The 72089-nt window shown below is 42.3% G+C and overlaps 1 protein-coding gene across 1 annotated transcript; it reads left to right on the top strand.

Moving 5' to 3' along the window:
* Window positions 1-40163: 40163 nt before the first annotated feature.
* On the top strand, window positions 40164-61271 carry LOC100794441 (uncharacterized). The gene is made up of 2 exons (XM_006591616.1): window positions 40164-40580; window positions 61155-61271. Exons 1-2 carry the CDS (start codon window positions 40164-40166, stop codon window positions 61269-61271), a joined length of 534 nt encoding a protein of 177 aa, XP_006591679.1.
* Window positions 61272-72089: the final 10818 nt, after the last annotated feature.

The following is a 72089-nucleotide window of genomic DNA, read 5'->3' as shown; positions in this document are numbered from 1 at the left end:
GCCCAGTAGTGAACGCGCTATTAACGTTTGAGCACGTTCAGATAAAAGTAATTGCTATAAATCCTCTAGCAGACAAATGCCCAGCTTGCCCCTCAGTTTTTCAAACTGATTTGCATCCAATGCCTTTGTGAAAATATCTGCTATTTGTTCCTCAGTGTCAACATGCTCCAGTGTGATAACTTTATCATCAACAAGATCTCTAATATAGTGATGTCTAATGTCAATGTGCTTGGTTCTGCTGTGTTGAACAGGATTTTTAGAAATATTGATAGCACTCATGTTGTCACAGTACAATGTCATGACATCTTGTTCGACATTGTACTCCTTAAGCATCTGCTTCATCCAAACTAGTTGTGAACAGCTGCTTCCTGCTGCAATATACTCTGCTTCTGCAGTAGATAGGGACACACAGTTCTGCTTCTTGCTGAACCATGAAATAAGATTGTTGCCCAAATAGAAACATCCACCAGAAGTGCTTTTTCTGTCATCTGCACTTCCAGCCCAATCAGCATCACAATACCCAACCAGCATTGAATCTGAACAATGACAGTACATAATCCCATAGTTATTGGTGCCATTTACATATTTCAGAATTCTCTTTACTTGATTCAAGTGACTTATCTTAGGATTGGCTTGATATCTTGCACAAACACCTACTGCAAAGGTGATGTCAGGTCTGCTGGCTGTTAAATATAGTAAGCTCCCAATCATGCTTCTGTACATACTTTGATCAACACTGGTGCCAGCTTCATCTTTTGACAGCTTCAAGTGAGTAGGTGCAGGTGTTTTTTTATGGCTGGCATTTTCCATCCCAAACTTCTTGACAATGTTCTTTGCATACTTGCTTTGTGAGAGGAATATGGAGTCTTCCATCTGCTTTACTTGGAGTCCCAGAAAATAAGTCAGCTCTCCAACAAGACTCATCTCAAATTCAGATTGCATCTGTTGGACAAAATGTCGAAGCATCTCATTCGACATCCCTCCAAACACAATGTCATCAACATATATCTGTGCTATCATCAAGTTTTCAGCATCTTGTTTGACAAAGAGAGTTTTGTCAATTCCTCCCTTCCTATACCCTTGCTGAGTAAGGAACTCTGTTAGCCTTTCATACCAAGCTCTTGGAGCTTGCTTCAATCCATAGAGAGCCTTCTTGAGCCTGTATACATGATCTGGATGAGTTGGATCTACAAATCCCTTTGGCTGCTCCACATAGGCTTCTTCATTCAGGTATCCATTCAGAAACGCGCTCTTCACATCCATCTGGTACAACTTGAATTTGAGGATGCAAGCTACACCAAGTAACAATCTGATGGACTCAAGTCTAGCAACAGGGGCGAAAGTTTCATCAAAGTCTACACCTTCAATCTGAGTGTAGCCTTGAGCAACCAGTCTAGCCTTGTTTCTGGTTATAACACCTTCTTCATTGGTTTTGTTCTTGAAGATCCACTTGGTACCAATCACATTAGTTCCCTCGGGTCTAGGAACTAGCTCCCAAACTTCATTCCTTTTGAATTGCTCCAATTCTTCTTGCATAGCATTGATCCAGAACTCATCAGTCAGTGCCTCTTTCACATTCTTGGGCTCAATTTTGGAGACAAAACATGAATTGGAGACAATCTCAATCTCCCTTGATCTTGTAGTGACTCCTCTGTTTGGATCTCCTATAATCAGCTCCTTGGGGTGCATCTTCTGGATTCTAATGGAGGGACTCTTGTCAGGTTGATTGATGTTTGGTTCATCTGTAGCAGAATCAGAGTTTTCTGCATTTTCTGCACTTTTAGCTGTATCTGCTACATTGTCTCCCGATGTTCTGACATCTTCTTCGACATCCTTCTTTCTTGCTGGAGTTAGATCATCAACAACCACATTGATGGATTCCATCACAGTTCTGGTTCTGGAATTGAATACTCTACATGCTCTGCTGTTTGTAGAGTATCCCAAGAATATTCCTGCATCACTCTTGGGATCCATCTTTCTCTTTTGCTCTCTATCTGCCAAAATGTAACATGGACTTCCAAAGATGTGGAAGTGCTTGACAGTTGGCTTCCTCCCTTTCCAGATTTCATACAGTGTGGTTGGAGTCCCTCTTCTAAGTGTGACTCTGTTGTGGATGTAGCACGCTGTGTTCATGGCTTCAGCCCAGAGATTATAGGGAAGTTCTTTGGCATGAAGCATGACCCTAGCAGCTTCTTGCAAAGTCCTGTTTTTCCTTTCAACTATGCCATTTTGTTGTGGTGTAATGGCTGCAGAGAACTCATGAGTGATGCCTTCAGATGTGCAGAATTCAGTAAACTTGCTGTTTTCAAACTCTCTGCCATGGTCACTCCTGATTCTCTTGATGACACAGTCTTTTTCTCTTTGAAGTCTTAGACTCAACTCCTTGAATACTTCAAAGGTGTCTGATTTCTCTCTGATAAAGTTGACCCAGGTAAATCTGGAGAAATCATCCACAACAACATAGGCATACCTCTTTCCTCCAAGGCTTTCAACTTGCATAGGCCCCATCAAGTCCATGTGAAGTAGTTCCAGCACCCTGGAAGTGGTCTGATGTTGAAGCTTCTGGTGGGACATCTTGACTTGCTTTCCAATCTGACATTCACCACAGATTCTGCCTTCTTCTATTTTCAGATTGGGAATGCCTCTAACAGCACCTTTGTCAATGATTTTCTTCATGCCTCTTAAGTGCAGATGTCCAAATCTTTGATGCCATATTTTGACTTCATCTTCTTTGGAGAATAGACATGTGGAGGAGTAACTGGTTTCTTGAGGTGTCCATAGGTAACAGTTGTCCTTTGATCTGCTGCCCTTCATTAGGACTTCACTCTTCTCATTTGTCACCAAGCATTCTGACTTTGTGAAGTTTACATTGAATCCTTCATCACACAACTGACTGATGCTGATCAAGTTCGCAGTCAGTCCCTTCACCAGCAGTACTTTGTTCAGACTAGGAAGTCCATCATGGACTAGCTTTCCCATTCCAGTGATCTTTCCTTTAGAGCCATCTCCAAATGTCACATAGCTAGTGGAGCAAGGTTCAATGTTCACCAGGAATTCTTTAACTCCTGTCATGTGTCTGGAACAGCCGCTATCTAGGTACCAATCTTCCTTAGCTGATGCTCTAAGTGAAGTATGAACAACAAGACTAACAATCTTGTGTTTTGGAACCCACATCATCTTCCTTCCGCTGCTGCTACCTTGAGTTCCATGATGTGGATGGCCATGTAGATGATAGCAAAAGGGCTTTATGTGACCATACTTGCCACAGTAGTGACACCTCCACTTCTTTCTTTTGCTCTTTTTCTGCTGCGTTCCATGATGTCGAGACCGATGTTGTGACATCGTGGCTCCAGTGCTGTTTTTGGCAGGAACAAATTCTGTCATGGTCGTTCTGCCAGCAGATTTATGATTAAATCCAAGTCCTCTCTGGTTTCCAACATTCTTCCCAAGCTATAGCACCTCATCAAGCAAATCTGAGCCTTTATTCAGCATCTTTATTGATTTTGTCATGTTTTCCAGTTTAGAGTTCAGAAAACCAACTTCTCCTTTAAGCTCAGAGATCTCCTCTTCATGTGCCTCCTTCTCAGCCTCCAGATTTGCAATGACCTTCTTCAGTTGTGCTTCTTGCTGAAGAATCTTCTCACTTTTGATGCATAGTTCTCTATAGGATATAGCAAGCTCATCAAAAGTGATTTCACTATCTGTATCACTTGAATCTTCAGCAGATTCAAATCTCCCAGTGAGTGCATTCACATCTCTGTCAGAATCACTTTCTTGTTCACTCTCTGTATCATCAGACCGACATACAGAAAGTCCTTTCCTCTGCTTCTTGAGATGAGTGGGACATTCAGCTTTGATGTGTCCATAGCCTTCACACCCATGGCATTGAATTCCTTTGCTGTGACTGGGCTTTTCATCTGACCTTTTCCAGTATTCACTACCTTTCCTGATGTCGAAAGGGATGTTCCGGACATGTGGTTTCTGCCTCCTGTCCATTCTGTTCAGCACTTTGTTGAACTATTTTCCAAGGAGCACAACTGCATTAGTCAGACCTTCATCAGTATCCAGGTCATACTCATCTTCTTCTCCTTCATCATTGGACACGAACGCCAGGTTCTTGCTCTTCTTTTCAGTCCTATCCGAGAGTCCTAGCTCAAAGGTTTGAAGGGAACCAATGAGTTCATCTACTCTCATGTTGCAGATGTCTTGGGCCTCCTCTATTGCAGTGACTTTCATGTCAAATCTCTTAGGCAAAGATCTGAGGATCTTTCTCACCAGCTTTTCATCTGTCATCCTTTCTCCCAAGGCAGTGCAAGCATTGGCAATTTCAAGAATGTTCATGTGGAAGTCATGAACACACTCTTCCTCCTTCATCTTCAGATTTTCGAATTTTGTAGCCAATAGTTGCAATCTGGACATCTTCACTTTGGAGGTTCCTTCATGAGTTGTTTTCAGGATTTCCCATGCATCCTTGGCCACAGTGCATGTGTTGATCAGTCTGAAGATGTTCTTGTCAACTCCATTGAATAGAGCATTCAAGGCTTTGGAGTTTCCAAGTGCCAATTCATCTTCTTCTTTTGTCCAGTCTTCTTCTGGCTTCAATCCATCAGTGGGCTTTCCTTCTGTGTCCAGCATCTTGGGATGTTCCTAGCCTTTGATGACAGCTTTCCAGGTTCTGCTATCCAGTGATTTGAGGAAGGCCACCATCCTTGCTTTCCAGTATTCATAGTTGGTTCCATCCAGAATTGGTGGTCTGTTCACTGGTCCTCCTTCTTTCTCCATGTTCATCAGAATTTATCTCCCTAGATCTCACTCAGTGATTTCGAGTGCCTGCTCTGATACCAATTGAAATTCTGATACCAATGACAGATGTCGTACCGGATGTCACGACATCATGCTTCAGAACATGCAGATTATATTTGACTGTATGAACAGATTAAACAAGTAAATAACACAAGTGAATTGTTAACCCAGTTCGGTGCAACGTCACCTACATCTGGGGGCTACCAAGCCAGGGAGGAAATCCACTAAAATAGTGTTAGTTCGAAGATCTAACAGCCACTGTTTACAACCTTCTCACCTAACCACTACCCGTGCAACCTCTACCTAAGAGCCACTCTTAGATATGAGAACCCCTCTCACTCCCTCTCAATCACTCTCCCGTGTTTACAATTAAATCAAAGACACACCAGAGATTGCTCTCTGAACATTAGAGATCAACTCTACACACTCAGGTCCAACACTTGATGTTAGGGTAACATCAAGGTGGCTCACAAAACACTCAAGTCCCAAAACTCACAAAATAACTCTTCAATCTCGGACTTGGTAGAAAACTCGTGCAGCCTTTATGTTTATATAGCAGTGTGCGTATCTGGGCTGCAACAACTTGCGCTGGATAAGATCTATCATTCTCCTGAAAAATCTGCACTTAAAGATCTAAAAGATAAAGTTTGATCTTTTAGTTTTTATCTTTAATCTTTAATCCCTGAACGAACTATTCAAGTTTGTAATTCGAACTTTAATTATCTTTTAATTCGTTCCTAAAGATAGATCGCCAAATCTGTTGCTAACTGCACATTAATCTGTTAAAGATATAACAGATTTATGTGTCCAGTATTTTCGGGCAGGATGTCCTGGACATCGTATCCGACATCGTGGATCCTGCAGCTTCAATTCTTCATTTGACATTTTATCTTGCCTTGTGCATTGTGCAGCCCAATCTGATTCCTTGACATAACGTTGGACATCATGTGCAGCAACTCCAGCTTTCCTTCATTGTCTAAGTGCTTATGTTTTAACAAAATTTTAGCCAATCTTTTAAAACTCAGTAAAGCTAAGCACTAACAACATCCTGTCAGAGCATTGTGTTCCTGTGTCCTTTAGCATGAGATTCTTGATAAACATCCACCTAACCATCTACTCCCACAAACACAAAGTTTGAGATCATCACAGGATCCAAACAGAAATAGCACATGGGGAGTGAGTTATCACATTCCTAACTAATAGAGAGAAACAAGACAACATGTAGGTATAAATATCATATAAACAAAGTACAACGTACTTAAGCATAGCTCACATTATTTCATCACTTTTTTTGCGCAACACCACATGTCTCATTCATTTTCACAACATTCACGTACTCAATGATCAAAACACAATATCACTAAATCAATCAATATCGATCAATACACAAGCGTTATGCAACAGATACACTAAGACTCAATCCTATAGGCAATGTGGTACCATGTCAGTGAAAAACCTCGTCGGGTGCCTGGGAGTACATGACAAGACAAACCACACACTAGTAAGTCAGGTCGGTCTCACTAGATAAAATCATAGGGAGACCAGTGAGGGTCACACTGTTTCGCGAGAATACTCCAACCATATTGGATCAACATAGGCTTAAAGGATCACTCAAACCGGGTGTATTTACCCCCAAGGCCTACACTCTGAAGAGTTCGTCAGGGCCTCTCTCTCTTGATTCAAGTCCAATCCAGAAAACATTTTAGCATATAAACTCTATCTATGAACTGTACAAAACACACGACTCCTCAATTGTTCTCAAAAATAGTTTTATCTCATCGCATTTATGATTAAACTCGTCGGGTCCCCAAAGCGATTCCCATCAATATACTCGTCGCCCTTAAAAGGTCTTAGTATTAACTCGTCACCCTTAAAGGGTCTTATAGTCGTGTGATTGTAGAATTCATAGTTCATAACTCAATGCACATAACATCTCAATGCACATATATATTACAAGTCAATACATACTCAATTTATCACATACACTCAGTCTCAATCCCATTGGTACAATCCCAATTTAACACGTTATCACACCTCGTGAATCATATACACGTTACCTATGAACTATGCAATGCACACGACTCTTCAATTGTTTTCAAATAATTTTATCTCGTCCAGCTTGTGATTAAACTCGTTGGGTCCGCATAGTGGATCCTATCACAATACTCGTCACGCTAAAACTCGTCGCCCTTAAAGGGTCTTACAATTGTGTGATTGCATAGCTCACAACTCAATACACACGTCTCAATACACATGTATTTCACCATTCATCACAGGTTAAATTTAACACATACTCACAATTTAAATCATCATTTCATAATCTCAATATAACAATTTATACAAAAGGTTTATCACAACATGGGGAGTAAAATCCCTCAAATAATTTCATACAATTATATCAAAATCATAGGTATAAAAAAATGAAAACACCAAGAGCACTCTATTTTATCAACCAATTTGCATCAAGACATCAATATTGTATTTATAATCATAACGGAAAAATTTTAATTTAATAAACATCCCAAAATAAACCCAATTTAATCCTCTAAGGATCCCTACACTTGTCCATTTTAACTCTAATTGCGATAAACTCACCCCTTACGTCTAAGTTGGCTCACGTGTGTATTGTGACAGCAATAGCAGCATCTCTAGCGGTGTCCTGAGATTCCATAAGTTTTTCCACTGACTACTCTGATTGGGTTCCCAAACGTTAGAGAGAAAGAGAAGGGATTGAAGCTTCTATTTTTGTATTTTCTTCATGCGATTCAGTTTTCTCTCTCTATGAAGGTTATTTCGGAAATCCCAACGGTGAAGATGCATGGTGATGCATTTCAGACAACATATCAATAGTTTACGACAATCCAACGGTCAACAATTCTGGGATCTTAGTTTTACTGAGACAGTTTTGGGTTTTCTGTGAGAAAAGAAAAAGCTACAATGCAAAGGGTATTTCTCTCAGCTTAGACATATTTTCATAATTCCCAACGGTGAGCATATTTAGAAATGAGTTCCGAACCTGATGCTTAAATTTGACAACGATCCAACGGTAAATGAGTTCGAGATCGTTGTTTTCCTAAGATAGATTTGGTGGTATGTGGGAAAAAGAGAAAGTTTTGGGAGGAGGAGAAAGGAAAACGAAATTGAGACGAAAAGGAGGTGTAGAGAGTATTGTCAAACTGAAAACTGACCTAAGATGCCTCTATTTATAGCTAGGGATACGCAAAGCCTATTATTTACTTTATTTGTTTATTTATATTATTTTATAAAAAGAAACTCTATTTTCTTCTCTATCAAATGAATAAATAAAATATCCTTTTTATTTTCTCTCAAACCATCATTTTAATACATTTATTTTTTCTTTATTTATTTAATTATAAAAACCTCACCATTTTTCTGAAACTCTATTTATTTACAAATAACAATCCTTTTTAAATTAGTTTACGAAAAAAGGGATGTTACAATTCCACCCCCCTTAAAAGAAGTTTCATCCCCAAAACTTTGCCGAAAGACCAAAAAGAAAGAGATTATGCATCTGGTTTTCAATACCTAGCAGTGTGCTTAGTTGAAGCTCTTTTCCATGACTTTGGTCACAAGACTCCTCTGCACTTAGCAACTAAATCTGGCGATCCTCATTGACTCAATGATAATATTTCATAAGTTAAGTCTTCTCACGAGAGTGACATCTCAACAATAATAGAATGTGAAAGACATACTGTTTGGAGTAGGGAAATATCTTAGGAGACACTAATGACAATCTGAAATGAATAAGCAGATACAAGGAAACATGATTAACCACATGATCGACTTTTTCTCAAACATAAGATGATTTAAGAAAAAAAAAGTATATGTTTCGAGATTTCAACACTCTACCAATCGTAGTCCACACGTGACTCTGGAGAATACATGATTTGCCTACCCTCAGGTCTAAGCCTCTTCCTTCAACACGATCTTTATCACTTTGGTATACTTGACTCATAACTCTCACCTAGGTTCAAGAAATTGTAACGGTTCAACTCTAAGATTTCCTACCTGATACTAATTGGGTGCTAATTGAATAAGCAAAATAGACCACTTCTCATTTTTGTAAAATTGTTCAAACTTAAGGTTTACTCCCTACAAGAATTTCACCAAAAAGCTTAAAGTTACTGAGTCATCTTTAACAAGGGTTAAGGTTAATTCAATGAATCCTAGAATAACTTTTTGGTTCGGCTACTAGTTAAGGGTGTCTTATCTTAATCTTAGGTCTATTCTCATCTCAAAACAACTCTTGCCCAACAAGGATTTGAAGTTATCTCTCACCTAGACATAACATACTCTAAGGGTCATCATCATCTAACTAAAATGCATAACAAAACTCTTAGCATGAAACGTGATTCCCAAAGGTCTATAACAACCTTATGATACATCCCATAATCCAACTTAACTGGAAACACACCAAGCACTAATCATCGAAACCACTACAAGGCTAACTCAGGGTGGGAGATCCCGTCCATGCATCCCATGAACACACAAGGGCATTGTTCGGTGGGTCAACAAGTGTACCAATTCGCAGAGGTAGTATAAAATGGTTAGACTGAGTATCGTATCCTCAGGGAATTTGTTTCACCTAGACCATGTATATTCAGTATGTAAACACTTATAAGGGTTGAAATAAAGCAAAAGTTGAGTTTTGTACTATAAAATCTATTTGAACATAAATATAGTATTTAAGGTTATAAAAAGTGACAACTATCAATTTAAAAGCATTAGGGAGCGTCCTACTGAATTTCTCTTGCTGTATAAAATGTGTTTTTCTCTATTTAATGTTACTCTAGTGTTCTTACATTCATAAATTACTCAAACCATGATTCCTCACATGAATGAGCCTAACTCTCTCTAGCCTTTGTTCTTGATTCCTCAACAAACTTGTTCTAAAAGAGTTTCACTAAGCCTACAGTGTAAAATGGACAAGATCACTGCACTCCATTCCTAGACATACATATTTCTAGCTTGCTCTATCAAGTTCTAAGGTTTTAAAGCATTTTCCAATACTAAAAAACCTAACTACACATACAAATGGGTGATCAAGCCACAATCATGTAAAATAAGCATAGATAAAAGCAATGAACACAGAGAAATAACATTAAATAGATAGTAAGAGTATTACATCAAGAGGTTCAGTAGTAACTCCCCAACAAAGAGGCTTAACCTTCCATTACAAGCAAAGCTTCACAAAGCAAGTAGAAAACTAATTTTGATGGAAGAAAAATGGAAGAAAATGGTGGAGAATGTCTCCTCCAGCCTCTCAACCCTAAATCTCCCTACTTCTCATGAAACTAAGCTCCTTTTGCTGCTCTCTATCGGTTCTCTCTTGAAATTTCACCAACTTCAGTGTTTTAAAGGCTCTTGGACTCTTCAGCTTCTGAAGGCTCGCTCAACGAGCCCTCTGTCGCAACCTACCCTTCGGCGGGAGGGCGACGCGAGGCTCACGGGTGCGTCTTCCGAGGGAGGAAAACACATGGAGTCGCCACCAACATTTGTTTGAGGAAAACGTCGGGAAAACCAAAATGTGGTCTACGAACTTTAAGTGTGAAAGGTTCAGGAGTTGTTTTTACGCACGGGGAAGGTATTAGCACCCCACGCGTCTGCGCTGAGGAATGACAACCTTTAATTAAATGTGCAACATCATGAATTTTAACTGTTTTTATTTTCCCTTTCTCTATGCCTTTCTTTTTATTTTTTATTTTTTGGGGTCGACAAAAGCAGGGCTTTTGCTCCTACGTATCCTCAATTAAGATGAGGAAATCAGACCTACGTAGTTCTTCATAAAGCGATAAAGTGGTGCGTTGATTTTGTGCTTTCGAGCGGTTGTGTTTAACCAATAAAAGCAAGGGGGGCCATTTTAAGGCGTTGGACCTCGAAAAAATTTTTAGGTGACCTTTTTGCAGACAAAACTTGATTTATGAATTGATTTTAGCCTTAGTTTCACTTTGGTTATTAGTCAATTCAATCAAGGAAAGTGTCAAAGGGAAAAGTCCGATTTGATTTTTTTGATTATTTTATTAGAGATATTTTTTTATTATTTTTTTATTATTTTACACCTTTTTTTTATTAACCGAGGTTACATTGTGAACAAACAGTTAGATTTTATTTTAACAATGTCCAAATGAACTTACAACACAAATGGTCGGTCAAAATTCATTTTAACCAATTTTAGGTGAGAAAATGGCTTAAATAAACGGTCAAAGCACGTTTAAAGCGAAGATAAAAAAAATTAAAAGTGAACAAGAGGAAAGGGGAAAATCAACAAACAGGAAATGGATTCAAAAGTTTTGGATTCAAGAACTTACCGGTTGAAGAACGTGTGAAGAACGGATGAAGAATGGCGGAAAACCTCCACGGATTCACTCACGGAAATGTTTTGGAAGCGTTATGGAAGCACCTCGGCTTGTATTTCCTTCACGAAAACAATTTTTTTCACTTCGGAAGCCAGAAAACCAAAGGAAAAAATTAGGAACCCCTTCTAACTCAGCCTCCTCCCCTATTTATAGGAAAAAAAGGGAGGAGCTTGTCACCCAGCTAGCCCAAGCGAGCAAGTGGCTTCCTCGGGAAGTTTCCTGAGGCACCCCCTTTTTACTGAGTTCACCCCCCTCTATTTCCGTAATTTACGGAAAAGTTACGGAAGCTTACGGAAGCATGTCGGGCTTGATTTTCTTCACGAAAACAATTTTTTTTCACTAATTTCAAGTGAAATATGCTGATCAGGGTTTTGGAAATTTTTCAAAAGCATCACGGAGACCCCGAAACCATTTTTTTCAAAGAAGGGGGCAGGTGCTTGCCGCCATTCTCGCCCAGGCAAGCTGGCTTCCCCAAGAAGCTTTCTAGTGCACCCCCCTTTTTACTAAGTTCACCCATTTCTGTCCTTTTTTTGTGTTTTTTGATGTTTTCTTTTTGAAACGTCACAGAACTCATGGCGATGGGCGTTTAAGCTTTCCAAAGCAATCGATCGAGGTCCGTATGCCTACAAAAAATAGGGCTTTGATAGTCCACTTACACCCCTCCATTTGCTAAATGCACCCTTATTTTTGTGTTCTTGGCCGGTTTCTTTCCGAAACTTCTCATAACCTTACGGATTCCATGGCGAGGGGTGTTAAACTTTTCAGAGTGGTTAAACGAGGTCCGCATGCTGACAAACAAATGTCCCCGGATGTAATTAGGTTATGACAGTTGCCCCTCTTTACTTATCTTTTATTGGAGATAAAAGGGAAGTAAAGATAAGTCACTATTTTTGTTCGAGCCAAAACTTTGCCTGACTGACCAACTAGCTCCGACAGCGATCGTGATGTCTCTCATGCTATCGGGCTTGACTGTGTCTAGATGATAGAATGGGTTCTTCGCGCGTCACCTTCCTTGCTCGTTCCTGGACAACAAAAATATATGTAGAAGAGACCTCAAAAGAAGGTTAGATGCAGAAGACTATCATCATCCTAAATATCACCAGATTGGCTCGCCCGAGAAGATAAAAAGGACTTTGACAGCCTTGGAATAATGAAAGCAAGTGTGCGGATAACCAAAAGGTGTCTCCGTATGCTACTTGGCTTCTCACAAGTCAGGGCAGCAGAACTGTGTGTGGGTGCGGATAACCCTTGGGTGTCTCTGCATGCTACCTGACTTCTCACAAGTCGCAGCAACAGAACTGTCTGTGGGTGTGGATAACCCTTGGGTGTCTCCGCCTGTTGCATGACCTAAGGGTCAGTGCCAACAAATGTTGTCTTGTACGGATTACTGTTGGGTAGATCTGCCTACTGCATGACGTAATGGTCAGTGCCAACAAATGTTGTCTGTGCGGATAACCATCGGGTGTCTCCACATGCTGCATGGCTTAAGGGTCAGCGTCAGCAAATGTTGTGTGTGCGGATAAGCATTGGGTGTCTTTGCATACTGCATGCCAGCAAATGTTGTATGTGCGGATAACCATAGGGTGTCTCCGCATGTTGCATGACTTAAGGGTCAGTGCCAGCAAATGTTGTGTGTGCAGATAACCATCGCGCATCTCCGCATGCCACCTGACTCTTGAGTCACGGTAACAAAAGTGTGGGGTGGTCGACAAAAGCGAGGCTTTTGCTCCTACATATATTTTTGAAGAAAAATAATGCGTCTATTTAGGGAAGGCAAGTATGTTGATAAAATCTTCTCATAACCACAAATGAGATTTTGGATGTTAGCGCTTTGTTTCTAAATGACCATTTAGAGGAAACACTGGGTCCAACTGAAATAGAAGAAAACCACTCAAAGTGTATCAATCTCACATAGGCAAGTGTTTTATCCTAATTCCGAACCATAGATATGTCATGACTTGATTTTGCAAATCATTTCCTATCAAATCAAATATTACATGCGTGATCATGGATCAATAGGACCTTGTGGGGAATGGTGTCTTTGGTGGGAAATTTGACTCTAAGTGTTTGGCCTTTTCCTTTTCTATTTTTGTTTAGTGCGGGGCGAAAAGGTTGTCAGCGCATAAGATTTTGGTTGGTATTCAAAGGGAGAGGAGCACCTCAAGCTGTGTGGCTTCCTTTCTTTTCTTATTTGCTTGTGACAATTCTGTAGGTTTGTTCACATACTTTTTGGTCCGAAAGCCTTTTTGTATATTTCCTTTGTTTTCTTCCGATCGTTGATCGAGAATATTTCTTTTTTCTTTTGTTTTCTTCCGATCCTTCGATCGGGAACTTTCTTTTTTTCTCTTTTGTTTCCTTCCATCGAGAACTTTCTCTCTTTTTCTTTCTTTGCTTTCTTTCGACATTTGATTGGGAGCTTTCTTTCTTTTGTTTTTAAAGCACGTTGGCAGCTTAACAGTGAATGACTCTTCTTTGGGAGATCCCACTCTTCCTTCTTCTGAGGGCAAGGACGAAAATTCTCATCTTGGGTCAAGGTTTATGGTGAGTTGAGATTTTTGGCTCAAAAGGGTTGTAGAAAGGTCGAACATTTCGTATGCCAAGGTGTTGGCTGGGCCAGCGGTTCAAGGACCAAGGGGACGTCCCACATCGTTTCCATGACACGCATGCAACAATGATGATTTAGAAGTTTTATGCAAAACTGGTCATGCATGCACCCATGTGGACACTCAAGCATCAAGTCTTGTGGTCATGCGACACTAGGGCTCAGGATTCATTTTTCCTATTTAGGTCAACCCAGTGTTTCCAAAACATGCTCTTTTATCAATTCATGCATTCATTCGAGTCCACTTTGGGTGTCCGGACAAATTTTCACATTACTCACCCTCTAGGTGTAGACACACATTTTTTTTCAGAAATCCTCGTGTTTTGATTAGTGACTCTTTCTAGAGGGGAGTTGGAGTCTATTTCTTTTCAAAAGCATGTTGGCATTTTAGTTAACCAATTTTATCCTTTATTCTATTTTTGTGTTTTTATTTGTTTCAGCCATTTTTCAAAAGGGTTAAAAGAAGCCTGTAACCTAGGCATGGTTGATGCCCAGGATTACTTTTTATTGAAAAAGCGTGTGAACGAAAGTACATAAGACCTAACCAAACATCATAAAGTAAGTACGACCAAAAACCGAAAATGGTAAATCGTAATATACAATGCGACAATGACGACATGTTTGACTCGATCATGATGGACAGTAACATCAAAACACAATGTCAAAGCAACTAAAAGCAGTAACCATGAGAATAAAAACGATGTCAGTACATAACAACAATTGACAAAAGTAATAATAATAATAATAATAAAAGTAACTGAAAATAGATAATGATGAAAATGAAAGAAAATCACAAGTTTGGTGCTTCTGATCATATGGCTCCGGTCCCTCTCAAGAAGTCGAACAGGTCGTCCATGTCTTCATCCTCTTGGGCTGGATCTATGGCTCCAGGGGCTTCCGCGGGTCCCGCCCTTGTCTGGCAAACAAGCCAGTCTCCAGGCCATGCGATCATCGCTCAAAACTGTTCCAGAGTAGGGCATATGAAAGGAGTGGAGCCTTGACCCTGCTGGCTGAGCGTGTACTGATAGAAGTACTCTTGCAATTGTACTTGTCCCCGGTGGTTGGTTGATATGAACCCACATGGCACAAGGGGTGACTTAGGATTGTCTAGGATTAAACCTTGATGGAAAATGCAGAAATTGATTAAGGAAAGGATGGAAAATAAGGTGGCTAATTTCGTGGGTCTTAATAAGGTGGTTCTTGGCATAAAATGGATGAATGGGATGGTAAAACGTAGGTTAAGTGGTGGCTGGACAGAAATATAGAAATGGCAATAACTGAAGCTACAGGGCTCCAAATGAGGTGATTCCAAAACGAGGTGAAAGGTCTCGTTTTGAAATTCAATTTAGGCTCAAGAATCACTTAATTTGAGTGCGTAAAATGGGAGTTATGGCCACGAGATAATTCTGGGCAGAGGTGGATTTTCTGGAATTGTGGTTTGAAAGAACAAGGGTGATGATGAAAGGAAGGAAAGAATCACTCTTTCCAGCGAGGGCAACACACAAAGGTTGTGAAAGTCCTTTGATACAGCCAAGGTGTTCTTGAATCACTCAAGAATTTAGGAGAATCACTCTCACTAAGATAAAAGAGATAAACTCTAATTTTCTGAATAAAACTCAACTTGTGTTTATTGATAAAATGGTTCAGCTTATATAGAAGCTTTACAGCAGATTTTAGTAATGACCCACTAACCTAGAATTAAAATAACTTAATGCCATTAACCTAGGGAATTAAAACAAACTTAATGGCTGAGTGTAACTGAAATTGTGGCAACCAAAAGTCACCCCCAACAGCCAACAAGTCAGCCACCATTTGGTCTCCCAAAAGGCTGATGCCTAGGTTGCCAATTGGGACCTTATTACAACTTGAACTAAAGCCCTTTTAGTTGATTAACCCAAAACATATTTTTGGTCAGCCAACTTTACAAGGATTGGGCCATTATTTAGACAAACTAAACACTCTAAAATTGAAATAAAGTGGTGTCATTTAGTCCTCCTCCATTTGGGCCATGATACAACTCACAACCTTGGACTTTTCTCCTTGAAACTTGGGCTTGTATTCAAATAGTATGGACAACACTTGTTGAAGAGCTTCCTTGGCTTTCCTTGCTCTGGCCCTTGTCATAGGTCCTCCAAGTCCTTCAAGTGGATCCTTGCCCTTGCTCTTGGTCATGTCCTCATCATTCTCTCCCTCTTGAGAAGGATTTGTCCTCAAATCGGATTCTCCATCTGCATCAAAAAGAGATAAATCAGAGACATTGAAGGTGGAACTAACATTATACTCACCGGGCAGCTCAACTTTGTAAGCATTGTCAATGATTCTTTCAAGCACTTGAAATGGTCCATCTCCCCTTGGTTGAAGCTTTGATTTCCTTTGTTCCGGAAACCTTTCTTTTCTCATGTGCACCCAAACCCAATCTCCGGGTTCGAAGACAACCTTCTTTCTCCCTTTGTTGGCTTGTTTAGCATAGCTTTTATTTTTCCTCTCAATTTGATCTTTGACTCTCTCATGAAGCTTCTTCACATAGTCTGCCTTTGCTTGACCTTCTTTATGCTTAAAAACAGAAACATTAGGCATAGGCAAAAGATCAAGAGGAGTTAGTGGGTTAAAACCATAAACAACTTCAAAAGGAGAACAATTAGTGGTGCTATGAACAGCTCTATTGTAAGCAAATTCAACATGGGGTAAACAAGCTTCCCAAGTTTTTAAGTTATTCCTCAAAACTGTCCTAAGCAAAGTTCCCAAAGTCCTATTAACAACTTCCGTTTGCCCATCGGTTTGGGGGTGACAAGTGGTTGAAAATAACAATTTAGTGCCCTACTTGCTCCACAAAGTCCTCCAAAAATGCAAATCATCAAGCCTAGGTATAGGATGCCTATATTTAATGGTGATGTTATTAAGGGCTCTACAATCAGAACACATGCGCCATGTCCCATCCTTTTTAGGGACCAAAATCACTGGGACAGCACAAGGACTCATACTATCTCTTACCCAACCTTTGCTAATGAGTTCATCCACTTGTCTTTGAATCTCTTTGGTTTCTTGTGAATTACTTCTATAGGCTGGCCTATTGGGCAAAGAAGCTCCCGGAATGAGATCAATTTGATGCTCAATTCCCCTCAAAGGTGGTAGTCCACTTGGCACATTTGGTGGAAACATGTCATGAAAATCCTACAAAAGAGTTTTAACACTAGAAGGCACTTCAAAATCATCAAAAGTGTTAGTGGTCAAAATCTGATTTTTGCAAAACAAGATATAGAGTGACTGTTTAGCACGAAACAACCTCTTGACCTCACTTTTTGTGGCTAAATAGCTCTCCCTCACTTCAAGTGTTTCACTCTTCTTTTGTTCACTCTTTTTCCTCTCAAGTGTTTCCCTCTGTTTCTCACTCTCAAGTGTTTTGCTCACTTTTTCTTTTTCTTTTTTCTCTTGAAGAAGTTTTTCTCTCATTTTCTTTTGATCCTCACACACTTCTTGTGGACTCAATGGCTTGAGCACAATCTTTTTGTCTTGGTGCATGAAAGAGATCTTGTTGGTGTAACCGTCATGATTGGCTCTTTTATCAAATTGCCATGGTCTCCCCAAAAGTAAGTGACTGGCCTCCATAGGAACAACATCACAAAGTACCTTATCATTGTATTTCCCAATGGAAACGTCCACTTCCACTTGCTGCCTCACTTGCACCTCCCCATCCTTACTAAGCCATTGAAGTTTGTATGGCCTAGGATGTGGTTTAGTAGCTAAATTTAGCTTTGACACTAATCTAGCACTAGCCACATTGGTGCAACTACCTCCATCAATGATCACCATGCACACCTTGCCATTGATTAAACATCTAGTGTGAAAGATGTTTTCTCTTTGGCTCTCCTCCTCATGCTTCAATTGACCACCAAGTAACCGCCTAATCATCAACAAATCTCCCTCCGGAGTCTCCTCTTCCTCTACGTACTCACTCTCCTCTTCCTCTTCAACATCAGATTCACTTATATATTCTCCATCTCTAAGAACCATGGACCTTTTGTTAGGGCACTCATAAGCATAGTGTCCTAGGCCTTGGCACTTGAAACACTTCACATCTCTACTCCTTTTAGAGGGTTCCTCTTGGGACTTTGAGCGAGTTTTTGATGGGATAGGTGTGGAACTACTAGAAGTAGCAGCCCCATCTTTCTTACCTTTGTCTTTCCAACTAGAAGAACCAAAGTTGGTAAAACTCCTCTTAGCCACTCCCTTCCTTTTTAATTGTTGCTCCACTTGGATTGCTTTGTGAAGCAAATCATCCATTTCAACAAACTCCTGCAGCTCAACAATATCACGGATATCATTAGTCAAACCATTAAGAAATCGAGCCATAGTTACCTCCTCATCTTCTTCAATATTTGCTTGAATCATGAGCACATCCATTTCCTTGAAATACTCCTCAACCCCCTTGTTGCCTTGGGTTAGTTTTTGGAGCTTGAATTTCAAGTCCCTTGAGTAACTAGCCGGCACATACCGCTTCCTCATGATCTTTTTCATCTCCGTCCATGTATCAACCATTGGCTCTTCATTTCTTGCTCTCTCCTTTTGTAGCTTGTTCCACCACACAAGAGCATAGTCGGAAAACTCCGTGGCGGCAAGCTTCACCTTTTGGTTCTCCTCATAGTTGTTGCATGAGAAAACATGCTCTATTTTCATCTCCCACTCCAAGTAGGCCTCCGGATCATTCTTTCCTTTAAATGGAGGAATGTTGAGTTTAATACCATCAATTCGGTTTTGTCTAGGAACACCATCATTCCCTCTTCTCCTCCTTTCTTCGTCATTATGATCTCTATTCTCCATTTGATCCAACCTCTCATGGAGCGCATCATCTCGTTGTTTCATTAACCTCTCCAAATGTTGCATCAAAGCTTGCATTTGGAATTGCGAAAGCCCCACTTCATCATTAGGATTAGTACCTGACATCTCAAACAAACAAATCAAACGTAACAAGACAATTATAGTTGTTGTTTGAATACCTCACCCACTCAAGTGTATCACACAATTATGGCTTTTCTCTAATGAAACACTCTTGCCTTTTACCACTCTAATTCCCCTTGAGTTCTTAGGCAATTCAAGAGATTATGGCCACAACAAAGAACAATTCACCAATATGTGTAAGGTAAGGCTAGAGAGACAAGGAAAAGGTTAACCAAGAAAAAGGCTAACAATGTTTTTAGGCACAAATGAAGGAAATAAAATTCAGAATTTAGGAATTCAAGTAACAATCCTTCATGCAACCAATATATTACCTTAAAGAGATTTTTTTTTTTTAAAAGTTCTTCAAGCATGAACCATTCAGCCCAATTTTTTTTTTTTTTTTTTAATTTTGCTTATATGAAATTCTGCTTCTTTTTTTTTTTTTTTATAACAAAGAGATCAAAAGGCTTAACTTTTGCAATGGTTCAGCCTAAAAAAATATATATGAATAAGAAGGTAATATAAATGGCAAAGAGAATAAAGAAGGATGTTACCCAATATTTCCAGCAAAGGAAGTGTTGATCCTAGAACCGGAGCTCTGATACCAAATGATATGAACCCACATGGCACAAGGGGTGACTTAGGATCGTCTAGGATTAAACCTTGATGGAAAATGCGGAAATTGATTAAGGAAAGGATGGAAAATAAGGTGGCTAATTTCGTGGGTCTTAATAAGGTGGTTCTTGGCATAAAATGGATGAATGGGATGGTAAAACGTAGGTTAAGTGGTGGCTGGACAGAAATATAGAAATGGCAATAACTGAAGCTACAGGGCTCCAAATGAGGTGATTCCAAAACGAGGTGAAAGGTCTCGTTTTGAAATTCAATTTAGGCTCAAGAATCACTTAATTTGAGTGCGTAAAATGGGAGTTATGGCCACGAGATAATTCTGGGCAGAGGTGGATTTTCTGGAATTGTGGTTTGAAAGAACAAGGGTGATGATGAAAGGAAGGAAAGAATCACTCTTTCCAGTGAGGGCAACTCACAAAGGTTGTGAAAGTCCTTTGATACAGCCAAGGTGTTCTTGAATCACTCAAGAATTTAGGAGAATCACTCTCACTAAGATAAAAGAGATAAACTCTAATTTTCTGAATAAAACTCAACTTGTGTTTATTGATAAAATGGTTCAGCTTATATAGAAGCTTTACAGCAGATTTTAGTAATGACCCACTAACCTAGAATTAAAATAACTTAATGCCATTAACCTAGGGAATTAAAACAAACTTAATGGCTGAGTGTAACTGAAATTGTGGCAACCAAAAGTCACCCCCAACAGCCAACAAGTCAGCCACCATTTGGTCTCCCAAAAGGCTGATGCCTAGGTTGCCAATTGGGCCCTTATTAAAACTTGAACTAAAGCCCTTTTATTTGATTAACCCAAAACATATTTTTGGTCAGCCAACTTTACAAGGATTGGGCCATTATTTAGACAAACTAAACACTTTAAAATTGAAATAAAGTGGTGTCATTTAGTCCTCCTCCATTTGGGCCATGATACAACTCACAACCTTGGACTTTTCTCCTTGAAACTTGGGCTTGTATTCAAATAGTATGGACAACACTTGTTGAAGAGCTTCCTTGGCTTTCCTTGCTCTGGCCCTTGTCATAGGTCCTCCAAGTCCTTCAAGTGGATCCTTGCCCTTGCTCTTGGTCATGTCCTCATCATTGGTCGCCTACTGGCGAACCACGTGCCGCAAGTAATGTTCCACACTCTATAAGTTGGCCGAGGTGGATTGCTGAGGGGGTGGTCGTGCATCTGCTGCTCCCTGCTGGGGTACTCCACCCTGTGGCTATCTAGGGGTGCAGTACTTCTCGATGAAGGCTCTGGTGATGAGAGGCCGGATGACCTGGCTAGGTGTAACGGGCACTCCATAGAACTGGCAAAGACCTGTAATCAAAGCTGGAAACCCTAGGGCCTTGTTGGACTTCTCCAGGTCCAAGGGGTACCTCGCAGGAGCCATCCCTGCAAATATGTAGACGGTGTCAACTATCAACTGAGCCACATGAATGCTCATTCGTGCGAGGATGGCATACACCAGCTGACACTTCGGCAGGGGCAAGTTAAAGTTGTGGTCATTGGGTAGGATGTTTCTGAGCAGCAACGTCATCCATATTTGGATCAGAGTGGTCATGCTGGTGCACATGATCCGCATCCGCCTTCCTGCAGCGGTCTGGGCGAAATCTTGCCCCGGTGTGCATAGCAATAAGGCGATGGCCTCCTCATTTAAACCGTCTGCCTAGTTCCTCCTCTGGCCATACTCGCACTGCTGACCCTCTTCCAACATCAGCGGGTGGCCCAAAAACTGGTTGAGAGCATCTGCGTCAAAGGGAATCCACTGAAATCTCACCCACGACCGCATGTCCCGGACTCCCTCCTCGGTGGGCCAAGTGTTGGCATAAAATTCCAGGACTATGTCTGGGTCAAACTTGGCCATGGAGGTCGCGAGAGGTGCCCAATGCCTGCGAGCTAGCTCCTCCTGGAAGTCGGGGTATTCATCGTCCTTCAGCTAGACTCGCCTCTCTCTGAGGAATGACCATCCCTTGATGGCCTCGAAGTGTTGTTGATGCTCGACGCTCCGGAACCGGTGTGCGTCAAACTCTTGGGCGGCGCTGGAGCCTTCTTTGGTGGTGTCCATCCTAGAACTCTTTGTAGCGAGCTTCTTCGGAGCCATTTCTTGCGAAAACGACATTTGAAAAGTTAGTTTACAGGGATTAGCCATCCTACAAGCAAAGTCTTGCAACAACGGCCCACGACCTTTTTTTTTCTAGAGCCACTCACATACGAATATTCAAAGCATTTTTGCTACCTAGGAAACACACGTACACATGGTCAATGCACATCCATATTTTGCTACCCACAGGCAAGGCATCTACTAACAGCATCACCAGGGCTCTTTGCGTACGACATTTCTCACTTTAGGAGGTATTCTCACTACCTACCAAGCTCAACAAGGTACTTGCTAACCTAACTTAATCGGGTTTAACAAGGCATCTCAATTAGATTGACAAGGTATTTCGCTACCTAATATGCAAAGTATGTACATTTATGAGAGATTGAAATTAACAAAGTACCTTTGCTACCTAAATTAATTAAATCAACGAGGCATTTGGTCTACCTATCAAGCAATATGTACATTTTTTTTAAAAGAAGCCTTTTTGCTGCCCACATAATCACCAAAAGCATTTTAAGGAATTTTCGCTACCTAAGGTAATAATTGGAAGCATTTTTGCTGTCCATGCAATCAACAAAAGCATTTTGAGGCATTTTCGCTACCTAAGGTAATATACACATACAATTGGAAGCATTTTTGCTGCCCATGCAATCAACAAAAGCATTTTGAGGCATTTTCGCTACCTAAGGTAATATACACATTAACAAAGGCAGTTTGCTACTTAAAATAACATACTAATTAACGAAGGCCTTTTGCTACCTAAATTAATCATATTTTATTCAAATATTTTTGCTATCCAACATGTACATATATTCAAGTATTTTTCTACCTAACTTGTCAAGGAAATTAATAAAGGTACTTTGCACATTTTATTTATACATATATGCACACTTGAGAGCCAACTTCATGCTATACATATTTATATTTATTTGAAAATCAACTTTGATGTGTCATTATTTTCTCCTATTTCTTAACCCTTTTTGTCATCATTTTAATTATTGATTAGCTTTAATTGTCAAATTAATTATGAAGTTTTATCATTTGGGCCTACTTGACTAATTTTGTGTTTTTAATTTAATTTCTGGAGAATTATAAGCAATTGAGCTTGGATCCGGAATTGGGCTGAACCAGCTTGGACTTGAAGAGAGCAGACAATTTTATTTTATTTCGTCTAATTTTATTTTATTTGGTCCAGTTTTTTTTTATTTCGTTTTTGGGCTTGGACATAAAACAGATTTGTAAGCTTTGGGGCTGAGGACATATATATAATAGCACCAGGGTTTTAGCAGAGGAGACTGTGGAGATAGGAGAGAAAATTTTAGGGTTTTTCATTTTTCATGCGCACTGTTCACGTAGCAATAAAATTTCGTTTTCTGCTTCTGCCCTTGAATTCATTTTCGTTTTCTGCTGATTAATGGAAGGCTGAGTTTCCAGTGTTGTTTTCTCTTGAGGATCAAGCATAACTCTCTTTGAGGTTTTGTTATTACTATTGAATTCTGATCAGTTTTTCCCCTTCACCAATTACTCTATATTCGTTGCTATTAATCCATGCATGCTTAATGCTTGATTAATTGTCTCTGTGCTTAATTTACGTTCATGCTTAATGATCAGTGTCGTTCATGCTTAATGGACATGTGAGAGGGATTAATTGGTGTATGTGTTGCTTAATCACATAATGACAGCCTTATATTAATTTTTGCTTAGTCAATTAATTTCGGGTTGGACTAGGTGGTTGAACTGATTAGGGATAAATTCTTGTAACCTAGGATAAGAGACTTGCTTTTGAATCAAGGGGAAACAACATGTTTAAATTCTATTATTTTCTTATTCAAGCTTGCTTGCTGTTTAAAATTACAAAAACAAACAACCCCCCCTGCCCACTTCGTTACTGTTTGATAAACATATGTTATGAACGTTTGGTTGATCATTGCTCATTGAGAGACGACCTAGGATCACTTCCTAGATATTGCATTTTTAATGTTTATTTGATTCGGGTACGGCCTCGATCAAATTTGGCGCTGTTGCCGGGGAGTAGTTGTCTAAAGGTTAATAATAGTGTTTAGTTGTTTTGAGTGTAGCTTTGTTGTTTAGTATTGTGAGTGTGTGTTGTTTCTTTTTGTGTAGTGTTTTGTTTTGCATTTCAGCCGCGTCCCCTGTTTAGCGCTTCCCTGTTTCAGTTTTGTGTAATGCTGTGAACAGTGATTAGCAACTGAGAATTAGCGACTGATTTTGCAATTTAATTGGCGATTTTTGTTTTGATAGTTAGAGTTGTTATTTTTGGCTGATTTTTTGTGTGGTAGTTTCTTTTGGTCCATATTTTGTGTGAACAATACCAGAAGCACTTGGTGTGGCTGAATTTGAGAGAGACAAAAAATTTGGGAACTTGGTTTTAGCAAAACTTAAAATGGCCAGAACTTTTGCTTCGATTATCAGAATGACTATTATTATATATGCATTTGGGGTAGAAAAAAATTTCCCATGCTGGGACAGCCAGCTTTAGCTGTTTGGGGTTCTCCAAACTCGAAAAATCAGCTGTTTACTAAGTTTTTTTTCAAGTATTATTGTCTTATTTTTCTAAACTTTCCTTAGGTAGTTTTCCTAGTTAGACTTTGAATTTTTGTCTGAAAATTTTTGTGCTATCTTTTCATGATTTTAGGGTGTTGTTCACAAAATTTCAGCTCATTTGGATATCATTTGACTATAGTTGTAGTTTTAACCCTCCCCTGGTGCTTGTTTGAGAAACGCATGATTTGCGGCATATAGTGCATGAGTAGGGGCAATCCAGGTGATTTACAACCCTTTGATCCTGAAATAGATAGAACCTTTCATAGATTACTCAGGCATAGTGTGCATCCTGATCATTCTGTGCATTTTGAGCATTCTGAGTATTCTATTGCTGGTGATTCTGAACATTTTGATTTTGAGCATTCGACTACTAATTTTCATACTGAGAACATGGCTCAACCTCCACCTCATGAGAGGACTTTAGGGAGATGGGTGCACCTAATTTCACTTATGAAAGCTTGTGCATTCAATATCCTGATGAGGATGTTCCATATGTTCTCAAGACTGGACTAATACATTTCCTGCCCAAGTTTCATGGTCTTGTAGGTGAAGATCCTCATAAGCATCTTAAGGAGTTCCATATTTTCTGTTCCACCATGAAACCCCCTGATGTCCAGGAAGATCATATCTTTCTAAAAGCTTTTCCTCATTCTCTGGAGGGAGTGGCAAAAGATTGGTTGTACTACCTTGCTCCCAAGTCCATTACTAGCTGGGATGACCTTAAGAGGGTGTTCTTGGAGAAATTCTTCCCTGCATCTAGGACCACTGCCATCAGAAAAGACATTTCAGGCATCAGGCAACTTAGTGGAGAGAGCTTTTATGAGTACTGGGAAAGATTCAAGAAATTGTTTGTAAGCTGTCCTCACCACCAGATTTCTGAGTTACTCCTTCTGCAATATTTCTATGAGGGACTTAGCAACCTGGAGAGAAGTATGATTGATGCTGCCAGTGGTGGAGCTCTTGGTGATATGACTCCTGTTGAGGCCAGGAATTTGATTAAGAAGATGGCTTCTAACTCCCAACAATTCAGTGCAAGAAATGATGCCACAAATTCATCTTCATCTGCCGAAACTAAAAATCTAGCGGGAAAACTTGATGCCTTGGTCAACCTAGTAACTCAGCTTGCCATGAATCAGAAATCTGCATCTGCATCTGTTGCAAGAGTCTATGGTCTATGTTCTTCTGCAGATCACCATACAGACCTTTGTCCTTCTTTGCAACAATCTAGAGTCAATGAGCAACCTGAAGCTTATGCTGCAAACATTTATAATAGACCTCCTCAGCAGCAAAACCAACAACAACAGAATAATTATGATCTTTCAAGAAACAAATATAATCCGGGTTGGAAGAATCATCCAAATCTGAGATGGGCAAGTCCACCACAACAACAACAACCTGTCCCTCCTTTCTAGAATGTTGTTGGTCCAAGCAGGCCATATGTTCCTCCTCCAATGCAGCAGCAACAACAACAACAACAAGAACAAAGACAACAAGCAACTGGGGCTCCTTCTTAACCTTCCTTAGAGGAGTTAGTGAGGCAAATGACCATCCAGAATATGCAATTTCAGCAAGAAACAAGAGCCTCCATTCAGAGTCTGACAAATCAGATGGGGCAGATGGCTACTCAGTTGAACCAAGCTCAGTCCCAAAATTCTGACAAATTGCCTTCACAAACTTTGCAGAATCCAAAAAATGTGAGTGCCATCACCTTGAGGTCTGACAAGAAAATTGAAGTGCCTCCACCAGTAGTAGCACCTGCACCTGAACCTGTCAAGCTTCATTCTACACCTAAAAAATAGGATAAGCTAGTTGCACAAAAGAAAAAGCTTCCTGATCATGAGGGAGCTAAAAAAAATTTTCATGCAGGTGGACCTTCTTCTAGTAGTTCTGACTTGCAACAGCCTCATATCCCTCTTCCCTTTCCACCTAGAGCAATTCCAAACAAAAAGATGGAAGAAGTGGATAAGGAGATCTTGGAGACCTCCAGGAGAGCAGAGGTGAACATACCTCTGCTAGATGCCCTCAAGAAAATTTCAAGATATGCCAAGTTTCTAAAGGAGTTGTGCACCCACAAAAGGAAGCTCAAAGGCAATGGAAGGATTAGCATGGGCAGAAATGTGTCAGCATTGATAGGTAAATCTTTTCCTCACATTCCTAAGAAATGTAAGGACCCAGGTACTTTCTGTATACCTTGCATTATTGGGAACATCAAATTTGAGAATGCCATGCTAGATCTAGGAGCATCAGTTAGTGTCATGCCTCTGTCAATTTTCAATTCTTTATCTCTTAGACCTTTGCAATCTACATATATGGTGATTCATTTGGCAAATAGAAGTGTTGCTTACCCCTCAGGTTTCATAGAGGATGTGTTGGTTCGGGTTGGTGAACTTATTTTTCCTGCTAAATTATATGTTCTTGATATGGAAGAGGGATTTTCCCATGGTTCAGTTCCAATTATTTTAGGCATGCCATTTATGAAAACAGCCCGAACCAAGATAGATGTTTATGCTGGCACATTGTCTATGGAATTTGGTGATATTGTTGTTCATTTTAACATTCTTGATGCCATGAAACATCCATCTGAGGATCATTCTATTTTTCGTGCTGAGATACTTGATCAGATTGTTGATGATTATATGTTTGATTTTGATTCTCTTCATGGTAGGAAACATCCATTTTTATTTGATCTGCATACTTGTTATTCCTCATGCAATGAATCTGAATTTGAGTTTGAATTTGATCCTGTATCTGATTTTTATGCTGAGAGTAAATCTGAATTTGAGTCTGGTTCTGATTTTCTGGGTGTTGTACCTCTTGATGTTGAATTTTTAGAGTCAGAATGCACTAACCATGTTGCAGGAAGTACATATACTTCTGACTTGCTTTATGAGGTACAGGCTGAGGAACCTTCTTCTTCTCCTACCCTGGTTCCTCCCACTATTCAGCCACCACCCACACCAGAGTTGAAGCCCTTACCAACAAACCTCAAGTATGCTTACTTGGAGGACAAGGAAAAATTTCCAGTGATCATCTCTGCCTCCCTTGCTGCTGAGCAAGAGGAGAAGTTGTTGTTAGTGCTCAAGAAGCAAAAGAAAGCCATTGGATGGACTTTAGCAAACATTCCTGGTATTAGCCCATCTACCTGCATGCATAGGATACGTTTAGAGGATGGAGCTAAGCCAGTGAGGCAGCCACAGTGGCGACTCAACCCCGTCATTCTAGATGTGGTGAAAAAGGAGGTAACCAAGCTCTTACAAGATGGAATCATCTACCCCATTTTTAACAACCAGTGGGTGAGTCTAGTCCAAGTGGTTCCTAAGAAGACAGGCCTCGTAGTGATCAAGAATGAGAGGGATGAGCTTATCCCCACAAGAGTGCAGAACAGCTGGCGAGTCTGCATTGATTATAGGAGGCTGGACCAGGCAACCAGAAATGATCATTTTCCCCTGCTATTCATTGATCAAATGCTTGAGCGCTTGGCAGGTAAGTCTCATTACTGTTTTCTTGATGGTTTTTCTAGTTATTTGCAAATTTATATTGCTCTTGAGGATCAAGAAAAGACCACATTCACCTGTCCCTTTTGCACTTTTTCCTATAAGAGGATGCCCTTTGGCCTATGCAACGCCCCTGGTACTTTCCAACGGTGTATGCTTAGCATTTTCAGTGATTTTTTAGAGAGTTGCATAGAGATGTTTATGGATGATTTTATTGTTTATGGATCCTCTTTTGATGCATGTTTGGATAGTCTGGATAGAGTTCTTAATAGATGCATTGAAACTAACCTTGTGCTGAATTTTGAAAAATGTCACTTCATGGTAGAACACGACATAGTTTTAGGGCATATAATTTCCAGTAAGGGCATAAAGGTAGACCCTGCAAAGATAACTATTATTTCACAATTGCCTTACCCCTCTTGTGTGCAAGAGGTTCATTCTTTTCTTGGCCATGCAGGGTTTTATAGGTGCTTTATCAAGGACTTTAGCAAAGTGGCCCTTCCACTATCCAATCCGCTGCAAAAGGAGGTGGAGTTTTATTTTGATGACCGGTACAAAGAGGCTTTTGATTGCCTCAAGCGTGCATTGACTACCACCCCTATCATTCAGGCACCTGATTGGACAGCCCTATTTGAGCTGATGTGCGACGCATCCAATTATGCATTAGGGGCTGTCCTTGCTCAAAAGATTGACAAGCTTGCTCGGGTGATCTACTACGCTTCTAGAACTTTGGATGCTGCCCAAGCAAATTACACTACCACAGAGAAGGAGCTATTAGCGATAGCTTTTGCTCTTGAGAAATTTCGTTCATATTTGCTTGGTACTCGTGTTATTGTTTATACTGACCATGCAGCTCTGAAGTACCTGTTGAAGAAGGCTGAATCAAAGCCTAGATTGATCAGGTGGATGCTTTGGATCCAAGAGTTTGATTTGGAGATCCGTGATCAGAGCGGTACACAAAACCTCATGGCTGACCACCTGAGTAGGATTGAGCGTGCGCCTGAGGACTCACCCATTCGGGATGATTTTTCAGATGACCATTTGTACATTCTGTATAAGATCTCTGATTCCTTCCCCACTCCTTGGTTTGCTAATATTGTGAATTATTTGGTTGCTTCTGTTTTTCCTCCCTTAGCATCTAAAGCTCAAACTGATAAAATTAAAAGCGATGCTAAGCATTATATTTGGGATAACCCCTATTTGTGGAAGTTGTGCAATGACCAGGTGTCATACCCTAATATTGTCCGGGGACCATTGTTTGGTGGCCTGCAACCTTCGCTTGACCGCCTCAAGGTACTTAACACCCATCGTTAGGTAATTTGTAAAGTTCTGCGACATTCCAGAGGCAAAAAACAAGCATTGTTGCGCAATCCGTAAAGTTCCGCAACATTCCAGAAGTCAAAAACAAGCATTGTTGCACAATTTGTAAAGTTCCGCAACATTCTGGAAGTCAAAAAGAGCATTGTTGCATAATCCGTAAAGTTTTGCAACATTCCGGAAAGAAAATGGATGTCATTACGTAATCCGTACAGTTCTGTAACGTTTCAAAAAAGAATCAACAAAAAAACACAAAGGGGGTGTATTTAGTGAAAAAGGGGGTGCAAATAGCAACCGAACCCACTTGGGCCTTCCAGGGGGTTCCAACAGAAGGCGGTGCCTTCTGGTGGAAGCAACCTTGCTCGCCTGGGCGAGCTGGGCGACAACCACCTCCCTCTTTTCTCCTATAAATAGTGGAAAAAGGGCAGAGTAAATTGTTCAGGCCTTCTGGTATTTGAGGATTCTCTCGAAATTAGTGAGGAAAATTGTTTCTGTGGAAAAAATCCATGTCGAGATTCTTCCGTAACGCTTCCGAGACGTTTTCGTGAGCGATTTCGTGAAGATTCTTCATCGTTCTTCGTCGTTCTTTGGTCTTCAACCCGTAAGTTCCCAAAATTCAATCTTTCAATTCATTCTATGCACCCTTAGTGGTCCCCACTTGTTTCGCATACTTTTATTTTCATTTCGTTTGTTTTCCGTACCTCCTTTAACGTGCTTTAACCGTTTATTTAAGTCGTTTTCTCACCTAATAAATAATAAAATGAATTTCAACCGATCGTTTGTGTTGTAATCTTGTTTAACCACTGTTAAAATAAAATCCAACCGATCATTCATGTTGTAATCTCGGTTAAACCAAAAAAAGGGCAAAATAATAATAAAATAATCAAAATAATCAATCGGACGTTTTTTCTTTGGAAGTTTCCTTAAATAAATTGACTAATAACCAAAGTGAAACTAAGGCTAAAATCAACTCACAAATCAAGCTTTGTCCGTAAAAAATCACTAAAAACCATTTTAAGGTCCAACGCCTTAAGCGGCCCTCTTTGCTTTTATCAGTTAACATGGACCGTTCAAAAACATAAAATCAATTTGTAACTTTACCGCTTTTGTCGACCTCCCCAAGAGATCGTTAATGGTCCAACGCCTTAACTTTTCTCTCCATTCAAAATCAAAAGATCGTTTAATGGTCCAATGCCTTAAATGACCTTTTTGTTCGGTTAAAATATATCTTGCAAAAAAAGGATAAAAACAAACTTAACCAACGTTTAGTTCTTAAAGAACTACGTAGGTCTGATTTCCTCATCACAATTGAGGATACGTAGGAGCGAGGGAAATACCCTTGTCGACCATAAAAAGATAAAAAATACAAAAGGCATAAAAAGACATAAAAACATAAAAAGGGAAAATAAAACAAATTGAAGTCATATTTGCACATTTGACTAAAGGCTGTCGTCCCTTGTGACGGACGTGTGGGGTGCTAATACCTTCCCCGTGCGTAAAAACAATTCCCGAACCTTTCGCACTTAAAGTTCGTAGACCACACCTTTTCCAGTTTTTTCAAAGTTTTCCTAGAATAAATGTTGGTGGCGACTCCGCGCATTTTTATCCCATGGAAAACGCACCGGTGAGCCCTCGCGTCACCCTCCCGCCGAAGGGTAGGTTGCGACAGTTGGTGACTCCACTGGGAATGTTTTAAGAGAGTTAGGCCAATCAATCAGTGTGCATTCCTTACCATGACTTCTCCTTTGTTCGTTTTCCTTTATTTATTTATTTATTTATTCTTATGTCCTTGTATATAACTCTTTTATGCTTTTAGTGTGCTTTTTAATGTATGCATGAGATAGATATTTATTCATTTGATGCACACAAACACCAACACCTTTTTGTACACATGGTGAGTTGAAAAGGGGCCCTATACCCGGGTCCATGGGAACATAAGGAGTGGAGGTGAATCTGTGGTCATGCTGGGTCTCCGACTTGCTTGATAACAGTGAATCCTCATCTAGAGTTTTTTCTCTTTGATAACATATTATTGCTTGTAGTCCCTATTGCCGCAATATGTTTTTCGAAGGGGATGATACCTCTAGAAACTATCAAGAGAGATATGACCACCTTGGGAATTATCACTAAAATCCTTTTAATTCCTCCCGTTTAGGTCCCTAAAATAGGGACAGGAAGCGAACACGTTGCGTGCCTTTTAAACACTGCTATGCATATAACCTAAATGTCATGTATGCCTTCGTTGTGTGATTATTTGAGGATATTGCCATGCTGTGTACATCTCCTTGTTACCCTTACTTTTTTGCATCTGAATCATGTCATCATGCACGGGTTGCGTCTTGATCCCCTCACTTTGTCGCGAGAAGACGAAAGGTCCGTGTCACCTTCTTAAATGCATGCATCAGGCGCAATGTTGCCCGAATGTTGTATTTAAGAAAGAGATAATCTCCCAGGCTCTTGTATCCGTAAAATGCATATGTGCCATACGCATTTCTTCATGCATTCATCCATTTCATCTGTGATAGATGTCGGAGTCTTGATTCACACTAGTTTTTGTTCCACTTTAGTAAAAGATGGGATCGAGTCAGACGCCTTTGCTTAAAAAGAGGTTCTATCAAGTCAAGATCAAGAGCCTAGGAATCGCCAGTCTGAAAGAGTTAGGATAGTTGATGGGTCAGCTCTAGCGACAAGCCTTTCGCAAAGCTTATGGTAAGATCTGGGACCTAACCATGGCGGAGGTCTCCATGGAGGCCATTGCCTCCCTCGCCCAATATTATGACCAGCCTTTGAGGTGCTTCACCTTTGGGGACTTCCAATTAACACCCGTGGTGGAAGAGTTTGAAGAGATCTTGGGATGCCCTATGGGAGGAAGGAAATCGTAACATCAAGAAGCAACAATGTGGATGGACCGGTTTTCTCTTACTTTGAATGGGAGTCAAGAACTTCCCCGATTGCTGGCAAAGGCCAAAGCAATGGCAGACACCTACTCCGCCCCCGAGGAGATCCACGGGCTCCTCAGCTATTGCCAGCACATGATAGACTTGATGACCCATATAATTAGGAGCCGTTAGGGAGTTTATATTGTCACTCAGATCTTGACTAGTTATAACTTTCTGAATAAAATGAGTTTATCCCATGATTTTACTCCAAAGAAAATCAGTGCGAATCAAATCACTCCCACATTTCATCTCTAGCATACATTCATTTCTCATTACGTACTCCTCACATTTGGTCTTTTTAGGAAAGACGCCATAACTAAGTGCGCCCCAAGGCATCCCTATTGCACCAGATGCAAATCTAGGACGATGGGTGACCTAGAGGAAGTACAGGAACAGATGAAAGCCGACATGTCGGCTTTGAAAGAACAAATGGGTTCCATGATGGATGCCATGCTGGGAATGAAACAACAAATGGAGAGTAACGCGGCCACCGCCGCCGCTATTAGTTCGGTTGCCGAGGCATACCCGACTCTCCCGACTGTTGCACACCACCCTATTCCAAACATGGTGGGACGAGAGAGAAGCACACCGGGGCATATCAGCAACCCCCGTCTGAGGTACAACCGAGGAACTTACCCCTACGACTTACCACCTAATTACACACCACCAACCATACTTGACGACGCGGGTCACGTTCCTCCCCTCATCCTCGAAGGGGAGCCTCCTCGACATCCTGACGAGGTCCACGAGGATCATCGAGAGCATACTCAAGGAGACGTCGACTCCTACTCCCCGTTTCCCACCGAGGGGCCGACGCCCAATGCACTACCTCAAGCCAACATCACGGGGGAACCTCGAAGCCACCCAACACAGCCAATGTTTCTGTCCGTGGAAGGGCCACCCCCGGCAGTGGAAGGAAAGGGGAAACTCGATCTCATCGAAGAAAGATTAAGGGCTGTTGAAGGGTTCGGAAATTATCCATTCGCAGACATGACCGGCCTATGCCTGGTGCCGGACGTCGTCATCCTTCCGAAGTTCAAGGTACCTGACTTCGATAGGTACAAAGGGACGACTTGTCCTAAGAATCACCTAAAAATGTACTGTCATAAGATGGGTGCATATTCCAAGGACGAGAAGTTATTGATGCATTTCTTTCAAGATAGCTTGGCCGGGGCAGCAGTCATCTGGCACACTAATCTAGAAGTTTTTCGCATCCGCACCTAGAAGGATCTGATTACCACCTTCCTTGGGCAATATCAGTACAACTCTGACATGGCTCCCGACCGAACTCAACTGCAAAACATGATTAAATAGGAAAACGAGTCCTTTAAAGAATACGCTCAGCGTTGGAGGGACCTGGCAGCGCAAGTAGCCCCTCCCATGATCGAGAGGGAAATGGTTACTATGATGGTGGATACCTTGCCTGTATTTTACTAAGAGAAAATAGTGGGTTACGTGCCCTCCAGCTTTGCGGACTTGGTCTTCGCCGGAGAAAGGATCGAGGTGGGTTTGAAGAGGGGAAAGTTTGATTACGTCTCCCCGGTAGGTGCCAATAGTAGGAGGACCGGAATAGCTAGGGCAAAGAAGAAAGAGGGAGATGTCCATACCGTCACTTCAACACCTGCGTGGCCCAAGCCACCGCAAACCCCCCACGGTACCCACCAATATGCACAACATCACCCGAGGTTTTTGGCTCGCGCCGGGGCCTCTTCCGATACAGCGCTCACCCAACCAAGGTCGCCCACACCTCTACAGGGGGGGCTCTTCAGGCTCTGGCTCCGACTCGGCCTCACATGGCCAACAATGCTCACTTTGGCGCAAACACGGCGAGGAACTTTTCGCCAAGACAGGCACAGATTTTTGCCTCGATCCCAATGACGTATGGGGAACTCTTGCCATCTCTCATCGCCAACCAGTTGGCCGTGGTGGTTCCGGGAAAGATCTTCCAGTCTCCGTTCCCAAAATGGTATAACCCTAGTGTGACCTGTGCATACCATGGGGGAACCCCAGGCCACTCGATCGAATAGTGCTTGGCCTTGAAAAGCAAGGTCCAAAGCTTGATGGAAGCCGGGTGGTTGACTTTTCAAGAGGACGGGCCCAACATAAAAACAAACCTGCTTGCCAATCATGGAGGGGGGGCGGTTAATGCCATTGAGGTGAGTAGGTCACATGGGCCCAAAATTTTGAAGGACGTAACGACCTCTTGAAGGTTTATCTACAAAGCATTGCAAAAGGCGAGCATGATTCCTCGCGGCGGGGGCAGAAAGGATTCTTGTTAATGCATCCGGGTGTACTACATGACATGGAAACATGTTCGGCGGTAAGAGATCTATTACAACAATGAGAGGGAGGAGGAACAACATGTATACATGCAGTCGGCAGATAAGGAAGGTCTTAAAAAGCCTAAACCCTTGGTAATACACTTCACCAGAGACACGGCTCCCCAAAGACCTCAACACCCCTCGGCAGTGATGGGCAGTATCGGCCAAAGTGACCAATCACCGGGCTAAGCAGCATAACCCGCAGCGGTCGCATGTTCACACCCCCTGGCCTGTCGATGAAGCCTGCAAACACTAAAGGGAAAGTAAAGGTGACCGAAGGACAAAATGTCAAGGTGATCCCCATACCGGATGAGGAAGCTCCGACGAAGGATTTTTCCGAGGGAAGAGAGGGCTATGGCAAGAAAGAGGTATCACTCGAGGAGGCCGGGGAGTTCCTCCGCATTATCCAACAAAGCAAGTTCAAAGTCATTGAACAACTCAACAAGACCCCAGTTAGAGTCTCCCTTCTGGAGCTGCTCATGAGCTCTGAGCCTCACCGAGCTTTGGTGGTAAAAGTCTTGAATGAAGCTCACGTAGCCCAAGACATCTCCGTAGAAGTTTTTGGGGGGATTGTTAATAACATCAGAGCCAATAATTACCTCACCTTCACTGAAGAGGAAATCCTCGCTGAGGGAAGAGAACACAACAGGGCCTTACATGTGTCAGTCAAATGCATGGAACACGTTATGGCCAAAGTACTCATCGACAACGGCTCAAACGTGATGCCCAAGAGCACGTTGGAGAAGTTGCCATTTAACGCCTCCCACCTAAAGCCGAGTTCCATGGTGGTTCGTGCCTTCGACGGTAGCCGCCGAGAGGTAAGGGGAGAGATTGACCTCCCAGTACAGATAGGGCCTCATACCTGCCAAGTTACATTCCAAGTGATGGATTTCAATCTGGCCTACAACTGTCTTTTTGGACGTCCATGGATCCACTCAGTGGGAGTCGTCCCCTCCACACTCCACCAAAAGCTGATGTTTGTAGTGGAAGGACATTTGGTCATAGTATCAGGTGAGGAAGATGTCCTGGTAAGTTGTCCTTCCTCTATGCCATACGTGGAAGCCGCGGAGGAGTCATTGGAAACGGCTTTTCAATCTTTTGAGGTAGTAAGCATCGCCTGCCTGATGCGGCAATGATGGTGGCCTGGGTGATGTTGCAGAATGGGTTTGGGCAAGAACAACGGCGGCAGGACCAGCCTGGTAAGTACCAGAGGAAACCGCGGGAAGTTCGGGTTAGGCTATAAACCTACATAGTCTGACATAAGGAAAAACATCTCGGAAAGGAAGAACAAAGGCCAAGGCCCGCGGTCGGGACAACGAGCCAAAGAGGCTCCGCCGTGCCACATCAATAGGAGCTTCGTAAGTGCGGGTTTAAGACACGAAGGACAAGTCGTCGCGATAAGAGATGAGGACTCCCCGAGGAAATCGGATTTGGTACAGCCATGCCCTCCCGGTTTCCAACTAGGAAATTGGCAGGTGGAGGAATGCCTGGATGTTTACGTGACAAGCATAATGTAACCTTTTTAGCTTTAAAACTCTATGGTTGGGCCTAGACTATAGGGTTTCATTTTGTTAAGGCATTATGTCTTTTGTCCTTGAAGTTATAATATAAAGATCTTTCTTCATCTGTTCTTGCGCCTCTACCCATTCTCATTCATTTGCATGCTTATTTCCTTGTTACGCTTAAAACGATACAAATCCGACGACGAGTCCCGCGAAGGTACTAATACTGGGGACCCGGCTGTCGATTTCGAGCAAGAAGCAAGTCAGACAGAGGATGAATAGGACGAGGATGTAGGGCTTCCCCTAGAGCTGGAGAGGATAATCGCTCAGGAGGACCGAGAGATGAGGCCGCATCAAGAAGAGACAAAACTCGTAGACTTAGGAAGCGGCAGTGGAAAAAGTGAAGTAAAAGTAGGCATGGGTATGACCGCACCCATCCGTAAAGAATTAATGGCCCTGCTGAAAGACTACCAATACATCTTTGCCTGGTCATACCAGGATATGCCCGACTTGAGTTCTGACATCGTACAACACAAATTACCTTTGAATCTTGAGTGTTCCCCGGTAAAGCAAAAACTGAGGAGGATGAAGCCCGAGACGTCCCTAAAAATAAAAGAAGAAGTAAAGAAACAATTTGATGCTGACTTCTTGGTTGTTGCTCGGTACCCGGAATGAGTTGCCAACATTGTGTCAGTCCCTAAGAAGGATGGGAATGTATGAATGTGTATGGATTATCGGGACCTAAATCGAGCCAGTCCCAAAGACAATTTCCCTCTGCCGCACATCGATGTCCTTGTGGATAATATGAAAAATTTTGCTTTGTTTTCCTTCATGGACGGTTTCTCCGGCTACAATCAGATAAAGATGGCACCAGAGGATATGGAAAAGACCACCTTCGTCACCCTGTGGGGGACGTTCTGCTATAAGGTGATGTCCTTTGGGGTCAAGAACGCCGAGGCAACCTATCAGCGGGCTATGGTGGCTTTGTTCCACGACATGATGCACCGAGAAATCGAAGTCTATGTAGACGACATGATCGCCAAGTCTAAAACCGAGGAGGAACACCTTGTCAACTCGCGGAAGTTGTTCCAAAGGCTTAGGAAGTATCGATTGAGGTTGAACCCCGCTAAGTGCACCTTCAGGGTCAAATCAGGAAAATTACTGGGTTTCGTTGTAAGTCAGAAAGGAATAGAGGTGGACCCCGAAAAGGTGAAAGCCATCCTTGAGATGCCAGAACCGTGTATCGAGAAGCAGGTCTGAGGTTTCTTGGGGCGTTTGAACTACATTGCCAGATTCATATCACAACTCACAACTATTTGTGAGCCACTGTTCAAGCTCTTACGGAAGAACGAGTCTATCCACTGAAACAAGGACTGTCAAGAGGCGTTTGGAAAAATCAAACAATGCCTCATGAACCCTCCTGTGCTTATGCCACCGGTGCCCAGGAGACCACTCATCTTGTACATGACGGTTTTGAACGAGTCAATGGGGTGCATGCTGGGGCAGCATGACGAGTCTGGGAAAAGAGAGCGGGTCGTCTACTACATAAGTTAGAAGTTCACGGCCTGTGAGATGAACTACTCCCTGTTAGAAAGGACATGTTGTGCTTTGGTCTGGGCGTCCCACCGTTTAATGTTGGATCAAGTGGCCTCGAAATAATTAAGAAGGGGGGGTTGAATTAATTATTAACGAACCTTTACTAATTAAAAAATCTATCATTCTTAATGTTACCAAAAGTAAAAGCAATAATTAAAGTGCACAACGAAAAATAAAGAGTGTAGGGAAGAAGAAGACAAACACAAGAGTTTTATACTAGTTCGGCAACAACCCATGCCTACATCCAGTCCCCAAGCAATCTGTGGTCCTTGAGATTTCTTTTCAACCTTGTAAATTCCTTTACAAGCAAAGATCCACAAGGGATGTACCCTCCCTTGTTCTCTTTGAACAACCTAGTGGATGTATCCTCCACTAGAACTGATCCACGAGAGATGTACCCTCTCTTGTTCTCAGTCACAACAACCCAAGTAGATGTACCCTCTACTTGTACCATAAAGGATGTACCCACCAATGTGTTAAGACAAAGTTCTTAGGCGGTTAGTCCTTCAAAACTTTGTGAAGGGGGAAACAAAAGAATTCTCAGGCGGTTAGTCCTTTGAAATCTTTTGTTTATGGGAAAGGGAAGAATCAAAAGAATTCTCAAATTGTGTCGTCTTGAATTCTTTGACAAGGGAGAAGGAAGACACAAAAGAATTCAGGCGGTTAGTCCTTTGTTCTTTTGGAAAAGGGAGAAGAGAGACACAAAAACAATTCAGGCGGTTAGTCCTTGGCGAATTCTTTTTGGCAAAGGGAGAAGGGAATGAAAAAGATGAATAGCACAAGTTTTGTTTTCAAGGTTTGGAAAACCAGAAAACTTAAGAAAGCTTTTGCAAAGGAAGAAGAAGAAATTCAAGAAGATGTTTAAAGAGATTCAAAGGTTGTAAAGGATTGTAATAAATTGTTATGAATGAATCGAAAAATGCAAGTCAAGGTCTTGCTTTTATAGACTCTTCATGTCTGGTCAAGAAAACCATTAGAAGAGTTATAACCTTTAGAAAAACTTGAAAACCATTGGAAGAGTTACATCTTTTGATTTTTATTCAAAACTTGTCACTGGTAATCGATTACCAAATCATTGTAATCGATTACACAAAGCATTTTTGTGAAAGGATGTGACTCTTCACATTTGAATTTGAATTTCAACGTTCAAACACACTGGTAATCGATTACCAATATATTGTAATCGATTACACCATTTTGAAATTGATTGAAACGTTGTAAATTCAGTTGAAAGCTTTTTGAAAACAAAACTTGCCACTGGTATTCGATTACTAGAGAGTAAAACTCTCTGGTAAAAGCTTTTGTTAAAACTTCATGTGCTACTCAATGTTTTGAAAAACTTTTTAGTACTTATCTTGATTGAGTCTTTTTCTTGATTCTTGAGTCTTGAATCTTGATCTTGATTATTCTTGATTCTTGATTCTTGACAACTTGAAACTTGAAACTTCTCTTGAATCTTTCTCTTGATTCTTGAATTGTTCTTGACTCAATCTTGAAATCATTCTCTTGGGCTTTTTGTCATCATCTTTGTTATCATCAAAACACCTTGAATCAATCTTGATTCATCATCATGAAGGAATGAAGCTTGTTTCTACATTTAAGACAATACATGCTGAGCCATACCACCTGGCTGATATCCAAGATGGACCCGGTCAAGTACATCTTTGAGAAGCCTGCTCTCACGGGGCGGATCGCTCGGTGGCATGTTTTGCTATCCGAGTTCGATATATTCTATGTCACCCAAAAGGCAATAAAGGGGAGCGCCTTGGCGGACTATTTGGCTCAGCAGCCTCTCAACGATTATGAACCCATGCATCCCGAGTTCCCGGATGACGACATCATGACCTCATTTGAAGAGAAGCTAGACAAGGATAGGGACAAGTGGATCGTGTAGTTCGATGGGGCGTCAAACGTTCTTGGCCATGGCATTGGGGCAGCATTAGTCTCTCCAGACAATCAATGCATACCTTTCACGACTAGTCTGGGGTTTGACTGCACCAATAACATGGCTGAATACGAAGCATGCGCTCTGGGCGTCCAGGCAGCAATTGACTTCAACATCAACCTACTCAAGGTGTATGGAGACTCGGTGCTAGTAATTCACCAGCTGAGAGGAGAATGGGAGAATAGGGATCACAAACTGATACCCTATCAGGCCTATATCAAGGAATTGGCTGAGTTCTTTGATGAGATCTCCTTCCATCATGTTCCCCGAGAGGAAAATCAAATGACTGATGCGCTTGCCACTTTAGCATCCATGTTCCAGATGACACCGCACGGAGACCTACCATACATTGAGTTCAGGTGTCGTGGCAGACCCGCACGTTGCTGTTTGGTGGAAGAGGAGCGGGACGGTAAGCCTTGGTATTTCGACATCAAGCGATACATTGAAAGCAAAGAGTACCCACCGGAGGCTTCCGATAACGACAAGAGGACGCTAAGGAGGTTGGCGGTCGGTTTCTTCTTGAGCGGAAGCATACTATACAAGAGAAACCATGACATGGTTTTGCTCTGATGTGTAAACGCTAAAGAAGCTGAGAGCATGCTAAGGGAGGTCCATGAGGGCTCTTTCGATACGCACACTAACGGGCACGCCATGGCTAGGAAGATCTTAAGGGCGGGCTACTATTGGCTAACCATGGAGAGCGATTGTTGCCTCCATGTGAGGAAGTGTCACAAATGCCATACATTTGCAGACAATGTCAACGCTTCACCCCAGCCTTTGAATGTTTTGGCCACACCGTGGCCCTTTTCCATGTGGGGAATAGATGTGATCGGGGCCATAGAGCCCAAAGCTGCAAACGAACATCGTTTCATCCTAGTGGCGATCGATTACTTCACCAAGTGGGTCGAAGCTGCCTCATACGCTAGCGTCACGAGGAGTGTGGTGGTTAGGTTCATCAAGAGGGAGATTATCTGCCGGTATGATTTGCCGAGGAAGATTATCACAAACAACAACACCAACTTGAATAACAAGATGATGGGGGAAATGTGTGAGGAATTTAAGATCCGACACCATAATTCCACACCCTACCGACCCAAGATGAATGGAGCAGTGGAGGCGGCCAACAAGAATATCAAGAAGATTATCCAGAAGATGACTGTGTCATACAAGGACTGGCACAAGATGCTCATGTTCGCACTACATGGTTATCGAACCTCGGTTCGCACTTCAACCGGGGCAACGCCGTTCTCGTTGGTATACGGAATGGAGGTCGTGCTACCGTTTGAGGTGGAAGTCCCATCATTAAGAATCTTGGCGGAGTCCGAATTAAAGGAGTCGGGGTGGGCCCAAGCACGTTTCGATCAGTTTAATCTCATAGAAGGCAAGCATCTAGCCGCTATGAGCCACAGGCGTTTGTACCAGAAACAAGTGAAGAACACTTTTGACAAGAAGGTACGCTCGCGCAGGTTCAACGAAGGGGACCTGGTACTGAAGAAAGTCTCCCAAGCCATGAAAGACAATAGGGGAAAGTTGGCCCCGAGCTATGACGGGCCTTTCGTCGTAAAAAAGGCTTTCTCTGGAAGGGCCCTTGTGCTCGCCAACATGTTGGAAAAAAGGCTACCTTCACCCGTGAACTTCGACGTTGTCAAGCGATACTACGCTTAAGACCTGGGGCAATTAAGGAAGTCGCTGCGTGTTTTTATTTTCTGTGGTTTCCCCCAGGGATTCCTGTCGTCTGTAATTTTCTCATCGCAGTCTTTTAAAGAACGTAGGATTGGGGTTTCATTGTTCTGATCCTCGCTTTGTGCCTTAAATGATGCGTAGTCTTTAAATTACCCAAGCCTTTTCGCTCAGTCCATGGGGATGCCCCAAGCGCTTAATTAAAACTGAACCCGATAAGTTTTTGCTAAAGAATTATTGCGTTTGAAATGCTCATGCATACGCATGTACATGCATAATTGTTATCTTGTGACAGGGACAGGATCGTTTTAAGCAATGGTCAAATACCACGCCAAATCCAAGATAGAGATGAATCGAGGTAGTGGTAGCGTGACCACGATTTGCTGCGCAATGTCATTTCCTGCTTTTAGGTACTCAGGGACGGGCACGAATGGACGCTAGGGCCGTGATCAACAGATCACTGTCCCGTGTCCGGCTCCAGATGATCGAGAAGCACTACTGAGAGGCAGCCTAGTATCCTTCAAATTTCTACCTATTATTTATTGTTATTTCTTTAAGGTGATGATCAGGTGCCTAACTTACCCTATGGGTTTTGAGTAAGCGAACACCGACCCTTAGAGAACACGTACTTTCTTCACAAAAAAAAATGCACAGGGTTAGCTCGCCTGGGCGAGCTGAGCTCGCCTGGACGAGCATCCCTGCACCAGAAAACATAAAAACGAGGGGAGGGTGAGTTTTTCTCCACCCAAAACTCCCCTCCCTCATTCAAAAAACGCAGCACCCACGGGATTTGTGGTTTTCCGACCCTAGGCCACCATTTTTGTGCTTTTGCTTCCATTTTTAGTGTCCTTGATCACTCCATACAAGTAAGTACATTATCCTTTGGGCTCTAGTTTTCTATTGATGCCTTTTTTATGCTCTAAATTGTACATGTTTGACCAATTTCGTGAGGCAATTTGGGGAAAATTCATGCTTTGATTCATTGAATTGGGGGGTTATAGGGGATGACCTTAGGCCTAGGTTGTGTTCTGAAATGATTGGGCAAGCCACATTGCCCCCATTCCCTTCCTGTTTATACCCGAAGGTGCGCCCACGAAGTGTTCAGTGGTATTCGCCCATAAATTTGTGAAGTTTTCTTATAGAATTGGTTTGGGCATACATGGTTGCCATTTTTGGATGCGTGGACAGCTTGCGGAGGTTAGGGTAAATGCCGAAATGTGACTTAGGCCTAGGAACCCAAGCCTTTGATTTTGAATGCAAGAAGGCATGAAAATGAGAGCATGTTGGTGAGGTTTCCCCTTTTAGGCCAACACTTGGTTTGGGCTACACCATGATGATTTCTTTGTACCTAGATGGTGTGAAAATGTTGTTCACCATGTACATGTGTATATAGAATAGGTAGCCAAGTGCTTTGCAAGTGTGCATATATGTTGAATATGGCACGAAAATGCTTCTCAAATGTCATACCCTAATTTCGTCCGGGGACCTTTGCTTGACGACATGCGACCTTTCTTTGGTCCTTGTGAGGTGCTTGGCATCCATCATTAGGCAATTTGTGAAATTCCAGGACATGCCAAAAAACCAAAAAAATATTGATGCACAATCCGTAAGTTTCCGTGACACACCGGAAATCAAATGGAAGCATCGTTGCATAATTAAGTGAGGTTCCGTAACATTCCGTAAGTCAAAAGGGGGATGATTATGTAATCCGCAAGGTTCCGTAACATTACGGAAAGAAAACAAGTATCGTTACGAAATTCGTAAGTTTCCGTAACTTTACGAAAAAAGAATCACCAAAAAAGGAAGAGGGGGGTGTACTTAGTAAAAATGGGGGTGCAAATAGCACCCAGGCCCACTTGGGCCCTCCAGAATATTCCTCCAGAAGGCTGTTGCTTCTGGAGGAAGCAACCTGGCTCGCCTGGGCGAGCTGGGCGGCAACCACCTCCCCTATTTTGCTATAAATAGGGGAGGAAGTGAAGAAGAAAAGGGTTCAGCCCCTTTGGCACTTCTCTCTCTTTCGAATTTGCTTGGAAAAATCGTTTCCGTAAAGAAAATCTAAGTCGAGGCGCTTCCGAAACGTTTCCGTAACGTTTTTCGTGAAGAATTTCGCAAAGGATTCAACCGTTCTTCGACGTTCTTCATTCGTTCTTCATCGTTCTTCGATCTTCAACGGGTAAGTACCTCGAACCAAGCTTTTCGATTCATTCTATGTACCCGTAGTGGTCCACATTATGTTTCGTGCATTTTTATTCTCGTTTTGTTTACTTTTTATACCCCCTGTTGACGTGCTTAAGCCATTTTACTTAAGTCATTTCTCGCTTAACTTAAAAATAAAATAAATTTCCACCGAACGTTTGAATTGTATTATCCGTTAACTTCGGTTAAAATGAATTCCGACCGTTCGGTCGTGCCGTAGCCACATTGGAAATCAAAAAAGAGGTAAAAAATAATATAATAATCAAAAAGACATCTTTTAGTAAAATAAAGCGGAAAATCAATCGGACGTTTTCTCTTTGGGATTTCTCATTCTTAATCGAATTGATTAATAACTAAAGTGAAACTAAAGGCTAAAATCAATTCGCCTAGTCAAGCTCGTCCATAAAAATAGGCTTTTGAAGTTTGTCATTTCATTTTCTCACTAAGTAAAATGGATCATTTTTAAGGTCCAACGCCTTAAAATGATCACCTCTTAAAGTAAAAAAGAATCACTTGATAAAAAAGAACTACGTAGGTCTGATTTTCTCATCCCAAATTGAGGAATACGTAGGAGCAAAGGGAAACACCCTTGTCGACCACAAAAAGAGAAAATATAAAAAGGGTATAAAGGATATAGAGACATAAAAAGGGAACATAAAAAATCAAAGTCATGTTTGCACATTCGATTAAAGGCTGCCGTCCCTTGGGGCGGACGTGTGGGGTGCTAATACCTTCCCCGTGCGTAAATACAACTCCCGAACCTTTCACTTAAAAGTTCGTAGATCGCGTCTTTTCCGGTTTTTCCGACGTTTTCCTCAAATAAACGTTGGTGGCGACTCCGCGCGTATTCCTTTCGTGGAACACGCATCCCGCGAGTCACGCGTCGCCCTCCCGCCGAAGGGTAGGTTGCGACAGTTGGCGACTCCACTGGGGATTGTTTTTTAGAGAGTTAGGCCATTTAATCTTGTGCAATGTTTTATCATGACTTTCTCCTTTGTTGGTTTCCCTTTATTTGTCTTATGTTCTGGTGTATATAAACTATTTGTTGCTTTTAGTGTGTTTTAGAATGTATGCATGAGGTAAATATTTATTCATTTGATGCACACAAACACTAACACTATTTGCACACACTGTGAGTGAATAAGGGCCCTATACCCGGGTTCATGGGAACATAAGGAGTGGAGGTGAATCTGTGATCATGCTAGGTCTCCGACTTGCTTGATTACAGTGAACCCTCATCTAGAGCTTTTCTCTTTGAAAACTTATTGTTGCTAGTAGTCCCTACTGCTGCAATATGTTCTTCGAAGGGGATGATACCTCTAGAAACCATCAAGAGAGATATGACTACCTTGGGGATTATTGCTAAAAGCCTAGTTAGTTCTCTCCCTTATAGGTCCCTTAAATAGGGGCACGGAGCAAACACGCTGCGTGCCATTTTTCACACTGCCATGCATAAGTATCATATACCCGTTTGCTTATGTTCAGTGAATATTATCATACTATGTACATCCCCGTATTGTACCTTTCGCATGTGCATCATGTGTGGGTTCTGTCTTAATCCCCTCTCTTGGGCAAACCAACGGAGGGTCCGTGTCACCTTCTTAAATACATACGTTGGGCACTTTGCTACCCCAAGACGTTGTATCTAAGAAGGAGACAATTTCCCGAGCTCCCGTATTCATAAATTGCATCCGTGTCATATGCATTCCTTCATGCATTCATCCATTCCACCCATGATAGATGTCGGAGTTTTGATTCGCACTAGATTTTATTTCACTTTAGTAAAACATGGGATCAAGTCAAAAGACTTCGCTTAAAAAGAGGTTTTATCAAGTCAAAATCAAGAGCTTAGAGGTCACCAGTTTACGAAAGTTGAGGCAATTAATGGGTCAACTTCAACGGCAAGCCTTCTGCAAAGCCTATGGTAAGCATTTGGGACCTAGCTAGGGTAGAAGTCTCCATGGAACCAATTGCCTCCCTCGCCCAGTATTATGATCAGCCGTTGAGGTGCTTCATCTTTGGGGACTTCCAGCTATCACCAATGGTGGAAGAATTTGAAGAGATCCTAGGATGTTCTCTAGGAGGAAGGAAACCATACCTCTTCTCAGGGTTCTACCCCTCATTGGCCAGAATTTCTAAAAAAGTCCAAATCTCGGCGCAGGAATTAGACCGCCAAAGGCAAGTTGAAAATGGGGTGGTCGGAATACCAAGAAAATATTTGGAGGTAAAAGCAAGAATCTTGGCAGATAAAGGCGAGTGGATCCCATTCATAGATATTCTCACACTGTTGATTTTCGAGGGAGTCCTCTTTCCAAATGTGGATGGGTTGGTGGACCTGGCAGCGATCAACGTTTTTCTCGCCTATCATAACCACAAGGAAAGTCCGGTTGTCGCTATGCTAGCCGACCTATATGACACCTTCGACCGAAGATGTGAAGAAAGCAATGCAAGGATTGTTTGCTGTACTCCAGCTCTCTATGTGGGGCTGGTTTCACACCTTTTTCTCCAAGAAGGTAGGCCCGTCTATCCGCTACAAGGTTACCGCTCGTGCATCGAAAAAGGAAAGGCGAATTGGGACCAACTCTTGGCTAGCATGGGGGGGTGTCTGTTAATTGGTCCCCTCGCTAGAAGGAAGGAAGAATCAAGATTCTATCTTCATGCGAAGGATGTCCAAATGTTCCCTTGATGGGAACAAGGGGTTGTATTAATTATAATCCCGTTCTCGCCATAAGACAGCTTGGCTACCCCATGAGAGGAGCGCCATTAGACGAAAGCATCACGCCTTTCATCGCACGGGGTTTCAGTGACCACAAACGCGAGGGTACTCCAAGGAGTTCGCAAGGCATGGGATGCGGCGTGAAGAAAGGACAGAGAGCTTAGGGGAAGCAGTAATGGGATCATCGGCGGCTATCATAAGTGGCTGAGAGTCTGAACACAAGGATTGGATTGGCTCCCAAATCTAAAGACTGTGAGAGACGATGAGGTTAAAGCTTCGGAAGAAAGTGATGAGGTACAAGCCCTAAAGGCAGAGCTTGAAAGAGCCTGGGTAGTCGAAGAGAAGTTCAAGTCCATAGCCATCAAAGTCTGAAAAGAGTATGATGAACTAAGGGATGTCAATATGGCCACCGATGAAGCCTTGGAATGAGAAACCAAGAAGGCCCGAAAGGAAGAACACGACCAAAGCAAAGTTTTGAGGGGCTTTATAGGGCAGCAATAGTGAGCTCAAGCTCCGAAGAGGTGAAAGGAATCATCACGGGTCAAAGGCATGATCTTGAAGGACGAGCTAAAGGTTTGCCTTAGGTCAAAAAGAAATTTGTCCCAACAGTTAAGCGAGACTGAAGGGAATATGTGGGCCATCATCGATAAGTGCAAAGAGAAGCTAAATCTAGCGGCGACTCACGAGCAAAGGCTAGAGGATGAGTACGCCAAGATATCAGCAGAAAGGGAAGCAAGGGAAAGGGTAATTGATTCATTGCACCAAGAGGCAACAATGTGGACGGACCGATTTGCTCTTACTTTGAACAGGAGTCAAGAACTTCCCCCATTGCTAGCCAAGGCCAAAGCAGTGGCGGGCACCTACTCCGCCCCCGAGGAGATCCACGGACTTCTCAGCTATTGTCAGCATATGATAGACTTAATGGACCATATGATTAGAAACCGCTAGGAAGTTTGTATTGTCGCTCAGATCTTGACTAGTTATAACTTTTTGAAAAAAATGAGTTTATCCCACGTTTTTACTCCAAAAATCAGTGCGAATCAAGTCACTCCCACATTTTATCTCTAGCATGCATTGTATGTTGGTCTCGTCCTTTGTCACGGGAAGCCGGAAGGTCCATATCACCTTCTTAATTGTACACATGGGGCACTGCGCCCCCAAATGCGCAAGTAAGAAGAGATAATTTTCCGGGCTCTCGTGTCCGTAAAATGCATTCATATCATGCATCGCATAAGCATCTCTTCATAACATCATAATGAACATATCGTTCCTGCATTTGTCCGTTATCATATTCCAGCCTCACATTTTCCATGAGTCATGGCATCATCATGCATATGCGTTCAACAAACTTTTTGATCTGCAAAATTGCATACCATTTGTTTTCATGTTTGCTCATCCTTGTATTTTCCTCTACAAAAACAAAAAAGGGGAAGCGTGAAACTTCACACTACATTCTTAGTTGCATGTGTTAGGCACCATGAGCCAACCATGTTGGGATCATAAACTCATTTCTAAAAAAAAAAAAAAAACACACAACAACAAAAAAAATAATTGAACATGGTACCTAATGCATGGTTAACTAGGAAATGGTGTTTCTTCAGGCATCTCAATTTCATAATTACATTTTCCATGCATAGCTTAAAGTATGCCCGAGTCATTCATCCCTATGAGATGTTGTTGAAGTATTGGCGATCAGAATTGCCATTCCTTGGATTACGGGGTTGAACCAAGCTCATGCTTTTATAAAAAGGTTCATCAAGTCAAAATATGGAAGTAACCGTCTTGCAAAATTGGGGCAAAAGATGAATCGAGTCACATCACTGCTTCGTCTACTGCCAAACATATTTAGGATTGTTGATGTCCTTGTTACTTCCAGTTTCACCTTGACAAAGATGTCATGGACCATGTTGAAAATCTAAATAGATTCAACCCCATATCCTGCGTAAAAATTCACAATCTTCAACTGTACATCATTCGCATACATCCATGCTTTTCATTGGTTGCATTGCTCATTGCATTCTTTCCTTGAAAAATAAAATAAAATAAAATAAAATGAACTTAATCATTGTTATAAAAAAAAAAACATGCTTTACGGCGTCCTCACCGAACTTGTGCTAGAGCTAGAGTAATGGGTGAAGTAGAGGAGATACAAGAGAAGATGAAGGCCGACATGGAGGCCATTAAAGAGAAAATGGCCACAATGATGGAGGCCATGATGAGCGTGAAGAAGATAATGGAAGCCAATGCGGTTGCAATTGCCGCTACCAGCGTTGTTGCTAAGGTGAACCTGATGTCCCCATCCGGCATCAACCAAATGAATCATCCAACCTCAGATATGGTAGGCAAAGATTTGGGAAGTACGGGCAGCCCCCATAATGTACAAATTCAAAACGAGCACGCCTTCCCGCCATATGGCTTGCCTCTCAACTATACGCCACCCAAAGTGGCGTACACTCCCAATAAGAATGTCAATAACTCCACTCCTATACCCATTGAGAGCCAACAACCCCAAACTGATCATGCACATGTCTCTTAAACCGTGGGGGGGCACATGAAATTCCCCACCACAATCTAGCCGACTTCGAGCCTTGCCTCGGATATGCCACGGAATGGCAAGTAGTTGGTGGTATACCCCTACAAAACCCTTTGGAAGGCCCTCAGTATCACCCACAACTACACCTCTTGCATTCCACGACAAGTAAAAACCCTCATGCTATGGCAGAAATGGGAAAGTTGGATCATCTAGAGGAAAGGCTCAGGGCCATTGAAGGAGGTGAAGATTATGCCTTTGCTAACCTAAAAGAGTTGTTCCTAGAACCCAATATCATCACCCCTCCCAAGTTCAAGGTGCTGGACCTGGACAAGTACAAGGGGACTACTTGTCCCAAGAACCATCTAAAGATGTATTGTCAGAAGATGGGGGAATACGCAAAAGATGAGGAATTGCTAATACATTCCTTCCAAGAAAGTCTTACTGGGGTAGCTGTTACCTGGTACACTAACTTGGAATCTTCCCGAGTCCATTCTTGGAAGGACCTAATGGTTGCCTTTGTTAGGCAGTATCAGTACAATTTTGATATGGTTCCGGATAGGATGCAACTACAGAACATTTGCAAAAAGGGGGACGGATCTTTCAAAGAACACGCCCAAAAGGTGGAGGGATCTGGCGGCCCAGGTGGTACCCCCAATGATGGAAAGGGAGACGATGATCGTGATGGTAGACACATTATCGATACTCTACTATGAAAAGATGGTGGGCTACGCACCCTCAAAGCTTTGCGGATTTGGTCTTCGCCAGTGAAAGGATCGATGTGGGTCCGAAAAGAGGCAAATTTGATCATCCTACTAGGACGACTGAGAAAACTGGGGCAAATGAAGAGGGTGAGAAAGAGGGAGAAACCCATGCTGTGACTGCCATTCCTATACGGCCAAGTTTCCCAACAAACCCAACAATGTCATTACTCAGTCAATAACAAACCTCCTCCTTACCCACCACCCAGTTATCCACAAAGGCCATCCCTAAATCAACCACAAAGTCTGTCTACCGCACTTCCAATGACGAACACCACCTTTAGCAAAACCAAAAACACCAACCAAAAATGAATTTTGCAGCGAGAAAGCCTGTAGAATTCACCCCAATTCCAGTGTCCTATGCTGACTTGCTCCCATATCTACTTGATAATTCAATGGTAGCCATAACCCTAGCCAAGGTTCATCAACCTCCATTTCTCCGAGAATACGACTCGAACGCAACGTGTGCTTGTCACGGAGGAGCCCCGGGGCATTCCATTGAGCATTGTATGACCCCGAAGCATAAAGTGTGAAGTCTAATTGATACGGGCTGGCTGAAATTTGAGGAGAATCGCTTGTTGAATCCTAACATTGACAAGCAACACCATACATGGGGCAATTTTGGAAGCTGTTGTTATGACTCATCAAGATTTTTAAGTTTATGCCATTATTATAAACCACAGTTACAATGCTAAATGATATGGATAAAATGGACATCCTTGTCTCTCTCATCCTCTCAAAAACACATCTTTGCTTATTCAACTTCCACCAGAATGTGGGTGCAAGCCATTGGTGTATTTGCTCAAGCGACTTGCGCTCTTGAGTGTTGACTTCCAAGACTGTTTAATCAGATATTACTCGTCTTGCACGTTGGTGGGGGTGCCGTAAAACAACGAGTAAAGTTCAAAACAAATAAGTTTCAAAATAAAAAAAATAAAAAGGCATTTGATTGACTGAGTTTTCAAGTAAAAATATAGACGTTCATGTGACTTCATTTTATCATTCCAGAAAGTTTGTCTTCTTAGAGAAGCGAGTTGTCAAGAATAGGATGTTGGACAAATGGCCTCAGTTACCTTAATAAAAAGGGGGGTTGAATTAAGATGCAAAGACTATTCCCCAATTGAACTATCACTCTTTCTTTTTGGATTAACAATGCACCCTTAACATGAATTACTCAGAAGACAAATCAAAATAAACTTCTTTAAAGCAAAAGATAAATAGCAATAAAAGAAGTTTAAAGGAAGAGAGGAATGCAAACTTGATTTATACTGGTTCGGCCACTTCCCGCGCCTACGTCCAGTCCTCAAGAAACCCACTTGAGATTTTCCACTCTCTTTGTAAAACTCCTTTTACAAAGTCTGAACCACACAGGGACAACCCTTCCCTTGTGTTCAAGAATCCTCTACAATAAGAGACTCTCAGTCTCTTAATCCCTTTTCAGAAGTAAGAAGAAGAGAAGAAGAAATCTCTCTTAAAAGGGATAGATTGTACAATGAAGACCAATCAAAATTCCTTATTGAATATGCAAGTGGTTGACCAAGGAATCTTTTTGAGAGGATAAGACAGTTCAGTTCAGAAAAACTCTTAATCTTTTGAGAGGATAAACTTTGTGGGCAATGAAAACTCTCTTTAAATTCGTGTTTCCAAGTCACCTTTGATGGCCATTCATAAACCATTTGAATAGATGTGACTCTTGGAAATTATTTTCTGAAAATCTCCTCTGGTAATCGATTACAAGACTTGTGTAATAGATCACAGGCTTTAAAATTTGAATAAATTGCTGGTAATCAATTACCATCCATGTGTAATCGATTACACATTATAAATTTTGAATTCAAATTTCTAGTGACTATTATAAACATTTTCAGCTGCTGGTAATCGATTACCGGAGAGCAAATCTCAATTTGAAATGATAGAATTCTTTGGTCAAACCTTTTGTTTTTTCAATTTGGAAACTTCTTCCAAAAGATTCTAGAAATCAACTTGATCATATATCTTGACTTTCTTGGATTCTTGTCTTGAATAAAACTTAGAAGCACTTGATCCTTTAGCATCATCAAGACATCAAAACATCTTGCTTCTACATAGGAGTCATTTGACTTAATCCATCAGCTGAAAAATCCTTCAACTATTTCTCGTCCTTGGAAAATTCTTTTTGCAAGAATCAATTGCGTCTTTCATTCTTCCTCACTATGAGGTTGTGAAAACAAGACAACAATTGGTACCTCTAAGCCCTACACTGGGGCAATGAAAGGCCCCATGCATAAACCTCAAACGAACCTAGGGGCAGATTAGAAGTTCTCACTCAATAGGTTCCCAGCTACAAGGTCATGACGAAAGACAACGATTGGTACCTCAAAGCCTTACACTGGGGCAATGAGGGGCACCGTGCATGAGCCTCAAGTGAACATAGGGGCCGATCAAAAGTTCTCACCCATCGATGTTTTTAACAAAAAAAAAGGGGACAAACCCTAGGATTTCAATGGATTGATTAAACATCAAACGACTCCATTGCCGTCACTCCAAAATGGTCAAGTGACTAAATAAAAAAGAACATACACTCTGAGGGAGTTCCCGGAGAGATTTGCAAAAAGATAGGATGAGGTTGCATGAATTATCACCTTTTTCAAAAGGGCAGTCAATCTGTGTTTTCCAAAAAAAAAAAATCAAATCAAAATCAAAATCACAAAATAGGGAAAGAATGCCATGAACATTGTACAACTTCCCATTACATTGCATTGTTTCATATAAAGTCTGCATTTACCCAAATTTCACAACAAAGGTTGCATGCATTTGCATCCCTCAAAATCATGTTAACTACATAGATTCCCTACATCTAAATGTCCAAATCTTTTGAATTTGGGATGACCGGCTCTCTCGATGAGTCGATCTCTTGCTTTCTCATAAGGATGGACCCTAGGGTACTAGTACCCTGGTCTTCAGAGGACTACACGTCCTCGCCAACAGAGGGCTGCACGCCCTCACCTTAAGAGGACTGTGTGTCCTCACTTTCAGAGGACTGCATGTCCTCACCTTCAGAGGGCTACACGCCCTCGCCATAAGAGGACTGCGTGTCCTCACCTTCAGAGGGCTACACGCCCTCGCCATCAGAGGACTGCATGTCCTCACCTTCAGAGGATTACACGCCCTCGCCATCAGAGGACTGCATGTCCTCACCTTCGTAGGGCTACACGCCCTGACCTTTAGAGGACTACACGTCCTCGCAAACAGAGGGCTGCACGCCCTCACCTTGAGACGACTACACGTCCTCGCCAACGTAGGGCTACACGCCCTCACCTTTAGAGGACTACACGTCCTCGCCAACAGAGGGCTGCACGCCCTCACCTTTAGAGGACTACACATCCTCGCCTTCAGAGGACTCCACGTCCTCACCTTGAGAGGACTACATGTCCTCGCCTTGAGAGGACTACACGTCCTTGCCTTGAGAGGACTACATGTCCTCACCATCAGAGGGCTGCACGCCCTCACCTCCAGAGGACTACGCGTCCTCGCCTTGAGAGGGCTACCCGCCCTCGCCTTGGGTACTAGTTACCCTCACCTTCAGAGGACTACATGTCCTCACCTTCGTAGGGCTACATGCCCTCACCTTTAGAGGACTACACATCCTCGCCTTCAGAGGACTGCACGTCCTCACCTTGAGAGGACTACACGTCCTCGCCTTGAGAGGACTACATGTCCTCACCATCAGAGGGCTGCACGCCCTCACCTCCAGAGGACTACGCGTCCTCGCCTTGAGAGGGCTACCCGCCCTCGCCTTGGGTACTAGTTACCCTCACCTTCAGAGGACTACATGTCCTCACCTTCGTAGGGCTACATGCCCTCACCTTTAGAGGACTACACATCCTCGCCTTCAGAGGACTGCACATCCTCACCTTGAGAGGACTAAACGTCCTCGCCTTGAGAGGACTACATGTCCTCACCATCAGAGGGCTGCACGCCCTCACCTCCAGAGGACTACACGTCCTCGCCTTGAGAGGACTACACGTCCTCGCCTTGAGAGGACTACATGTCCTCACCATCAGAGGGCTGCACGCCCTCACCTCCAGAGGACTACACGTCCTCGCCTTGAGAGGGCTACTCGCCCTTGCCTTGGGTACTAGTTACCCTCACCTTCAGAGGACTACATGTCCTCACCTTCGTAGGGCTACACGCCCTCACCTTTAGAGGACCACACGTCCTCACCTTCAGAGGGCTACACGCCCTCGCCATCAGAGGACTGCATGTCCTCACCTTCGTAGGGCTACACGCCCTCACCTTTAGAGGACTACACGTCCTCGCCAACAGAGGGCTACACGCCTTCACCTTTAGAGGACTACACGTCCTCGCCAACAGAGGGCTGCACGCCCTCACCTTGAGAGGACTACACGCCCTCACCTCCAGAGGACTATACATCCTCGCCTTGAGAGGGTTGCACGCCCTCACCTTTAGAGGGCTACGTGTCCTCATTTTCAGTGTGCTCCACATCCGCACCTTAAGAGAATTTAAGGTCCTCTATCCTTAAATGCTTAACCAAGACTTGCACTCCCGGTTAAGGGACCAGTAGTTTCCTTTTAACGGTTCCTGGGCCACCCCCTGATATTGGAGGACGGCCAACTATGCGAGCACAACCAGAGAGGGAGGCTATCACACAGCTACTATGCATACCGGGGCAAGATTTCACCCGTGCCGCTGCAAAGGGACGAGTGCGGATCATGCGCACCAACATGACCACTCTTACACAGATATAGATGACATTGCTACTTAGCAACATTCTGCCCAGCGACCGCAATGCCAATCTCCCCCTGCAAAAGTATCAGTTGGTCTGTGTCGTCCCAACATGGGTAAGTATGCATATGGTTCAACTGATTTCTGATACCATCTATTGTTTGCAGGGATCGCACCCACAAAGACACCCAGTGGACCTGAAGAAGTCCAACAGGGCCCTGGGGTTTCCAGCTCTGGTTACGGGCCTCTGTCGGCCCTACAGGGCGCCCGTTCCCCCCAGCAAGTTCATGTCGTCGTGGCATAGGGAGTGCCTGTCGCCCCCAGCAAGGTCATCAGGTCCCCCCTACCAATCGAGCTTTCATCAAGAAGTTCTGCGTCTCCAGGCAGGCGCAGGGCGAAACACCACAGCAGCCTGGCGATGGCCGGTAGCGGGCAACAGACGCACCGCCATCACCTCTAGAGTTCACCTCTGCTCATCCACAAAATGGTTTGAGTATTGCCTACACCACATGGCCGACCAATAGGCGACCAAGTCCAAAGCCAAAGGTAAGCAAAGTACTAGGTCAGTGACCGACAAGTCATAAGGCGTCCAGCTCAAGACGTTAAAGAAGCGCTACTAGGAGGCAACCTAGTAACTTTTAAATTTCTGCCTGCTATTTGATCACCTTTTGTTTCTCAAGTCATATTGGACACACCTAGTTGCTCATGATCCTAAGAATTTAAATAAAACGAGCACAAGCTCGGAAGGTAGTCATACCTCACAAAATATATGTATGCGTGTTTAGGTAGTGAAAAATACCTTAGATATGCATGTATGTAATTTAGGTAGCAAACAACTACCTCACAAAATATATATATGTATGTTTAGGTAGCAAGATACCTTAGATATGCATGTATGTAGCAAAAAGATACCTCACAAAATATATATATGTATGTTTAGGTAGCAAGATACCTTGGATATGCATGTATATAGAAAAAATACCTCACAAAAATATACACATGTTTAGGTAGCAAAATACCTCATGAAAAAAAAAGGAAAAAAAAAACAAAAACAAACAAGAAAAAGAAATAAACAAATAAAAAAAAAAGAAAAAAGGTGGAAAAAGAGAAAATAAGTTGTCTAGCTAAAAACCGACATGCTTTTGAAAAGAGATGATTTCCAACTTTTCTTTGAAAAAAATTCATTGATTATAACTAGTTTTTGAAAAAAATGTGTCTACACCTGAAGGGTGAATACTGTGAAATTTCCCCGGACGCCCGAAATGGACTCGGATGAATGCACAAATTGATAAAAGAACATATTTTGGAAACATTGGGTTGATTTAAAATAGAGGAAATGAATCCTAAGCCCTAACATCACATGACCATAAAAGTTTGACACTTGAGTGTCCACATAGGTGCATGCATGACCAGTTTTGCATGAAGTTTCCAAATCATCATTTTTGCATTTGTGTCATGGAAATAATGTGGGGCATCCCTTTTATCCTTGAACCAAACCAAACCTTGACATGTACCATGCCTAGCCATTCTACAAGTCTTGAGCCAAGATCCTGACTCACCATAAACCTTGACCCAGGGTGAGAATGTCAATCCTTACCCTCGGAAGCAAAAAAGAATAGAAGGGAAATTTCCAATCAAAGAAAAAGAGAAGGAAAATTTCCAATCAAAGGAAAAAAGGAAACAAGGAAATTCCCAATCAAAGAGAGGGAGAAAGAAAAAAGAAAAGAAAGAAAAGTCCCAACCAAAGAATGGGAGAAAGTAAAGAAAAAAAGAAGAAGAAAGCTCCTGGTCAAAGAAACCAGAAGAAATGTGCAGAGAGGTCTTTAGACCGGACAATATCTGAACAATACAGAATTGTCACCAAATGAACAAAAAGAAGGAAAGGAAACCATGACCTAAAATGGTCTTCTCCCTTTAATTGCCAACCAAAATCAGTGCGCTAGCGACTTTTTCGCCCCACACTAAACAAAAACAGAAAAGGAAAAGCCAACAAAAAATCAAAAGCCAAAAACACACAAAAGCCGAAAAACCCACCAAAAGAACCCATTCCCAAGGGAAGTCCTATTGATCCATGATCACACATGTAATTTTTGATTTGATAGGAAATAATTTGCAAAGTCAAGTCATGATATATCTATGGTTCGGAATTAGGATGAAACACTTACCTGTGCGAGATTGATACACTTTGAGTGATTTTCTTCTATTTTGTCGAACCCAGTGTTTCCTCTAAATGTTCATTTAGAAACGAAATGCTAACATCCAAAATCTCAGTTAAGGTTATGGGGGATTTCATCAGCAGACTCTCCTTCCCCGGTAAACGCATTGTTTTTCACTCAAAAAAGCGTATGCTGCTCTAATCAGTTGGAATATTTATCTCTTTACTAAAGCATGTTTGCATTTTAGCGAAGAAAACACCGAGACTTTTTCAAGTCTCACAAGTTATCCAGAACTACGTAGGTCTGAGTTCCTCATTAGAGGATACGTAGGAGCAAGAGCCTCGCTTTTGTCGACCACACCGCCTTTTGTTGCCATGACCCAAGAGCTGGTAGCCCGCGGAGACACCTTACGGTTATCCACACCTCGTCATTCAGTGACCCCAAGTGTGATTGATGAGCAGAGGCCAATGTGGTCATCTGCGCCTTTTCCGGAGATGTCAGCATTTTCCGATGGAGACTTTTCAAGTCTCACAAGTTATCCAGAACTACGTAGGTCTGAGTTCCTCATTGGAGGATACGTAGGAGCAAGAGCCTTGCTTTTGTCGGCCGCCCCATAATCTTTGTCATACTGACCCTGAGGTCATGTGACATGCACCCTTGTATCATCCAGAGGCGGCGGGCCCGATGATACGCGGAGATACCTTACGGTTATCCGCACCCTTTTGTCATCCAGAGGCGGCGGGCCCGATGACAAGCAGAGACCAAGTTTGGTCATTCTGCACCCTTGTATCATCCAGAGGCGGCGGGCCCAATGCTACGCGGAGATACCTTACGGTTATCCGCACCCTTTTGTCATCCAGAGGCGGCGGGCCCGATGACAAGCAGAGACCAAGTTTGGTCATTCTGCACCCTTGTATCATCCAGAGGCGGCGGGCCCGATGATACGCGGAGATACCTTACGGTTATCCGCACCCTTTTGTCATCCAGAGGCGGCGGGCCCGATGACAAGCAGAGACCAAGTTTGGTCATTCTGCACCCTTGTATCATCCAGAGGCGGCGGGCTCGATGATACGCGGAGATACCTTACGGTTATCCGCACCCTTTTGTCATCCAGAGGCGGCGGGCCCGATGACAAGCAGAGACCAAGTTTGGTCATTCTGCACCCTTGTATCATCCAGAGGCGGCGGGCCCGGATGATACGCGGAGATACCTTACGGTTATCCGCACCCTTTTGTCATCAGAGGCGGTGGGCCCGATGACAGCAGAGACCAAGTTTGGTCATTATGCACCCTTGTATTCATCAAAGGCGGCGGGCCCGATGACACGCAGAGACAAAATTTGGTCATTCTGCACCCTTGTGTCATCCAGAGGCGGCGGGCCCGATGACACGCAGAGACAAAATTTGGTCATTCTGCACCCTTGTGTCATCCAGAGGCGGCGGGCCCGATGACACGCGGAGATACCTTACGGTTATCCGCACCCTTTTGTCATCCAGAGGCGGCGGGCCCGATGACACGCGGAGATACCTTACGGTTATCCGCACCCTTGTGTCATCCAGAGGCGGCGGGCCCGATGACATGCAGAGACTGACATAGTCTTCTGCACCTTTTGTTCCTCCGGGAACAATGAGTCATTTACATGCGGAAATTTTACGGTCACCCGCGACTCTCGTCAACCGAGAGGAACGAAATTAGTGTCATACGCACCCATCATTAGGCAATTTGTGAAATCCGGGAACAACAAGTCATTTGCATGTGGAGATTTTATGGTCACCCGCGACTCTCGTCAAATCGAGAGGAACGAAATTAGTGTCTTATCTTTACTTTCCTTTTATCTCCAATAAAAGACAAGTAAAGAGGGGCAACTGTCATACCCTAATTTCGTCCGGGGACCTTTGCTTGATGACATGTGACCTTTCTTTGGTCCTTGTGAGGTGCTTGGCATCCATCATTAGGCAATTTGTGAAATTCCAGGACATGCCGAAAAACCAAAAAAATATTGATGCACAATCCGTAAGTTTCCGTGACACACCGGAAATCAAATGGAAGCATCGTTGCATAATTAAGTGAGGTTCCGTAACATTCCGTAAGTCAAAAGGGGGATGATTATGTAATCCGCAAGGTTCCGTAACATTACGGAAAGAAAACAAGTATCGTTACGAAATTCGTAAGTTTCCGTAACTTTACGAAAAAAGAATCACCAAAAAAGGCAGAGGGGGGTGTACTTAGTAAAAATGGGGGTGCAAATAGCACCCAGACCCACTTGGGCCCTCCAGAATATTCCTCCAGAAGGCTGTTGCTTCTGGAGGAAGCAACCTGGCTCGCCTGGGCGAGCTGAGCCTGGGCGAGCTGGGCGGCAACCACCTCCCCTATTTTGCTATAAATAGGGGAGGAAGTGAAGAAGAAAAGGGTTCAACCCCTTTGGCACTTCTCTCTCTTTCGAATTTGCTTGGAAAAATCGTTTCCGTAAAGAAAATCTAAGCCGAGGCGCTTCCGAAACGTTTCTATAACGTTTTCCGTGAAGAATTTCGCAAAGGATTCAACCGTTCTTCGACGTTCTTCATTCGTTCTTCATCGTTCTTCGATCTTCAACGGGTAAGTACCTCGAACCAAGCTTTTCGATTCATTCTATGTACCCGTAGTGGTCCACATTATGTTTCGTGCATTTTTATTCTCGTTTTGTTTACTTTTTATACCCCCTGTTGACGTGCTTAAGCCATTTTACTTAAGTCATTTCTCGCTTAACTTAAAAATAAAATAAATTTCCACCGAACGTTTGAATTGTATTATCCGTTAACTTCGGTTAAAATGAATTCTGACCGTTCGGTCGTGCCGTAACCACATTGGAAATCAAAAAAGAGGTAAAAAATAATATAATAATCAAAAAGACATCTTTTAGTAAAATAAAGCGGAAAATCAATCGGATGTTTTCTCTTTGGGATTTCTCATTCTTAATCGAATTGATTAATAACTAAAGTGAAACTAAAGGCTAAAATCAATTCGCCTAGTCAAGCTCGTCCATAAAAATAGGCTTTTGAAGTTTGTCATTTCATTTTCTCACTAAGTAAAATGGATCATTTTTAAGGTCCAACGCCTTAAAATGATCACCTCTTAAAGTAAAAAAAAGAATCACTTGATAAGAAAGAACTACGTAGGTCTGATTTTCTCATCCCAAATTGAGGAATACGTAGGAGCAAAGGGAAACACCCTTGTCGACCACAAAAAGAGAAAATATAAAAAGGGTATAAAGGATATAGAGACATAAAAAGGGAACATAAAAAATCAAAGTCATGTTTGCACATTCGATTAAAGGCTGCCGTCCCTTGGGGCGGACGTGTGGGGTGCTAATACCTTCCCCGTGCGTAAATACAACTCCCGAACCTTTCACTTAAAAGTTCGTAGATCGCGTCTTTTCCGGTTTTTCCGACGTTTTCCTCAAATAAACGTTGGTGGCGACTCCGCGCGTATTCCTTTCGTGGAACACGCATCCCGCGAGTCACGCGTCGCCCTCCCGCTGAATGGTAGGTTGCGATAGTTGGCGACTCCACTGGGGATTGTTTTTTAGAGAGTTAGGCCATTTAATCTTGTGCAATGTTTTATCATGACTTTCTCCTTTGTTGGTTTCCCTTTATTTGTCTTATGTTCTTGTGTATATAAACTATTTGTTGCTTTTAGTGTGTTTTAGAATGTATGCATGAGGTAAATATTTATTCATTTGATGCACACAAACACTAACACTATTTGCACACACTGTGAGTGAAAAAGGGCCCTATACCCGGGTTCATGGGAACATAAGGAGTGGAGGTGAATCTGTGATCATGCTAGGTCTCCGACTTGCTTGATTACAGTGAACCCTCATCTAGAGCTTTTCTCTTTGAAAACTTATTGTTGCTAGTAGTCCCTACTGCTGCAATATGTTCTTCGAAGGGGATGATACCTCTAGAAACCATCAAGAGAGATATGACTACCTTGGGGATTATTGCTAAAAGCCTAGTTAGTTCTCTCCCTTATAGGTCCCTTAAATAGGGGCACGGAGCAAACACGCTGCGTGCCATTTTTCACACTGCCATGCATAAGTATCATATACCCGTTTGCTTATGTTCAGTGAATATTATCATACTATGTACATCCCCGTATTGTACCTTTCGCATGTGCATCATGTGTGGGTTCTGTCTTAATCCCCTCTCTTGGGCAAACCAACGGAGGGTCCGTGTCACCTTCTTAAATACATACGTTGGGCACTTTGCTACCCCAAGATGTTGTATCTAAGAAGGAGACAATTTCCCGAGCTCCCGTATTCATAAATTGCATCCGTGTCATATGCATTCCTTCATGCATTCATCCATTCCACCCATGATAGATGTCGGAGTTTTGATTCGCACTAGATTTTATTTCACTTTAGTAAAACATGGGATCAAGTCAAAAGCCTTCTCTTAAAAAGAGGTTTTATCAAGTCAAAATCAAGAGCTTAGAGATCACCAGTTTACGAAAGTTGGGGCAATTAATGGGTCAACTTCAACGGCAAGCCTTCTGCAAAGCCTATGGTAAGCATTTGGGACCTAGCTAGGGTAGAAGTCTCCATGGAACCAATTGCCTCCCTCGCCCAGTATTATGATCAGCCGTTGAGGTGCTTCATCTTTGGGGACTTCCAGCTATCACCAATGGTGGAAGAATTTGAAGAGATCCTAGGATGTCCTCTAGGGGGAAGGAAACCATAACTCTTCTCAGGGTTCTACCCCTCATTGGCCAGAATTTCTAAAAAAGTCCAAATCTCGGCGCAGGAATTAGACCGCCAAAGGCAAGTCGAAAATGGGGTGGTCGGAATACCGAGAAAATATTTGGAGGTAAAAGCAAGAATCTTGGCAGATAAAGGCGAGTGGACCCCATTCATAGATATTCTCACACTGTTGATTTTCGAGGGAGTCCTCTTTCCAAATGTGGATGGGTTGGTGGACCTGGCAGCGATCAAAGTGCCTTGCGAAACATGTATGTTGGATAGTTGGGCATGTTGCATAAGAAAATTCTTTGCAAATGAAAGTAGGTGCATCTCATAAAAATGTTGTTCACCAAAGGAAAGATGTGTGTAAATGTATATATGTCCTAGGAGAACCCACGCATCAATGTGTAAGTTTTTTCTTTTCTTTTAATTCACGTTGATATTCGTGTTTTGTTGGAAAGAAGTGTACGCCATTTTTGCTTGATTTGGTTTTTATTTTAATAAATTGGTTTCTTGAACTAACTTCCTGAATGTTATTTTTCGCAGGAGATGGCTCCGAAGAAACTCTCCACTAAGAGGTCTAGAAAGGATGCAACTGGAGAAGGCTCCAGTGCCACCTCAGAGTTTGATAGTCACCAGTTCCGGAGTGCCGAGCACCAGTAGCGCTTCGAGGCCATCAAGGGATGGTCATTCCACAGGGAGAGGCGTGCCCAGCTCAGGGAAGACGAGTACCCTAACTTCCAGGGAGAAATAGCTCACAGGCATTGGGCACGACTAGTGACCCCTATGGCTAAATTCGACCCAGAGATAGTCATAGAATTTTATGCCAATGCCTGACCCACTGAGGAGGGGGTCCGGGACATGCGCTCATGGGTGAGGGGTCGCTGGATCCCGTTTGATGCGGATGCCATCAGCCAATTCTTGGGCGACCCACTGATTTTGGAGGAAGACCAGCATTGTGAATTCAGCAAGAGGAGGAGCCAGGCAGACGGTTTCAATGAGGAAGCCATTGACCAGCTGTTGTGCATACCAGGGCAGGATTTCGCCCGGACCGCTGCGGGGAGGCGGGTGCAGATCATGCGCACCAACATGACTACCTTGACCCAGATATGGATGACACTGCTGCTCAGCAATGTCTTGCCTAACGACCACAACTTCGACCTCCCTCTGCCTAAGTGCCAGTTGGTGTATGCCATCCTGACATGGATGAGCATTCACGTAGCCGAGGTGATTGCTGATGCCATTTATTTGTTTGCAGGAATGGCACCTACTAGGCACCCTTTGGACCTAGAGAAGTCCAACAGGGCCCTGGGGTTTCCAGCCTTGATCACGGGCCTCTATCAGTCCTACGGAGTTCATGTCACCCCCAACAAGGTAATCCGACTGCCGATCACCCGAGCCTTCATCGAGAAGTACTCCACGCCTAGGCAGGCACAGGGTGACGCACATCAGGATGCACGCACACCGCCACCACCTCGGCAGGCTGATTTGGCTAGGCCCCTGGGCGTGGAGCAATATCTACAACATTTGGTTCGCCAGCAGGCGGCCAACCACCGTGGACAGGTGCAGATACATGAGTGTCTCTACCGGTTCAGGCTCAGTCAGTAGGGGCAGGGTTCCGCTGTTTTTGTATGCCCTACCCCGAAGCAGTTTGGGGTTGAGGTCGCATGGCCTGGAGATTGGCCCGGTGCCCAGGCAGGGGAGGAGCCTGCTGAATCCCCCAGTGAGGCGAAGGAATTCCATATGGACGAGGATATGACTGACCTACTCGGTTTCTTGGGAGGGAGCAGAGCCACATGACCAAGGTCGCCGCATTTTTTTTGTGATTTACATTACTGCTTTCAGTCATTGTTTTTTGTTGTCATCTAACATTACTGCTTTCAGTTATTGTTTATGTTTCCGTTATGATCTGGCATTACGGCTCTCAATTGTTTTGTCACTTTTTTTTTATTGCAACTTATCATTACATTTTTTTTCCGTTTACTTTGTGATTTGACGTAGGTAGGCCGTGTGTGCCCTCATCCGCACGACCTTTTCAGAAAGAAAAAAAAATATAATAATAAATAATTTAATAAATAAAAATGCTTTGGTTAACTAAAAAGCCAACATGCTTTTGAAAAGAAAATAACTTCCAGCTTTTCTTTGGAAAAATTCATCGATCAAAACGAAGAGATTTTTTGTTGAAAAAATGTGTATACATCTGAAGGGTGAATGCTGTGAAAATTTTCCCGAACACCCAAAATGGACTCGGATGAATGCATGAATTGATAAAAGAACATGTTTTGGAAACACTGGGTTGACTAAAATAGTAAAAATAAATCCTGAGCCCTAGTGTCACATGACCGTAAAAAACTTGATGCTTGAGTGTCCACATGGGTGAATGCATGACCAGTTTTGCATAAAATTTCCTAATCATCATTGTTGCATGTGTATCATGGAAATAATGTGGGACATCTCCTTTATCCCTGAACCGTTGGCCAAACCAACACCCTGACATATATCATGTCCAACTGTTCTACAAGCCTTGAGCCAAAATCCCGACTCACCATAAGCCTTGACCCAGGGTGAGAATGCCCATCCTTGCCTTTGAAAGCAAAAAGGAAAAAGAAGAAAATTCCCGATCAAAGATTGGAAGAAAGCAAAAAGAAAAAGAAAGAAAATTCCCGATCAAAAATCAGAAGAAAATGAAAGAAATATGCAGAAAGGTCTTTGGACCAGACAAATGTCTGAACAGTACAGAATTGTCACCACCAAATAAGGAAAGAAAGGAAACCACGACCTGAGGTGGTCCTCTCCCTTTGATTGCCAACCAAAAATCCTGTGCGCTAGCGATTTTCTTGCCCCGCACTAAACAAAAACAGAAAAGGAAAAGACCCAAACACTCAGAGCCAAATTCCTCACAAAAACACTATTCCCAAGAAAAAGTCCTATTGATTCATGATCACACGTGTAATCTTTGATTTGATAGGAAATGATTTGCAGAATCAAGTCATGACATATCCATGGTTCAGAATTAGGATGAAACACTTACCTGTGTGAGATTGATACACTTTGAGTGATTTTCCTCTATTTTGTTGGACCCGGTGTTTCCTCTAAATGGTCATTTAGAAACGAAACGCTAACATCCAAAATCTCATTTATGGTTATGAGAAAATTTCATCAGCATACTCTCCTTCCCCAATAGACACATTTGTTTTTCATCAAAAATCATATGTTGCTCTGATTAGTTGGAGGTTTTGTTTCTTCACTAAAGCATGTTCACGTTTTAGTGAAAGAACACCGAGACTATTTTAGTCTCACAAAAGAAAGAACTACGTAAGTATGAGTTCCTCATCACAAATTGAGGATACGTAGGAGCAAAAACCTCGCTTTTGTCGACCACCACACCTTTTGCTATCATGACCTGTGAGTCCGATGACATGCGGAGATACCCAAGTGGTTATCCGCACAAACGATTTTTGTTGATCCTAACCTGTGAAGTTAGGTGGCAGGCAGAGATACCCAAGTGGTTATCCGTATAAACACTCTTTCGCTATCCGTTAGACTCAGAGTCTGGTAGCATGCACAGACTAACGTCATCTTCTACACCCTTTGTCAATCAGGGGCAAGCAAACCCGTTGACACGCGGAGACTTACGTCATCTTCTACACCTTTGTCATCCTGACCCGTGAAGTCAGCTGACATACGGAGATACCTAAGCGGTTATCCGTACAAATGGTTTTTGCCATCCTGACCCATGAAGTCAGGTGACATGCGAAGATACCCAAGTGGTTATCCGCACAAACGATTTCTGTTGATCCTAACCCGTGAAGTTAGGTGGCAGGCGGAGATACCTAAGTGGTTATCCGTATAAACACTCTTTTGCTATCCGTCAGACTCAGAGTCTGGTAGCATGCAGAGACTAACATCGTCTTCTGCACCTTTTGTCAATCAAGGGCAAGCAAACCCGTTGACACGTGGAGACTTATGTTGTCTTCTGCGCCTTTGTCATCCTGACCCATGAAGTCAGGTGACATGCGGAGATACCCAAGCAGTTATCCGCAGAAACGGTTTCTGTCATCCAGACCCGTGAAGTCAGGTGACATGCGAGGATACCCAAGTGGTTATCCGTACAAATGGTTTCTATCATCTTGACCCATGAAGTCAGGTGACATGCGGAGATGCCCAAGTGGTTATCCGCACAATTGATTTCTGTTAACCCTGACCTGGGAAGTCAGGTGGCAGGCGGGGGTACCGTATGGTTATCCGTACCTTTCGTCAACCAGGGGCAAACGAGCCCATTGACGCGTAGAGACTAACGTTGTCTTTTGCACCTTTTGTCATCCAAGGACAACGAGTCAAGTGGCAGGCGGTGATACCTTATGGTCCTCCGCACCTTTCGTCAACCGAGGCGAACGAGTTCGACGGTATCAGGATGATGTTGGTCGTTCGATTCTGATTATTCTCAAAATTTTTGCAGGTTTTTACTCTCGTCGTCTTGAGACATTCAAGCCCGACGACGCACGAGATTCTTCTCTACTGGGCGGGGACGATCCAGTTCGATAGCGTGTGGAAACGTCGTGGTTATCCCATTTAATCGCTTTCAAGACACTGAAGTTTTGTTGACGCTTCTGATGCCTTTTCTTTTCTTTCTGAATGACAGGTTGCGCTGGTTGGGATATTGATCAGCCGAATGATGTTTCGCTCGAACAAAATTAGTGTCTTATCTTTACTTCGCTTTTATCTCCAATAAAAGATAAGTATAGAGGGGCAACTGTCATACCCTAATTTCATCCGGGGGCCATTGTTTGGTGGCATGCAACCTTCGCTTGACCGCCTCAAGGTACTTAACACCCATCGTTAGGTAATTTGTAAAGTTCTGCGACATTCCAGAGGTAAAAAACAAGCATTGTTGTGCAATCAGTAAAGTTCTGCAACATTCTGGAAGTCAAAAACAAGCATTGTTGTGCAATCCGTAAAGTTCTTCAACATTCCGAAAGTCAAAAAGAGCATTGTTGTGTAATCCGTAAAGTTTTGCAACATTCCGGAAAGAAAATGGGTGTTGTTACGTAATCCGTAAAGTTCTGTAATGTTTCAGAAAGGAATCAACAAAAAAACACAAATGGGGTGTCGCAACATGCCCTTTTGCGGGCGTGCGAGGCGAGGCTCACGGGTGCGCTTTCCAAAGGAGGAAAGATGCGCGGAGTCGCCACCAACGTTTATTTGTGGAAAATGTCGGAAAAAACGAAGGAAACCGGTCAAAACGAAAATTCTAAGTTCGGGAGTTGTATTTACGCTTGAGGAAGGTATTAGCACCTCTCACGTTTGTCTCAAAGGACAACAGCCTATTTTTAGAATTGTGAAATTGTGTTATTTTACCTTTTATTTCTTTTTTATTTTTGAGGTCGACAAAAGCGGGGCTTTTGCTCCTACGTACCCTCCATCGAAGAGGAAATCAGACCTACATAATTCTTTTTTAAGAGTGAATCAAGCGATTCTTTTTACTTGAAAGGTGATCATTCTAAGGCGTTGGACCTTAAAAATGACCCGTTTACTTGATAAAGAAAACTGAGATGATAAACTTTCAAACCCTTTTTAGTGATTTTTTTGTGGACGAGCTTGACTAGGTGAATTGATTTTAGCCTTAGTTTCACTTTAGTTATTAGTCAATTCAATTAAGAGTGAGAAATCCCAAAGAGAAAACGTCCGATTGATTTTTTCGCTTCATTTTACCAAATGGTATTTTTTTATTATTATATTATTATTTTACCTCTTTTTTGATTTCCAATGTGGTTACGGCACGACCGAACGGTCGGAATTCATTTTAACAGAAATTAACGAATATTACAAATCAAATGATTGGTGAATTTTTTTTTTTTTTTTGATTAGGCGAGAGATTACTTAAATAAATGACTGAAGCACGTCAAAAGGGGGTACGAAAAGTAAACGAAAATGAGAATAAAAGTACATGAAACAAATGGGGACCACCACGGGTACATAGAATGAATTGAAAAGCTTGATTTGGGGTACTTACCAGTTGAAGACCGAAGAAAACGAAGAACGAACGATGAATGTCGAAGAACGGTTGAAAATCTTCGTGTAATTACTCACGGAAACGTTACGGAAGCGCCTCGGCATGGATTTTCTTCACGGAAACAATTTTCCTTAGCAAATTTAAGAGAACACGAAGTGCCAAGAAGGCTGAACCCTTTTCCTCTTCACTCCTCCCCCTATTTATAGCAAAATAGGGAACGAGCTTGCCACCCAGCTCGCCCAGGCGAGCAAGGTTGCTTCCTCCAGAAGCAACTGCCTTCTGGAGGAAGAATCTGGAAGGCCCAAGTGGGCCCGATTGCTATTTGTACCCCCCCTTTTTACTAAATGCACCCCTTTACTTTTTTTGGTAATTCTTTTTCCGTAACGTTACGAAACTTTACGAATTTCGTAAGGATACTTATTTTCTTTCCGTAAGGTTACGAATCATTACGGATCATGTATTTACTCTTTTTTAGCTTTCAAAGAAGTTACGGAAACTCACGGATTGCGCAACAACACCTCCTTTTGGTTTCCGCCACATTACGGAATTTCACGGATCGTGTAACCCTGCTTCCCTTTGATTTCCGGCGTGTCTCGGGACTTACATATCGTGCAACAAAGGGTGTCAAGTATCTTGAAGCGGCCAATCAAAGGTTGCATATCATCAAGTAATAATCCCCGGACGAAATTAGGGTATGACAGGGGGATGTATTAGTGAAAAAGGGGGTGCAAATAGCAACTAGGTCCACTTGGGCCTTCCAGGGGGTTCCAATAGAAGGCGATGCCTTCTGGTGGAAGCAACCTTGCTCGCCTGGGCGAGCTGGGCAGCAACCACCTCCCTCTTTTCTCCTATAAATAGGGGAAATAAGGCAGAGTAAATTGTTCAGTCCTTCAGGTATTTGAGGATTCTCTCGAAATTAGTGAGGAAAATTTTTCCGTGGAAAAAATCCTAGCCGAGGTGCTTCCGTAACGCTTCTGAGACGTTTCCATGAGCGATTTCGTGAAGATTCTTCACCGTTCTTCGTTCGTTCTTCGTCATTCTTCGGTCTTCAATCGGTAAGTTCCCGAAATCGAATCTTTCAATTCATTCTATGCACCCTTAGTGGTCCCCACTTGTTTCGCGTACTTTTATTTTCATTTTGTTTGTTTTCTGTAACCCCTTTTAACGTGCTTTAGCCGTTTATTTAAGTTTTTTTCTCATCTAATAAAGAATAAAATGAATTTCAACCGATCATTTGTGTTGTAATCTTGTTTAATCACTATTAAATGAAATCCAACCGATCGTTCACGCTGTAATCTCGGTTAAATAAAAAAAAAGCCAAAATAATAATAAAATAATCAAAATATCTTTGAATAAAATAATCAAAATAATCAATCGGACGTTTTTTCTTTGGAAGTTTCCTTGAATAAATTGACTAATAACCAAAGTGAAACTAAGGCTAAAATCAACTCACAAATCAAGCTTTGTCCGTAAAACATCACTAAAAATCGTTTTAAGGTCCAACGCCTTAAGCGGCCCTCTTTGCTTTTATCAGTTAATATGGACCGTTCAAAAACATAAAATCAATATGTAACTTTACCGCTTTTGTCGACCTCACCAAGAGATCGTTAATGGTCCAACGCCTTAACTTTTCTCTCCTTTCAAAATCAAAAGATCGTTTAATGGTCCAACGCCTTAAATGACCTTTTTGTTTGATTTAAATATATCTTGCGAAAAAAGGATAAAAACAAACTTAACCAATGTTTAGTTCTTAAAGAACTGCGTAGGTCTAATTTCCTCATCGCAATTGAGGATACATAGGAGCGAGGGAAATACCCTTGTCGACCACAAAAAGATAAAAAAATACAAAAGGCATAAAAAGACATAAAAACATAAAAAAGGGAAAATAAAACAAATTGAAGTCATATTTGCACATTTGACTAAAGGTTGTTGTCCCTTGTGACGGACGCGTGGGGTGCTAATACCTTTCCTGTGCATAAAAGCAACTCCCGAACCTTTCACACTTAAGTTCGTAGACCACACCTTTTCCGGTTTTTCCGATGTTTTCCTCGAATAAACGTTGGTGGCGACTTCGTGCATTTTTCTCCCATGGAAGACGCACCCATGAGCCCTCGCGTTGCCCTCCCGTCGAAGGGTAGGTTGCGACACCAGGTTATTGGGAGATGCATTCCAGACCATGAGATTGACTCGATCCTGCAATTCTGTCATTCTTCCACACCAGGTGGCCATCTTGACTGCGGTTTCTATTGGCCCACCGTCTTCAAGGATGCATGGAGAATCTGTAGCACTTGTGAGCCTTGTCAGAGAGAAGGTGGCTCACTTTCATGGAGACAACAAATGCCTCAACAACCCATGTTGTTCTATAAGGTGTTTGATGTCTGGGGTATAGACTTTATGGGGCCTTTTCCTGTCTCTTTTGGTTTTTTTTATATTCTCCTTGCTGTTGATTATGTTTCAAAATGGGTGGAAGCGAAAGCCACCAGAACTAACAATGCTAAGGTTGTTGTGGATTTTGTTAGATCTAATATGTTTTGCAGGTTTGGAGTCCATAGAGCCATCGTTCGTGATCAAGGCACTCATTTTTGTAACAGATCCATGTATGCCTTGCTCAAAAAGTATGGGGTCGTGCACAAAATTTCCACACCTTACCACCTCCAAACTAATGGGCAGGCCGAGATTTCAAATAAGGAGATAAAAAGGATCTTGGAGAAGATTGTGCAGCCAAACAGAAAGGATTGGAGCACCAGGCTGGATGATGCTCTTTGGGCGCATAGGACTGCCTACAAAGCACCCATAGGGATGTCTCCTTATCGGGTTGTCATTGGCAAGGCATGTCATCTTCCTGTAGAGATAGAGCACAGAGCCTACTGGGCTGTAAAGACTTGCAACTTCTCTATTGATCAGGCTGGAGAGGAAAGGAAGTTGCAACTAAGTGAGCTAGATGAGATCCGTTTAGAAGCCTATGAGAATTCCAAATTCTGCAAGGAGAAGACCAAGAAGTTCCATGACAGCTTGATAGCTAAGAAGGACTTCGTGGTTGGACAGAAAGTTTTATTGTATAACTCTAGGCTCGGACTCATGAGTGGTAAGTTGAGGTCAAAGTGGATTGGTCCTTTTGTGGTGACTAATGTTTTTCCTTATGGTATAGTTGAAATCAAAAGTGAATCCACAGATAAGAGCTTCAAGGTCAATGGACACCGGCTAAAACCATTCCTCACAAATCCTTCCTTGGTGGATGTAGTGGTGGAGGAGACCTCCTTACTTCACCCTACTTCTCTTCTGCCATGACTTAGGGAGTTTTCTTTTTCTGTCTCCTTCTTTACTTTTATTGCACTTGTCCAAATTTATTGATTGTTCTGATTGCTCTTGATCTTATGATTGTGCTACATTGAGGACAATGTGTTGTTTAAGTGTGGGGGGGGGGGGAGATTGTTCTTTGTTTAGGGTTTTCTAGGTTAATTTTGTTATTTTGGTTTTATGTTTTTGTGTACAACATTGCATGTTTCTCTTTGAATTCTAGGTTATGTACAGGTAATGGGTAATTGTCTTTGAAATAGAAGTTTCTTGGCATTTTGTGGATTGAAATCCTTGTTTTTTTCTACATGTCAAGTTAGTTTTGAAAGGTCGAATTGATAGTGATAGATTTACCCTTGCTGAGATTTTGAGCCATCATCATCTATTTTATTCGGTGTGTTTTGCCCCATTGATTGCTCGCACAATAGCCTTGGCTTGACTCTTGTTGATACTTCTTGGTTCACATGCATGTTGGGAGATGATTTAGGCATTTTTGTTCTTATAAGCCTCTAGCCATATGAGCCTACCTTGAATTAATTCCTTTGATAGCCCCTTTGAGCCTATGTTCCCCTTTCTTTGTTTTGAAGCTCTCATTACAAGCCTTAAGTGAAAAACCATGATCTCACCCTACCCTTAAGGAATTTTGGAGCTTTGGAATTGTTTTGGGAATAAGTAGGGGGGGGTATGTTTCATTGGATGATATGTTTTTGTTGGCCATGCTTGATGTATATACATATATTTCCTAATTGTTGCTTTATTTTCAAATATTCAAAATGCTTTTAAATTTTTGTTTTCTGTTCTAAAAAAAAATTGAAAATTTCTGTTCTAAAAAAAGAAATAGAAAAAGAGTGAAGTTGAATAAATGAGGTCTTGTTTTGAGGACTTGGACTAGTTTGAAGACTTGGTTGATTTTGTTGATATTGGAGGTTTTGGGTTTACTACTTTTGCTTAATTTCCATTTATTCCCCATTGCTCCTCTATTCCTTTGGGTTTTAGCTAACTTATCCCATACTTTCCTCTACCTTGTCCCTGGCCCCATTACAACCTTAAAAGACCTTTTGATTCTCATGTGTATGTGTTTGTCGAGTTTGGTTGTCAATTTTAGAGTTTTGCCAAGTCTATGTGGTGTTTGTTTTCATGGGTGCTCTAAGAGTGAACAGTAGCCTAGACACTTGAGAGATAGAGTGCATATCTTGTGAGGCTTTATCACTTTTCATTCAATTCTTGAGCTGATTGACTACCTTGCCATGTTTGAGGTGCTTGGATGATTTTCATGACTGTCTTTATTCTTTAACTATTTACGTGTTGGATGTTGCCCATTCCTTGAGATTCATTGAGAAATATGTAAATGTTTTTGTGTTTGTTTGTCTCTCTTTAATGTCTCTGGATTTGTTCATTGCTCTACTTTTTGATTTTGCCCAGGAGTGCAAAAGGCTAAGTGTGGGGGAATTTGATGTGTCATTATTTTCTCCTATTTCTTAACCCTTTTTTTCACCATTTTAATTACTGATTAGCCTTAATTGTCAAATTAATTATGCAATTTTATCAATTAGGCCTACTTGACTAATTTTGGGTTTTTAATTTAATTTCAGGAGAATTATAAGCAATTGGGCTTGGTTCCGAAATTGGGCTGAACCGGCTTGGACTTGAAGAGAGCAGACAATTTTATTTTATTTCGTCCAATTTTATTTTATTTGGTCCAGTTTTATTTTATTTCATTTCTGGGCTTGGACTTAAAACAAATTTGTAAGCTTTTGGGCTGAGGATATATATATAACAGCACCAGGGTTTTAGCAGAGGAGATTGTGGAGATAGGAGAGAAAATTTTAAGGTTTTGCATTTTTCATGCACACAGTTCACGTAGCAATAAAATTTCATTTTCTGCTTCAATTGCAATCTCGTTTTCTGCTTCTGCCCTTGAATTCATTTTCGTTTTCTGCTGATTAATGGAAGGTTGAGTTTCCAGTGTTGTTTTCTCTTGAGGATCAAGCATAGCTCTCTTTGAGGTCTTGTTATTACTATTGAATTCTGATCAGTTTTTCCCCTTCACCAATTGCTCTGTATTCGTTGCTATTAATCCATGCATGCTTAATGCTTGATTAATTGTCTCTGTGCTTAATTTACGTTCATGCTTAATGATCAGTTTTGTTCATGCTTAATGGACATGTGAGAGG

Source organism: Glycine max, chromosome 11, assembly GCF_000004515.6.
Source record: "Glycine max cultivar Williams 82 chromosome 11, Glycine_max_v4.0, whole genome shotgun sequence".
NCBI classification, from domain to species: Eukaryota; Viridiplantae; Streptophyta; class Magnoliopsida; order Fabales; family Fabaceae; genus Glycine; species Glycine max.
The sequence above is the reverse complement of the archived record's forward strand: the minus strand, read 5'-3'. Positions and strand labels throughout refer to the sequence as shown.

What these genes read in the sequence shown, in the direction of transcription:
- LOC100794441 (XM_006591616.1), top strand. Translation starts at nt 40,164, where the DNA reads ATGGGGGAAATGTGTGAGGAATTTAAGATCCGACACCATAATTCCACA. An exon ending in AGAACACTTTTGACAAGAAG is followed by an intron (nt 40,581 to 61,154) that starts GTACGCTCGCGC and finishes TATTTTTCGCAG; the next exon opens with GAGATGGCTCCGAAGAAACT.